This window comes from Asterias amurensis, chromosome 5 (assembly GCF_032118995.1).
Source record: "Asterias amurensis chromosome 5, ASM3211899v1".
In the NCBI taxonomy this organism is placed as follows: domain Eukaryota; kingdom Metazoa; phylum Echinodermata; class Asteroidea; order Forcipulatida; family Asteriidae; genus Asterias; species Asterias amurensis.
Window position 1 is genome coordinate 1,171,932 of NC_092652.1, and position 53,449 is coordinate 1,225,380.

Here is a 53,449-nt window from a genome sequence, read left to right on the forward strand (position 1 = left end):
TCCTTTCATTTTCCCCCGATCCTTGTGAAAATAAAGCGTTGTTTGGAAACAGTCCCGGTTTTAATTCTCTTTCTACTTTTGGATTGGGAAAGGTCATGATACAAAGTGTTCCCTTCTGGTCTGACTTGAAGCCGTGGTAACACGACGCAAACGGGGCAAATTACAAGCGGCATCTCAGCCGTATTAGGTGCCGTAGCAGACGGCGCAGCATTGATGGATGACACGCTCTTGAAGACTTCCTCTAATGAGATGTCGTAGTCGCTCATAAACCTTACGACTTTACTAGTTTTTAATCCGTGCAAGGGTTGAAGACGAGCATGCAACAAGTGTATGCAGTACAGTACTCTGGGTTGTTAACATTGACACCATGGGTGTTGCCACACATTATAAATGTAGATACCGAAGAAAGAATCAAATAAACACTAAAAGGGTGTTCTAATAACACCAGTATGATTGTTATTTTAACATCCTTTTTTAAATTGATTGTAGATGTATGTCAATGTGACAGCATTCATGGTGTCTAATTGTAACATTAGTTTAACTGTTGCTACCTACTATTGTGTTTTATCCATCGAGTGTGTTGAAATGGTAACCGAAACCTCTGTCTGGTTTCATTTCAATTCGACTGCTTTATTTGGGAAAATACTGTACTTATTATAAATAATACATCACAAAAAAGCAAAGGAAACATTCAGAAAATAATAAACAATAGATTACAAATACTAACTATAATAAAATGTGAAACAATTTATTTACTATTGATACAAATTCACTACTTGTTTAATGTATATTGCGAAACTCGTTTTCCACAAACGAAATAACATATGGTATATTCGCATCCCTGAAGAAAAACAAATAAGGAACAAAAACCTTTCAACCAATATTCGTTGCTATGTCTCCTACTAAGCAGGGAGCGCCTAACTTGATTAAAGGCAGTGGACACTATTGGTAATTGTCAAAGACCAGTCTTCTCACTTGGTGTATCTCAACATATGCATAAAATAACAAACCTGTGAAAATTTGAGCTCAATCGGTCATCGAACTTGCGAGATAATAATGAAAGAAAAAAAGACCCTTGTTAACGAAGTTGTGTGCGTTTAGATGGTTGATTTCGAGACCTCAAGTTCTAAATCTGAGGTCTCGAAATCAAATTCATGGAAAATTACTTCTTTCTCGAAAACTATGGCACTTCAGAGGAAGCCGTTTCTCACAGTGTTTTATACCATCAACCTCTCCCCATTACTCGTCACCAAGAAAGGTTTTATGCTAATAATTATTTTGAGTAATTACCAATAGTGTCCACTGCCTTTAATTCTCGTGAAGCCCGCTTGTAACGCATTGATTTAAAAACCTAATGTGAAATAACACTGTCATAGTACTCTGGTACACGGGAAGGTTATCTTTAGGAATAATTTCCGATGGCAACAGATTACCACATAAGACGAGCCCACTTTCTTCATTTTAAAGTTTCATCAAATCTTTGCGTTGTAATTTCAGCGGGTAACCCCAAACGAGGTGCAATTATCAACGATCAATCAAAATCAAACCACTTCTAACGGGGGGGGGGGTGTTAAGCTCCATATCACTCATCCGTCCATCCGGGCCCTCAGATGGCCAATTTTAGCGTTAGGTGTAAGCGAAGAATGCCTGTATATAAACCAAGCAAAAGCTTCCCGGCTAACCTAGGAAACGACGCTCAACATGCGAGGAATTCACTGCTACCGTAAGCGCCGATTTTTTGTTTATGGTGTAAACAGAGCCGAATTGGGCCTCGATATATCTGCACGCACCTGTAGCGCGCCGTGTTCGCAATTTGCGTTAAAACGTGGAGTTATTATAAATGTACAACAACAGCTCTAATGGTGAATTAGTGGGGGTACTTGGCTACCAAACTCGGCATCATGAGTGGGTGACTTAAAAGCTTAATGGCGTCCGAGATAAGAGAGTGAAGTGATTTGCCAATACCATTGGGACGACCAAATAAGGCATTTATAATGTTATGGGATATATTTAAAGCCATTGGATATGCATGGTTTTAGTGAACAACAGCTCTTGACGTAAAATAACTTGTACAGTATTGGTTATGTACGTTGGCAAAATAATTGATGATAATTAATGTCGGAAAAAATTATACTTATGTTTTTGTTGCTTTGGTTTTTGTTTGTTGCGTTGATGTAGTTTTGTCGATGTCCCTTTTGTTTGGTTGTTTGTTTTTTGGTGTGGCAAGTTCAATGTTAATTGTACAAAGATGGTAGCTTTGACTTTTGGCCGAATTTGCGAACATTTGTTTATAATAAGCTGTAGTCCTACTTATAATTATTAGTAATAATTAGCCCGATTTATCTGTTTCCTTCATCCATGGTTACAGTTTAAAAGTAAGCTCTTTATAAAGACGCACCCCCCCCCCCCCCCCCATCTCAGGAAAAAAAAACGTTGTGGGCGTGGTCAATCCAAGGGTAAATTGTGGCGCTCCCAAATTGAACCAATCCGTTTGGGATTTGGCTGGAGGCAAATGACTTTCTCACCCCACCCTGAATATGACTCTCCGATCAGTATGTCCGGACTTGCAAGTAGAGCATCAATGATTTGATTTAAGACCTAGAGGTCACCCCAATAGCCACATCAGTTTGTTGCCTCCGCTTTACGTTATTTTCATTCGCACAGAGAGATGTTGTGACGCCATTGTTCAAATTGAATTCATTGAATAGTCAATAACTGGCCCAGATAATAACAAAAAACTGGAACTTGACTCGGGATTGCTATGGACTTCACGGCACAAACATAATGGCAAACTGACGTAAAATAAATAACTTAAATTAACAATGATTTTGTTTGGTACAATCTGACGAAATCATCCCTTGAAATGTCTGTGGTTTTGTCAGCGTTGACTCGTTTTTTATACATGTTTATGTTGTTATACTAAAAACAACAACCCTTTTGGTGGGCCGGGTTAGGGGATCGTTATTGCTGACGTCACCAATTGTTTTGTGAATAAATAAGCAATTTTATGTTCTGCTTGTTCAACATAGACATACAGAGCTGACGGATTTTGGGCATGCAAGCTTTACCTCAAACCACTGGGGCTTTTTTAATGAGATTTCTTTCCCAAATCAACAGTTTATTGAATGTGAAGGGCCGCACTTTTGAGTTTACGAATTTATGATCACTTTCTGGTTGACCTGCCAGCTTAAAAGCCTTTTGAGTTTCAATCATGTTTTAGTGGCAGTGATGTCTTCACCCTCCTCCCAAAATTTATGTTTCGACTTCATTTTTCCATTATTATGATTCATTTTTATTACCATGGAGATCTGTTATGTGTGCGTTTTGTGTCTGCGTTATGTGTTTCGAATGGTGATTACTGTTTAATAAAGTACTTTTCTTATTCTAAAAAAAATGATGCATTGGAACAGCTTAATTTCAATAATTAAATCAAGGACACAAGGGCCTATGAGTAACCACAAACAAGTTTGCACACAAACTTAATATGATGTGACGCAATTTATGATTATTATAATCAGCCAACATTAACGATAGATTAACCTCCAATCAACCAACAGCAATGTTGACGCCAGACCTTGGAAATTTATGCTTTCATTTTTTTCTCTTTTCAAATTTGCACCAAAAAAGCAAATCACAGGCTGTGAAAAAAACAAGCTTGTGGTAAACCTATTAGTATAATGGATTGGAGTCAAATCATAAGTGGTTTGGGCACTATTAATTGGTGTGCATTATGTCATTAAATACACCAATAGAAGTTGACTCTACTTTTCTTGATTAGCCTTCTTTGTGATGACCAGTTGATGAGTTGATGAATCGATATGGCATCAATCGTGTGATGGAGGAGAACCATTAAAACTCCCATAACTCATTTTGTGATTCCGGTTGCTGAAAAGGCAAGGTTTATTTATACCCTTTGTTTTTTAAACCGTTAGGTTTTTTTGTGAAAATTACAAATCAAAAGGTGATAACCAAAAATCTGGATCGGTCATTATGTCCAGGCAGTAAGAATAATCCGTAAATAGAATTTACAACCTAAAAACGTACCATGCAGAAACGTTTCTCAGGCTGACATTTTTGGGAACCTCTTTCTCTGAAACCACGTTCCATTTAAGGACAATAATTATTTCCCAACATGTTACACTGATGGCTTATGTCATGATGCTGTAGTTGAGGAAGCTAAACAAGTAAACAAGTAAACAAGTAAACAATCCAGCGAGGAAATCAACAAACGAGTCAGGCATACTATTTTGACAATTTTCTGGCTTGGAACTTTTCAGCTATGAGTCCATAATTCAGAAGTCCGCCGACGTCGTCATTGAACGCTTAAGGTTTCTGTAGCCAGAAACTGCCGATAAAACAAGGTAATTGGAGACACCAAATCGTTCACACTTAAAAAAACCTAAAGAAAGTACTTAAAAACCCATTCATATGATTCCAAAAGACTGACAGGAAGTTAGATTCTTGAAAGAATTGAAAGCAGATCTAATGACATCTCGCCTTCAAAATTACTCCAGGGTCTTGTGTTTGCGAAATCAAGCCCTGGTATTGAAGCTAGAGCGTTGAATACCTTGCAATACGAAACAAAGTGACCCTTAGCGTCTGGAGTGGAGACTATTCAGCAAATTGTTTCAACTTGTATTATTAATTGTATGGCACAAGAAAAAAAGATATCATGCGCGGGAAAATATAGTGGTCAATGTGTGACAATGGGGGGGGGGGTTCTGTCACTGTAGCTTGCCCTTTCTCCAGATGTAAGGTTGCCAATTGTGTTTAGATCCATCGATGGGTGTCCTCGAATTTATCTTGTGTGATATTGCATGTCTTCGTAGGGCCACCGTAGTCGCTTAAATCATCGTTTTAATATTATCACTATTTAATCATATTCTGCTTTCTTAAATAGCTACGATTGGAAACCATTCAATTCCAAATTATCCCATGCAGGGTTATGGGTTGATAACCAATTCAGAATGGTAAAGGCAGCTTTTGTAAAGTCCAGCTCTTGTGTTTACGAGTTGCTGGTTCAAATTACGCCCCCATCGGGGTTTTGTAGTGATGCTGGGGGGGGGGGGGGGGGGTGGGGGTGCACACAAGTCCCACAGAAAAACACAACATTTTATTACCCCATTTATTTCACTTCAACGTCGACACCTACCTGTATTGTTATCAAACCTCATGTGAATTCAAGAACAGAGGAAACTGATTACTGGAACATTAATGTATGCATCATTAAAGCCATTGGACACTTTCGGTGAACAGTATTGCCAAGGCCCACACTTCGTGTATCACAACTTATACTTAAAATAACACACCTGTGAAAATTTAGGCTCAATCGGTCATCGGAGTCGGGAGAAAATAACGGGAAACCCGTCATTGTTTCCGCACGTTTCGCCGTGTCATGACATGTGTTTAAAATAAATCCGTAGATCTCGATATCGAGAATTTATATTGTTTTAATGTTTTCTCAAAAAGTGAAGCATTTCATGGAATAATATTTCAAGAGAAGTCTGTCACCATTACCTTCTGTAAATCCTGTAAATTTTGTGTAAATCTGTGAACTTTTATTTTTTTTCTGTACCGTAAGTGTCCAATGGCTTTAATGTGCTGATCGCGGTGCTTGGACGGAACTTATAGTTGGTAGATAAAATTTTGCGGAACCGAATTGCAGACAATAAAGTAACTCGTTAAAAATGTTTAATCAAACTTTAAGAAAAAAACATGAAGACTTTTGTCTTTAAAGATTAATTTGTCTGTTTCATATAAAAAAAATAGTTTTTAATGCACTCATCTTATGAACACGAACATAAAATACAAGTCTCCAACCGCATGTTAAAGGCAGTGGACACTTTTGGTAATTACTTAAAATAATTGTTAGCATAAAACCTCACTTGGTAACAAGTAATGGGAGAGGTTGATGGTATAAAACATTGTGATAAACGGCTCCTTCTGAAGTGACGCAGTTTTCGAGAAAGAAGTAATTTTCCACGAATTTGATTTCGAGACCTCAGATTTAGAATTTGAGGTCTCGAAATCAAGCATCTGACAGCACACAACTTCGTGTAACAACGGTGTTTTTTCTTTCACTATATATTATCTCGCAACTTCGATGACCAGTTGAGCTCAAATTTTCACAGGTTTGTTACCAATAGTGTCTAGTGTCTTTAAAAGACGGTGTAAAGAGACATTTTTGTTTAGTACTCTTTCAGTTATAGAGAGTCAGAGCGAAATTTGAATGATGACGTCACTTGACATCAGCAACACATGACTCTGTACATTTCAAACATGATTTTTGTAAGTCAGTAAAAAGGTCAAATTCAATTCCGTTTTGATTGAGCATCATACGAAGTAGGAAATGAACTAAAACAATTTCCTGAACATTAATGTGTATAATTGAAATGTGACGTCAATGGATGTTTTCAATATTGACAAAACTCCATTCGAGCGGTACCAAACACAGCGGTTTACTCAACACCACTTTACGTGAAGTTAGAGAATTGTAATTTTTCCCCCAATCTTTTATAAGGCTATATATTTTGGGAAATTAGTTTATTACAAACCTGAATTCGACCTTGGAATCCCTCAAAGTATACAATCTTAAAATAAAATAAAATGATGTTTTATCCCGTTGAGCTTTTAGAGAACAAAAAAAGCCTCAAAATGTTGGCTAATAATGTGTGTGCAGTTGTTGATGACGAGGTGCTCTTGATTCGATCCGGAAGCATTTTGTCCGAGCGTAATAGACACGTAGTGACTCTTGATGAAGATGGATAACCATTGCATTGATTACACGCACTGTAATTTATGATGCCAAGTCGGCCCACTAATGGCAGCGATTGCGTTTATGAATCACTATTCCATCTCGTCCCCCATCATCGCGGTGTTTCCGTAAGAGCTCCATGCAGCCACGCTGTTACAACGAGAAATACGATTTGCAATCAAGCGAGCATTGGTTTTATAGTACCTTCATTTTAAAGATGTTTCCAATGACAGGGCCACCACATGTAGGGCTATGTCCAGCATAGTTCCAATAAGGTCGGGAGGGGAAGGGCCCTCCGATGGCCCCAAGTTTGATTATTGGTCGTTTTATTGGTCCTGATTTTTCAGCCTGGAAACGAGCCAATACTAATGTTGTCGACCTCAATCTCAAAACAATGGACTCCTCCCCAAGTTAATATATTAACATCTGTATGAGGGCTCGAGACAGACGTGTAGATACACTTTGTCTGCCCGAATTCATACTCATACTTTGTCCGAATTCTTGTTCATATTTTGTGTGCCTGAATTCTTGTTCAAAGTGTGTCAACGCAAGAACAGAAACACCGACGGTTTTCAATGACTAAATCCATTTAGTCTGTGTCTTATCCTCAACGACAACGTCTTGAGGTTCGTCCACAAGTATACTTCCTAATGCCCGGATCTGATCCGGAAAATTGATGTCCATAATCTGGAGTAATGTGTGGCAGATAAGCATTTGATATCATGGAGACAGAGGAAGTAGAATATACGTCAGATCTCAAGTAACCGCACTCGAAACCAAATTTATTTAACCTAAACTTTACGGCTAGCTCAGTCAATTTCTCTCCGGATCGGTGGAAATTGATATTTTTTGATATGTTTGGATTAAATTGAAAAATCCTGACCCGAATTTATTAAACAGTCCGAAGTTTAACACACGTTATATCTATCATTCTCATTTATTCATGGGCGAATTTGGGTCAACTCTACATCGCTGTATAGTCTTCTAATTATTTAGAATCCCCCCCCCCCCGTTTTTTTCTGGATGCCTTCCCATAATTTAGTGTTCTCTTTCTTGTCATAAATGGATTTGTTTGTGCACTTAAAAACATGGTCATACTCTATTGCTACAGATCCTTGGGAAAAATTTGAGTATTTTGTTATCCGAAATGCTAATAATAATATGATGTGATGTTCGGTCTGATGTGTCTTGGTTGATAAGAAATCAATAACAATGTCTACACTAAATCTGAGAAGCGATTCATGCATGAATCTTTTTTTAGATTTCAGTGACTTGGTGTCTGTAAAGTAGCGAATGCTGTTGCCAGATATGCGGTTGGTACCCGCTGGTACCTGACTATAACGTGGATGGAATCGATATTCTTAATGTGACGGTTTTCTGCTGTTTATACTGTATTCAGCTGTCACTTTAACATGTGATTTTTATTGTATCTGCATTAATAACTGGGCCTATTAAACAGCATTATACATTTACACAAAACCAAACGGTGAGCCTACCTTTAAGCTAGCAAAACATAAGTGTCAAACACCTATACAGTCTTTAATCCCAAAAAGTTTATTTTCCGAGTTGAGGTGAGACAATTTCTCGAAAACACAATTTGTATGACTCAATGATGTGTTTTATAACTCTTGTCTTCACCTTGCTGGCACTTTACTCTTCTGGGGGCAATTCTATCCATAATTATTAGTCATCAATAAATAACCCCAAAGTTCCATTCATTATCCCGTAGGCAAACTCCTTCCACAAACCGAGTAAGACGAATAGAGAGGCTTGATGATGATGAACACGATTCTTATTCATGGACAGAACAATTAATTAATTACCCTTGGCGATGGGGGATCCTGGAGTCTAAAGTAAAGTGGATAATTTAAAAATTAAGGGGACAAAATAACTATGACAAATGTGTTATAGCTGCACAAAATTAATAAAAAAGTTGCGGCTTTTGTGATGAAACAACTTAAATTGCAGAGAGATTTAGCAGTGATCGTTTCTTAAGGACAGAGTTAACCTTTTAAGAGTTAATGGAAATATTAGACAGGACGAGGAAACAGATCCGTCCAGATTTCCCGCCTTATTTCATTGTCTCGGTTTTGGCGCAATTTCCTTCAAGTTGTTTCAGTCGTGTTCTAAGGCCGAAATCGATATATCCGGCCGATTATGATCCCAGTTGACCCCAACCCGTTTATATTTATCGAAAATGTCAACGATGGGTTGCTAAAGGCGAAAAAAATTAGTACTATTGTTGAGTTTACTTGCTATTGTTGTGTTTTATGACACATTGAACAAATTATGACGATTCAAACACAGAATAAAGTATTTTTATAGGCCAGCATATAATTGTATGACGTCATCGACATTGACGTAATTGACGTCATAGTTTTGCTTGCTACGTGTATACTCGCATGTGTGTTTGAGCCTGAAATGGTGTTATCTGCTTTGGAGCGGCGTTTGATGCACAACTGCTTCAGATTCATTTGTATTACTCACTTAATCTAAACAAGTAGACCTTACATAAGTCAGACGATAGTCCTGAGAGTAGAAATAATCAATAACAAATTATTTTTGCGGTGATAAAGTTCTATTACATTAGCATATTAGTTTGTGAAGAATTTCAACCGTCCAGAAATTTAAAAAAAAAAAGTTTTAAGGCAAACAAATCTTTCACGTAATGTCCGTATGATGACGTATTTTGTGGCCAGAGCTGTAGCGCAACAAAATGAACACATGCGCAGTGGTTACTTTACTCTCAACCAACCGGAAATACGTCACTAGCTACGGAGTCTTAAGCCAACACGTATGTTAAATATGTAATATTTGGGGGTTGAAAAAGATATTGACAAAATTGTTCTTTATTTTAGTGCTGTTGCCCTGGTTTTATAGTCTTCACCAGGACACCAGCACCATGCGCTTAGAAACGTAGTATTAAGCGCGGTATAAATTGGTACTATTATTATTATTATTAAAATAGCGAGACCGCAAACATAGAGCTGTATAGCTCAGATGGTAGAGCGCCTGCAAATTAATCTGGAGGTCGTTAGTTCAACACCCGCTCTAGTACACAAACACCTTTTTGTTCAAACCCCAAATCATTTAAATATGATATTATCTGAAAAGTCATATCCAAGACGTTTATTATGACAACGTGACTGATTACGTCATCAAGCTGTGATAGCCTGACAAACTTGGGCCAGTCATATTGCTCACTTCGTTTGACCACTTCGTTTGTTGTCAAATTGGCATGATAACTTGGTCGGATTAAAAACTGTTGCATGCATCGTCGTGGTTGCTTAATATCGGGAAAATGACTAAACAGTTGTCCGATTTTGTTGACCACGAAATAATGTAACCACGTTTTTTAAGAGTGTAGACGACAAGCTGGATTTTTTTCCCACTAAACATATCAACAGGTTTCTATGAAACTGATATGAGTGTTTGATTCATTATTCAGTTGGTGTTTAGTATTTAAAGCGAGATTCTGAAAAGGTCTTCCAAATTATAACTATTCCTGGAAAGCCTTGAGTAAAATGGCAATTCATGTTTATCCGAAGTCATGTTCAACTGAGAAAACTACCGATTTTAATATCAAACTCCATTAGAACACGAGTTAATTAGGCAAGTTACCCTTTGAAACCTCATGCAGTTAATGCATGCCCAGTGTACTTTGATACGGGTCAGGTCTGTTTAAGTTCCCCCCCCCCCCCAGTTTCTTCCATGAAATCATTTTAACGAACTTTGAAATCAATATAAGAATGAGCCTTTCGAACTGGATGGAATTGTAGACGCTTTCGATCATCTTTGTCGACGGTTGATAGTTTGCGTGGGTGATGGGGGTGTTATTAATGGTAGAAATTCTTCATGCACTTTCCAGTTTGACAGTTATTTCATCGTCCTTCTGTCCTGTTCAGATTGACTAGAATAATCAAGTATCAGAAGGAGTCTATCGTAGGTAGAGAACCAGTGTTAGACGCAGTCCAACATGGCAAACACAAATTGGTTTTATTATGGACCGCAGAATTGTGGTTATTTACTCCTATAAGGGGTTGATATTTTTACGCTTATAGATTTTGTTTTTCAAATATTGATCGTAATTTCTTAAACCATATTTGGAATTTCAGAAGTGGTTACTGTCGTTGTAGGTTGCTCTCTACGGCGTTTTAGCGTAAACTTATCGAAGTTTGATTTATTTTTATATTTTTATTGTCGTTGACGCTGTGTTGGTGGTAATGTCTTTGTTAATATTCTGATCCTCATCGTTGTTACATTATTGTCGTAGTCGTCTTGTCATTGTCGTCGTTCCAGTTTTTGTGACAGCTGCTATCAGGTGTTACTGTCCCTCTATTCAGCCTCATCCAGCTCATTCACTCGCTTAATGCTGTCACTGCAACCCTCGTTGATCTGATCGTTAATTGCTGTCACTGCAACCCTCGTTGATCTGATCGTTAATTGCTGTCACTGCAACCCTCGTTGATCTGATCGTTAATTGCTGTCACTGCAACCCTCGTTGATCTGATCGTTAATTGCTGTCACTGCAACCCTCGTTGCAGTAACCGATTACCAATCTTATTCCACACATCGTTTCTATTTGAGTTTAGCGAACAAGGAATTAAAACCATAAACACGAGCGTCATATGAGGCCATTCGCCTCTCAAACCGTTTCAAAATCGTTACCCTTGCTTGGGTAACAAACATTCACCATTTTCCTCCTCACACATAACACTGAAAATCCGATACCTATCTTGAATTACCTTTTCCACATCTCTAAAGCATATTTTTATACGTCTGAAATATCATATGAAATCGATATGTGGTGTAGATTCTCCCACAGACCACATGCAGACCGTCATATCCTCGGGAATTGATCCACCACAATTTTAATAGTTTGCAATTGTGTCTATTGAGAATGGGGTACGTGTCATTTACGTGGTTCCCCGGGCGCATCGGGGCTTGGATCCGAAACCCGGTTTAGCCTGTCACATTCTTTGTTATTCATTCATCAGGATTCAAGAATGAGCCTGCAAAATGCCATAATATCAGTCAATGTTTCATGGCAACGAGAGGCAGCCTAAGCCTAGAAACTGCATTGTAATAGAAGGTCAATCCCAGTACCCTTCCCGTCCATTTTCACCTTTTAAAAACACAATTGACAAAATCACAATATAAGAACTGGGTAGCGCCTTCCTGTTTTTAAAGACCGAAGGGCAAACTGTATAGTAATGACTAACAATGTTGTTGAGCTGACCGGACCCAGTGCCCCTGTATCTGTTGTTAAAGTCATCCCAATCCATCAGCATTCCTACTGCCGAGTTTCCTTGAGATATTGCCCATGCTTAAGACGCGAAGGTTTGATAATTTATTATCAAACCTACCGAGGATGACCTGCCATTAACGACGGTCTTTGATCAGCTTGAATTATAGGCGGGCAGCGACATTGACATGACTTGTTCGCGTTGTTTTGAAATGTGAAACATCAGGCAGCATAAAAACAGTACAATATCTGGCAGGTTTTGTTTGGTTTTCCAAATGTAATCAAATAAAAGCAGATGAAATAATGTATTTTCAGCTTCTCTGTACGTTCTAAATACTAGGTTAGAAATGACTCGGATCGGGTCCAAGGGCTCTGTCCAATATTGAGTCAGTCTGACAAATTGACCTCAGAATGGGTCAACTGTCGCTTAATCGAATTATTTGTTCGCAAATCAGTAGCCGGGTGAGCCTGACTCTTATGTGCAAGGCTCTCTGCTCTTTTAGTGTTGTTTTTGTCAGTTTTTATGTAGGCTTTATATGGATTACAGGACATCTTTTGTTTTTCAGTGACAGGGTAATGCAATAAAAACATAAATAAATAATTAAATCAATCAATCAACCAGTCAATTATATTCGGTTAAACAAATGGAACAGAATATTTTGAGTGAACGTTAATTGTAACCTTCATGTATAAGATAATTTCCCCCATGGTTCCACGTTTTGGCTGTCTGTGGGTGAACTTGCCAACATTTTGTGTTTTATTGATACAGCATTAACTATCGTATTGTATTTCCGCTATATTCTCAGCATCGTTTTGTATATCATTCCAGTTAACGGTTGATCTAACTTTTACATTTTAGCAATTTCTAGTTGCCTGCTTATGTCTTTTACAATGTAAAGACCGGTAAATATAATTGTTGAATCCTTTAGTTTTTGTTTTAATCCTGTTGGCTGGGTTTTGTATTGAGTTTAACACAAGTCATCTATGATTGCCGTTTCTTTTTTCCTTTTTTCGGGTTTTCTTCTCGGTTTTCTTTTTTTTCGGTTTTTCTTTTCTTGTAAATACATAGTTTTGTTGTTCAAAGATTCAAAGCTAACGAACAATCCCTATAATATCAGTAATTTAATAATGTGCTCCATCACGGCTAAAACAAAACATGCTACAAACCGCATCAATTGTTGTGAAACAGTGAACCATAGCCACTGACCATTAGTCACAAATCTTAACCAAGACCCCTTAAGAGCTGAGCTCACTAAGACCCGGCTCGCCATCTGAGAATAGGACTACTCGTAACACGTTCTCCTGTCCATAAAAGTCGATTCCATCTTTCTTCGATAGCTGTAGTGCATCAATTGTTTAAGACTGTGGTCAATCAACCCATAAGATGCAGCCCTTAGTAGTTCGGATATATTCACAGAGAACATACCTAACCAAGGAATTGCCTTCTTGCAGAGCTTTTATGCGAAACATAACATCAAACTAAAATAAATCTTTAGTATTCTGCGTTTATACGTGTACAATAACGTGAACCTTTAAATTGCGGGCACAATGCATAGTTTCGATTCAAAAGGAGTTAAAATTATTCTGATTCCACAACATAAACAAAACGCACGCTTCTGATCTATGAAGTTATTGAGTAAGAAGTTTTGGGGATATCGAGAACAAAAAATCGAAAATTATTTACTTCGTTGAGAAACGTGTATTGTTGATATAAACCGGTTATTTAATCTGACTTTGTAATGTTGTACCTTAATAAACGCTGACATAGACGATTGTATGATACGTAGAAGTTTTTGGGGCCAATACACCCTTGGATGACAAATCTTTGAGCTCGAACATGACATTTGAAGTTTCCTGCCGCCCGCTCAAATTTTGAATAAACCGATTCATTTCATCGCGCTCGATTGCGTTCCAATGAATAAAGGAGAAAAACACGTCCCCACGGGTCAAGACTACAGCACAAAAACATGTACACTAGCATCAAGGTGAAGAAAAAAACATTATTACAGCACCGAAACAAGACTACGGTAGTTCACACCATAACGAGAGTCGCAGTGGGGACTAGCCGTTCCATTAAGCGGGTCCAGAGGGGACGCAACCCCCGACCGTAGTCTATCGTCTATGAACGGCCGAGTGGCACAGCGAGGATATCAAATGTCCAGTCAGTTGGGAGTAAACTCTGGAATAATTCGTTGATCTGCAAAACCATGAATTCAGGCATATCCGAATTGTCGCTCAATAAGGATTTATTTCGCTCGTCATTTTAAGAAATAAAAAACCACAATTCCGATCACTGCAGGAGCGCAATAGCGTTGTATTATGGTGTGTGAAATGTAGGAATAAAATAAGCGACAATTGCCGCTCTGCAATTTGCTTTGCCATTTTATCGCATCCTATTGATAACTTTCCCTTAAAGGCATTGGACACTATTGGTAATTACTCAACATATTAGAATTAAACCTTACTTGGTGACGAGTAATGGGGAGAGGTTGATAGTATAAAACATTGTGAGAAACGGCTCCCTCTGAAGTGACGTAGTTTTCGAGATAGAAGTAATTTTCCACGAATCTGATTTCGAGACCTCAGATTTATATTTTTAGGTCTTGAAATCAAGCATCCGAAAGCACACAACTTCGTGTGACAGGGGTATTTTTTCTTTCATAGTTATCTTGCAACTCCGAAGACCAGTCGAGCTCAAATTTTCACAGGTTTGTTATTTTATATGTTGAGATACACCAAGTGAGAAGACTGGTCTTTGACAATTACATTTAGTGTCCACTGTCTTGAAGCCAAACTTTCAAATTACTCTGCACCCATCACTGTCAACAGTATCTTATCTTCGATATAAATGAGACTCATTTTAAATAGATAACACTATAATTATTCTCAATTGAATTTTAGTATTATTATACACACTAATGAAATATCAATTTTCCCGTTTAGTTAAAATTATCGTTTAGCCTGAGAGAACGACTCTGCTAGGACTGAAACTTCTGGTCATTAACCTTTCCTGGGGAAGATATTCTTTCTTGGATGGAGACAATTCACAGCAATTATCGTAATTATCAGGTACTTAAACAAAATGAGCAATTTATTTCTTAAAGTTGTTTTGTGAGTTTCATAGACAAATGTCCGTCTGAAGAAGTGTACTCGACAACAAATCATTCTATGGACAATTAAAATAAAAAATAGTTACATTTGACAACTCTCGTTATTTTCGATGGCCATAGTCGACAGAAGGAAAAAAGCCCAAATCGAACTCGCACATAATTGATGTTGGGGGGGGGCGGAACCCCCAATGGGGGGGGAGACTCTACAGGTTAGGATTGGAGACCTAATCCTTATACAAGGTTGCAGACTGAAGTGGGATTCAAACCGAGGTCCACAGATATGAAAGGCAGATATCGAAACCACTGACCCAACCTTGATCATCACACAACATCATTTTTATTAGATTTGGTCAATCAGTAACTATAATTTCAAATTTCTTTGATTTTTTTTACAATTTTGGACTAACTTCAAGGAAGAAAACAATCGGAGATAAGAAGGGGAAGGGAAAAGTACAAACGAAGTTCAATAAAATAACATAATAGTTGACATAAAAAAAATCAAAATGGATTCGCGTCTGCATATCAAATTCTCCGAATATTTTTAACAAACACATTTTGATTTAACCATTTAATATGATTTTAATTATTCAATCTGCCACTCAATATTGTGCCTGGTCTCGATTCATTCAAGGTCATTATTGGGGCATCCGGTCGGTGAAGCTAAAAGCTAAATCACAGACTTTCACTCCAACGTGGTCTTTTTCGAGGTGAATAATTAATTCAATGGCTTTATATTCAACCGTTCAGTTCGATATCACGTGATCTAAACTCCACATATAAAGAGCGCGCTTGGCTGGCATTTCATCAGTTTCGCCAGCTATTTAGTCCCCGTATGAAATAAGTTCGCGTTTGTTTCACATCAGATCTAGTGGATTTGCAAAACCAAAACCTCGGAGCACAGCCAAGATTCACCTGAGGGAGACGGGCGATTACTTTGGGGTGTGTTTTTTTGGCGGGAAAGGCGAGGCGACTGAAACGTGTACAGTGTGTTGTGGTAACTATGGGCTACTACAGAATGAGTTTGCCTTCACTATGGGTCGTCATGTTGTTTGTTTTGACCACAATTCTCATAATAAACACATCAACAACAAATGGTAAGCAATATTATTTATTCCATTTTTTTCCAAAAGGTTTCCGATAGGCCGAGTCAATTTTAATCAATAGGAGTATACGAACCAAGAATTGGTTGCAGTACAAAACAGTAAGCTGGCACTGTAAGAACTTTATGTACTTCAAGATATAAACAAACTGACAAACCTATAGAAGTTTGAAATCCATCAGCCATCTGGGTCACGAGAAAATAAAGGTGAAAGTTCGATTACACATTTTGCATGACATCGATTCAAAATAAAAATGAATAAACGCTCACTGGGCGATAAACTCAAAACGGTAAACTAGTTTTTGTTGTCACAAAACAAACATGACATTTCTACTATCATCATCATCATTAATTAGACCGTGTAAGTTTTTTGTAAATCTGTGATCTTCACGATTTGTTTTCTTACCAATTCATTAAAGATCCACCATGTTGTAGTTTTTATCAATCATTTTTAAGAAGAAAAAGCGTAAGACCGAAGGAAATATTTTGTTTTCAGTGGGGTGGATTTATTACGGGGTTAGATAACTGTCTTGAAGCTAAAGTTCCCCGCGTTTGTTCCCTAAATATGTCTTATATGTCTTATATTTCATCAGTCTTTTACAGTTTAAAATGTTGTAAGATAATTGTGTGTTCTAATCAATGGAAAGTGGGACAATGCAGCAATAGGGGGAGGTGATCTGATGGTTACTTGGTTTTAAATTTGTCGGTCTGGTTGCACTTGAATAGTTTTAAATGCACTGGGCTCTATTGGCGTGAATACTCAAACTAATTGTTAGCATAAAAACTTACTTGGTAACATGCAACGGGGGAAGCTGTTGATAGTATACGGGTTCCTCTGAAGTAATTTTTTTTTTAGAAAGAAGTAATTTCTCACTCAAATATTTGAAAGCATCTAAAAGCACAGAATTTGTGAGACATGGGCGTGTAGAAGAACACTATACACAGTTTCACATTTGAGATGTTTTTGGAACAAGAAGTAATATAATAGAACAACCCCTTCTTCTGATGAACTCAAATTGTTTATCGCTAAAAAAGAATTCATTAGGTTTTGGTATTGATCATTTGAAATTGAAAATGCAGTGAGGTGTTATTTTTGTTAAAGAACGAGACCACCGGACTTGGTATTGTCTGGCCCTGACGCTAAAATCACTGGCCTCTGTTGAAGTAGAATGTGGATAACGAATTTTATTTTAATCTTACCATTGCAACAATAAAATTTTTGAAAAACGGTGTGGTCTAATCTCTTTTCATCAAGAGAAGGTACAACGTTGACAGATGTGCTGCTTATGTATATGCATACTTAACTTTGGTGAATTAATTATGGTACATAATCGGTAATGTTTCAACCTGGTGAAATGGTCACAGCATTCGTGGTGAAAAACATGTTGCTATTGTCGTGCGTATACTCTCTCCGAATCAAGCTATAGTACGGCAAAGTTGACATCACAAATACCGCTACCATGCATGCATACTTTCTTTGAAAGGTAAAACAATGGTATGGTTGACCTGTTGCAACAGATTTATAATTTATTCTCGTTTATGTGCTTTACACTATAATGACCTGGTCATTTGGCCATAACATTACTCTAATCTTGATCAACTTCCTGGGAAGAAAGCGGCACTGGCTAGCCGTGACGCTCTAAAGGCTTTTCATACACAACATCAACCTCTACCCTCGCAGGTACCCATTTATACCAGGGTATACTTGTGGTGAAACTTGATGCTATGGCGTACGTTCTTTCTTTTGAATCAATCCATGAGCAATGTGGACGAGTTGTCACTGTTGCCAAAAGTTTGCTGATTTTTTGCTCTATTTGGTACAAAAAGCATAACATTTGTAACACAATCTTAGATCCAATGTTGTGTACCCACCAGCCAGTAAAAACCGGTTGGTGTAGAAAGGTTTTTCCCTTTTTTAACTCTCTTTTAGCTTCATGTAGTGTTTTCAAGTGAAATACATTGAACAATGTGGCAAAGTACAATCTTTCTTTCACACGAGTCTCAGACGGAGAAATTCTGTGACTTTGAAAGAGCAAACAATACCCTTTGTGATGAAAATGTCACTGATAAAGTTTGCAGATGTGTGGGGGAATCGGGAGTGTTGAACATTTTTCATGCCAGTCACGACACCCCTTTCAAACAAGTGCCCCCGTCTTAATAGAAATCAGAAGTGGATTTTGAATACCTGGCAAACAATGCCGATGCTGCAATTGAAAATGTGTTGCCATTCCTAAAAAAAAAAACTTTATAACAAAACACGATACTTCGACCTGGTTTGATCTTACGAAACAAAACTCTTCAACAGTTTATCACAGCCCACTACACTTTCTGAAATTGATATGAAATCCTTAACGCCCAATGCAATCAATGCATAGAGTTATAAGCATCTTTTCAATCAAGGCCTTTTCCGAATTAAATCGGATGATTTCTTCTTTCAATCGGCATGTTTTGACTTCCCTCTATCTTTCGAAGTCAGCAATCCTGTTGCTTTCTAAGACCGCTAATTCATTATAAACTATATACGCAGTCTCTGTCCGGAAACTGTGGTTCCGTTCTTTTATTGCGGCATATAATAGACAAGTCACCCATCCGTCTGTCTGATCTTGTCGCAAAGATATTGTTGAGAAAATCTTTGAGAGAATAAGAAATCACTGTTATAGACATGTCACCAGTCCATCGGTGTTATTATAACGCCGCTATTTGGTTAAGGTTATTGAGTTTTAATCGAGAAGCAAGTAGACAAGTTGCCATTCGTACTATCATGGCATGTCGCCAACTATCTATTTAACTGGCAGATGTGGAATTAAAGTCTAGAAATAAGTGGACTAATAAGTAGACTATAGTTAATAGTCTATTTAGTCTGGTATAATTTTTGCTTCATTTTGTCTTTCTTAATCACTGCATCGGGAGTGTACACTAGTCCCATTGTCTAAACAGATTGTTGTAAATGGCAAAAGCAACATGACTCCAGACTTCTTTTTGACGCCTGTTAAAGGTCTCCAGATTCTTCATATATATTAAAATAAACTAAGACATTACACGTATTTATAGCAGTCTTTGTTATAGACATCTGATACGATATCAAAGTATCATAAGAAGGGCTATAAGAACACATTTTCTACACAATATTAGTTTGGGGTCAGTAAAAGGTAAATAAAATTAAAAAAAGTTCTTTATCGTCCCCGATGCAAATTTAAAATCTATTATTTTCTAAACATGTTGATCAAAAATGTATTAAGTTGTTTTAGCACTTGGTGAAAACTCATTTAATTCTGGCGTCACTTCCTGTACAAGTCCCATCTGGTATAGAGTTGTTGAAAGTCATTGGCTGAAAAGATTCAAATTTTCGTTGCCAATGAAACAGATCAAATCTCACTAACCTGCTGACGTACACATTTTGATAGTAAAAACCTCGTTTGGAAAAATGGCAGTTCATTGATAAGGTCGGATAAATCACTACACTGTCTAAATTATTGTTAAACGTTTGTTTTAACTGTAATCAAAATTCGTAGCTCATATAAATGACAGTGACAAATTATAGCAATCATTAAAACTTTAATTTATAGCTTCAGACAGGCCTAACTTGCGCAAAAAAAAGAAAAGATATTTTTGATTTTTTGCAACTACCACATTATAAAGCACCGGTGTGATTTATCTTAGTGCTAGGTGTCTGTCCATGTTTATTATTTCTTAGCGTATCTTCTTGAAAAAAAGAAAAGAAAAAAAAATGTTTTGTTTTTTTTTAACTTACGCTTAACATTAATAAGTTATTAGTGTATAGTTTAAAGCTCGGGTTTTGTGCTACTCATAATGATTTACTTAGAAAGCAGAATCGAAATAAACGATATTAATATTTTAAGCAGATTCTGGAAATACAAAGGATGAATTGTTTTAACAGTTTTGCAATTTTTGTTGTTATTTTCTTCTTAGCCACCAGCTGCGCCACACTGAACTGTGTAGACGTTAGTACGGCAGCTTGCAGATTCTGCCGCAGAAGAGGTAGGTTTGCGGAGTAAAATATCAGTCTTTATACATTTATTTCAGATGTGTAGGTGATGATAGTACATTAAGTCTATGACCTTGATGATAGGGAATTCTCGCAGTACCATTTAGTCATCAAGCTTCTTGAAGGGCGTGTAAATCTCGCCCTTCAGTATCAAACCGCGTGAAGTTACGTGTGATTTGAAGCAATGTATTCGAGAAGCTGGAAGTCGATATCCTGACATGATTCAATGTGAGAAACAGAGATATGCGTACTTCATTAATGTCAGACGACCTAGGGTAGGGTTTATTACAGATCATATTCTTTAAAGGATCTGTATGTTTGGTAATGACTATGAAAATATGCAAATAAAAGCTTAGGTGGTAAGAGGTACTGAAGCTTTGGATAGTATAATGCCTTCTGAGAAACATTTTACTTCGAATAACTGCGTCGCGGTTTTGCCAGAAATATTCCTTTTTAGCCCCAAAAATTTGCAAGAAGCGTTAGGGCCTACCGGTGACGTCTCTTAGAGTTTGTGTTTTCCTTTCAGGCTTCCTGCGTGGACTTATTCACTCCAGATTTTCGTCGAAATCTAAAAAAAAAACACGACCGCCTTTTTGAAATGAGATTTTCCTGGTGTAGTTTTCCTAGTGGTTTAACAGTTTTTTAATGTCTTCTTTTTAAAGACCTGAAACACGGAGGGCGAAATACCACCAGAGTAATATTATTTGGTCAGTGTGGACCCAACGAAGCATCCTAAATCATTTTCCACAAACAGAACAATTTGTTGATTTATTTATTATTTAATTTATTTCCAATATTTCCACCACGTCTAAGCTATATGCAAACTTTCATTACAACTTCAATGCACATGATCAGTGTTTGAATCCAACGAACAACTCTCTTTTTTATTTTATTACGGTTATTCCTTGACGCAGTCTTGCGTAAACTAAGCAATAACCTTGTAGTCGTTAAGCAGAAAGCGTTGATCAATGTCTTATCTTCAGTCGCTGAGACATCAAAGTTCCGGCGTACGTGCTAAATCACTCGTTCGCAAGTTTGATTATGTTCTTGCAAAATTTAGATGTTGGAAAATTGATAGCACATCATTTTAACACGGTCATCTGAATACTGTTTGATATTTGAAATTGACAGTACATTATTTCCTCGGGCATGAAGTTTATCTCAGTGCATGTTCTGAGATAATACTGCTCTACGGACTTCTGTTTCATCTAAGACATGTCTCGCTAACATGCCCAATAAATGGGGGAATCCACTTGATTTGGGGGTGGGTGGTTATATAGCTCCCGCTTGAAGCTAAAATTTGCAACAAACACAAATTGATTAAGCCCGGATCTCGTATTAAACAACATTGACATTTTAATAATGTGGCAAATACGTGTGGCAAATGGTTGACTTAGTAAAGCCATCGTTATAACAGGTTTTGATTGGCATCAAAGTGACGTAGGGTTATCTCTAAGCTCGGCCCGCTCATTCATTCAAACTTCACACCACTTTCATCAAAATCAATTCTCAAATTATAAGGGGGTGGAAATAGCTCAAGGCTTTTCATTAACGTTACTTTTTGGAGAAGTCTCTGTTATTTTGAGTATCCTGGTGAGGTTGTGTATATAACTTTATTATCAAATGATGTTGGGTTGTAGAATCTTGACAGGTCGTTCATGATTCAGATAAACAGCGACCTCGAACGCAGTTGTCTAGTAAACGCGTTCCTAGTAAACGCATTCCTCTAGTAAACGCATTCCTAGTAAACGCGTTCCTCTAGTAAACGCGTTCCCAGTAAACGCATTCCTCTAGTAAACGCGTTCCTAGTAAACGCATTCCTCTAGTAAACGCGTTCCTAGTAAACGCATTCATCTAGTAAACGCGTTCCTAGTAAACGCATTCCTCTAGTAAACGCGTTCCTAGTAAACGCGTTCCTCTTAATAGTAAACGCGTTCCTAACAGGGATTAATACCGGTGCCGATTTCACGACATAAGCTCCAGATAAAAGCAAACGAATTAAGTTTTTTCTTAAATCCCTTTTTCTTTTTTTTTGTCTTTCTTCCCCCGGGGATGTTGGTTTGGTATACTCAATCATACTCGGGATCTATAAACTGACAATAGGATACCAACTGGGTAAAGGTCCCAAGCTGGAAAGTACAGAACAACATAATATAAATGCCAAAAGGTTAGGTTCAAACACAAGAGGGACAAAAACTACATTTGTAAAGAAGAGGACTTGTATGCCAATTTTAGAGATAAGTTGTCTGGGGATGTTAAAGAAAAAAATAATTTCAGGCAGTATTTGCGTGTAGGTCTATCATACAAATCGACTCTGCCTAATACAAATGGCTTCCGTGTGCCCTTTAAGCCAAGAGGTGGGCCTAAACATTGATCCTGTCTCATTATAAAGTAACTCATATTCGCCATGAAATATTTTGTTAGTAAAAATAAACTTAATGACATCTGGTACTGTCTGCTCTTTCTCAATCAGCCGCGCGTTTGAACGTCCCAAGTTGTCCAGTGGGATTTAATGCGGGCAGATGCTCCGACTAGGCCGGGATTTCCCCCAAATTGTACCCAACGGAAGCGGAAGCAGTAACCCCTCTTACGGGGGGAGATGGGACTTAGTAGGAGGGGGAAATCGAAACCTCTTCTTACCAGCTGCCACTTTGGTCTCTAAAAACAGAATATGTTTTATCCCTACAGGCAGGACAAGATGTACGAATACGCACCGAGTTCTGTGGATTTGGTTTTCTTCTGACAAGTTTATATTACATTCCTTTTCCCACATGCTATTGTGGATACAGGTTCAAGTACACACACTTACTTTCCTTCCCGTTGGGGGAGGGGGCGGGGGAGCAAATCATCGACGTGTGTGAGAGTTACAAAACGAATTCTTACGCTTGTCTCGTCTTGCAGAGCTTGAAGTGTGATCATGCTACTGGGGTTCAATTTGTTTGCAAACTGACCCTCAGGAACAAAATATTGGCGCGTAAAAAAAAAACGCGCACAATAAAAACGTTGTCGGCACGCGCGTGGGTGTGTTGGTGTTAAGGAATTAGTCTGGTGTAATGTAATTATATCACGTCAAATTAATTAAGGACGTCCGGGTATTTTTCCCGTTCGTCAAACCACTCAACAGAAATTGCATTTTCTCACCACCCTATTGTGCACCGCGAACTTTCTTTAAGGACAACCTTAAGGTAGACTACTCACAAGGCGGAAGCCAATGTGTTAAGTAATCGTTTACAGAACACTTCCGTTAATCGGTGACATTTCATGCTTTTTTGGATACAATAGTCTTGGGCTTACACAAGAGACCTTGCAAGGAAACGACACAAAGGATATCCTCCAAAATCAAAACTTGACATTGACGGGGCGGGAGAAGCAGTTCGTTTTGAAATTAACACTACATCAATATTTTCGTAAAATTAGTTGATGAAACGTTCCTTGACAAAGTTGTGGCGACAAACAAAATGGCCATGATGGTTAACAAAGGACGTGTGCGTGCAAGTCCTCAACAAATTGCAAAGCAAATTTGTCAGTGTTTTTTTTTTTTCCCGAAACGTGACAAACTAAGTTGATACAAAATAAATAGATGGTATAATATATTTCACTCTTCTATAAACCACTGATGATTTATACCTATTAAGTCTTGGGTCAAGAAAGATTATCCCACAAAATATAATGTTTCTTAATCCTTCCCAGTCACGCGAATTAAAGTCAAGAGACATCTTCGCCTATCTTAACGTCTACTACACAAACACCAGTTCAAGAGCGATCTAATATATCTTCATCTCAGCAGACATACCGATAGATTAATACTATTGCCTTAAAGCTAAACACAAATAAACACCTGATAATTACATTATTTGAATGAGGGGTAAATTATAATCAGAAATGTACCTATAAATCAAGTTAGCAATTCTCCTGTTCACAACCTCCAACAGCAACCTCCAAGATACACTTCTAACAATCTCGCCTATAATACAGAGAGGCCTGGAGGTTGCAGGGGGCGTCGTTCTTCTTCTTGGGTAACACGGATAATTTTTCCGTGCTCCGAGTAGGGCAGTTCATTCGTTGCTGTCTTTAAATTATGGAACAAGCTGCTGTGTTCTATCAGGGAAGCTGCATCTTCTGCGACCGTTAAGTGCCAACTCAAAACCTCACCTATTTCACAGCTTACGATGTGTTTGTTTCGATGCATTTTCTTCATTTCTTTTTATTTAATTCAGTTATTATTGTTAGACGCTTTGCTCTTCATATAGCACTCTATAAATGTATTTTATTATTATGACTAAAACACACAAATCAGATGATTATTTTTAAAAGGGGGAAACCTTTTGACACCACAGAATCTCTTTCTCTGGAAGTCATGAATTGTGTTACACAACGCGGCCCTGCGATGCGCATTAATGAATGAATCGTTCCAGGTCGTATTCACTGTCAACTCTGATTATCTCTAACGATGCTGTGGAATAATAGTTTGATGTCTTGTGATTTAAAGTGGATAAAAGCTTGTCATGATTAGAGTAAAGGCTAGTTCTTAATGGAGATTGATTCCTAAAAAAATGACTCAGCTGCAAATCATTCTCTTTATTTTTCCACTCGGAGTTGAAGTTATTTTGGCCCATCGTCGAGCGCTATACTTTCTTGTACTCCCAAAGCGTAATTCAACAACACCCAACCAATCAAAGAGAAAATGTTTCTGTAATGTTGCTGTAAATTTAGATATTAACGACGTCAATTGCGCCACAAATTGCACTTATATAGTTTACTCGAAAGATTAATAACAACCGAATGTTTTTCAGAGTTTTTTTCCTTTACTTGGGAGAGAAAGTGGAATTCTCAAAGACAAACTAGTTATGTTTCCATAGTTTTAATTGCATGAGACACGCAACGAGGACAACAATCCCTGAAGCATCATAGCTCGATTGGATAGAAATGAAAACGCATTCATTAGAAACCATAAAAGCTACAATTTCAAAAGAAGTCTGAGAAGTTTTGAAAAGTTTCTTGGACTACAAGGTAACGATTAATGATGTTTTTGATTAGCAACGTGTGCGCCCATTTCACTACCGGTGCTGCATCATTCAAAGGAGTTGAGATAATTTGAGGAGGCCCTAACTTTAATAGGGTGAGGCGATGTGATACAAGGTTAAGCGCGTCCGTCAAATTCCACCTGTTTCCGCAATTATTCATTCATTTCATTTATTTGTATTAATTGGTCACAATGATGTAAAAGAAAAGTGAAATTCTTCTTCCTGCAATGCGAAATAAATTTTGTGTCAACTTCTTGTTGCGATTCTGTGAAGCGCCTTTGGTATCTTGTATGGCATTTTTGAGCTATGTATTAAGATGTTAATATCCATTATTATTACTTCACATAATAATAATTATAGATGGTTTGCAATAGATGTCATTGGCCGCCATCTTTGATGAATTGTGCACGCGTATAGAGCTACCATTGGCTAGCTGAGAGTCGTGCCCATCTCGTATATGCGTGCACATTTATTCATTGTTTTACATCAAAGATGGCGGTCAATGACGCGTATTGCATTCCATCTATTGTAGAATAATTATTTGAAATGCTCATTTTATGGAAATGAACAACCGGTTGTAAAGATATCGGTGAAAAATATCAAGGTTATTTGTGGTTCACTCGAAACCATCGTCCAGTGTATCATGATACGTTATGTTTGTAAAACCTTCCATAGATTGAAAAACCCGGAACCCATCCATTTACAAATAAAAGCATATGGTGTTAAGCCTGTATAATAAATTGCTTACCGAGATGCATGCACACACGACCCTGCCTGTGTAGCATCTTATAAGGGCCCCTGAAGTGCCTGGTGGGGAGGGGGCATCGTCTTCAAGATTGGCAAACTGGCAACACGGAATTATCACTCTAATGTTTAAAATACTTTAACCAGAGATCTCTATAAAAACGTATACTGTGACCAGTGTTTGCTTTCATAAAGCAATAAAAGAAAAGGTTGTAGTTACACGTTTACGGGGGAATAAACGCAAAGTCCAAAAACTGTCTTATTTGTTTTTTTATTTGAGCTGGTAATGGATATCATCAGCTATATTACACTTGAACTGTATACTCATACCCATCCGCTTAATATCGCTAGTAGACCTCGGTGGAACAAATTAATAAAAACAAAACATTCGAAGGGGACGTAATCGGCGAGCATTGGTTATATTTTGCAACAGTTTATAAGTTGATGTTTTCGGTTGCTAACTCTTATTTTGTTTATTTGTTTATTTGTTAAAACATTGCGTTTATTCAGTATCCATTAAATTTCATGGTCGCGTTTTTTAGATATCGCTAACAATCCGGAGCGAAGTCCTCGCTGGATTCTCTAAATGATTGCACAATAAGAAACATTTAAATGACTTGAAACGCCTCTCAGATTTGAGTATATGGGGCATCAAAACCGAAATATTGTTACATAATCACGTTAGGTCCAATTGAAATGTTTCTCAAAATGCTTTATACTAGATCGAATGCTGCTATCGAAAACAATGATTTTTAACTAAAAGAAACAAATTCGCTTTAAGCTCAAAGCTGAATTCGAGTCTATGAGCGAAGTCGCCAGACTCTACCCCAATTCCAGAATGTTATTATTTGTGTGTCAGTCAGTTAAACAATCCAACTCGGTAATTAGTGACGGTAATTAGTTTGTAAACAATCCATAGGGAAAAGACAGGACAAAACAAGTCGAGTATTTTGATGCACAAATCTTGAGTTTTCAATCATTTGTTCTGAATGTTTTCTTCTCTTTCAGGTGGTAAAAGATCCGCAAACTATGCATGGCGAGACGACAGGGAACTTGACGAATCTAACGATGTAAGATTCACTTTTTGTTTTAAATATGAAAACCAAAATTAATGAAAGTTGTCAGTGAAATCCACACCAAATTTATCAAATTCCTCAGTATTTTTGTATGTTTATTTTATGGGTAATATCCCCCTTTTCAATGTGATATCCCCGTTTTTTTTTGTTTTTTTTAATGACATAACGCAACTCTTAAGAATAGGTGTCACATAAGAATAACAAATAATGAGGTGTAAAAAATAAATACAATTTCTGCCAAAGAAATTACATTGGTGTTAAATCAACACCTCTGGTGTTAATTTGTAATTCTTTTTCGGTATCTCTGTGACGACACCCATGATGTCAGTTTTAAACACCCCAGATTTTGCAGTGTTGTATTTTCAGTCAGACTTTAATGTGTGGTTGGAGTTTTATTATTCTCCTGCACGATATTGTTGTATAGTATTGATACATTCTGGGAAATTGGGAAATTGGAAATTTCCAAATGTTTTAATTTTGATGTTTTTTTAAATTGTGTAATTTTTTACTTTATTAAAATAACAATCTCGTAAACTACATTTTTAACAAGGCACTGAAATGTTTGGGTTTTTTTTAAGAAAAAAGGCTGAAGGAAACTCGGCCAGAATTGCCCAAATAGGGAAAAAATGTAGCTTGACCATTATGGCACTGCCAACGATTATTGGGGACACTGACGAAAATTCCCCTCTTCCATCACAAACACTCTGACGAAAAAAATGTGAACGCGTTTGTTCTGTTCCAGCTAAACATGACTTGTTTTTGTTTTTTAAACACATGTCATGTTCTATCAGGGTCTGAGGGATAAATGACGTCAGATTTTAATCTAAAATGTCTTTTGTATGTAGAGACGGATCATTGTTCATTGTGTTTGTTTATGCGCATCTTTACAGAGAGGATCGATGACGTCAGAGTGTTTCCTTGACACTGAGGTAGCCAGGTTGCCGCATGATCTTCAAGAGCAAGTATATGAGGTGGGTAGCTCCCCCCTCCCCCTTTTTGGACAAAAATAGAAATAAAGTAAAATAAGTAAAGTAAAAAATACAAGAAGGTAAGGGAATTGACCCTGCTTTTCTCTTCATTAAAGAGAGAAAAAGGGTAATTATTAAGATTTGTGTTTTCGGAGACTTACACCGGATCGTATCCATGCAAACATAATCCACAGGGTCCCCCTCCCCCTCCCCTCACTAGAGACATGGTGATGAAGTGGCTATAGTGGCTCCAGGGGTGCATTTCACAAAGAGTTAGGACTAGTCTTATCTCGAGTTAGGACCGGTTACTCGTCCTAACTTAGGACTATCCATGCAATTTGTATATCTCCTAGGACTAGTCCTAAGTTAGGACTAGTCCTAAGTTTGTGAAATCGACCCCAGGTCATGAAGAAATTTGCAATAATAAGGGACGCACAAAGTCCATAACTTCATCGAGTGACACAAAAAAGGATTTCCATAAAACACTCGTCTGCAATATTTGGCTGAGAATTGAAAATGAATAAATGATAAATGTACAATGACCGACGCACCCAAGCCCATCACCCAATCGAGTACAAAAACCAAGATTAAACATAAAGTGCTTAGACTATCAAGCAACACTATGCTAAGATCTGAAAGAGAAGAACAGTCAGTACTTTTCAAAAACCAAGATTAAACTAAAATGCTTAGGCTATCAAGCAACACTATGCTAAGACCTGAAAGAAAAGAACAGTCAGTACTTTACAAAAACCAAGATTAAACATAAAATGCTTAGACTATCAAGCAACACTATGCTAAGATCTGAAAGAGAAGAACAGTCAGTACTTTACAAAAACCAAGATTAAACATAAAGTGCTTAGACTATCAAGCAACACTATGCTAAGATCTGAAAGAGAAAAACAGTCAGTACTTTTCAAAAACCAAGATTAAACATAAAATGCTTAGGCTATCAAGCAACACTATGCTAAGACCTGAAAGAAAAGAACAGTCAGTACTTTACAAAAACCAAGATTAAACATAAAATGCTTAGGCTATCAAGCAACACTATGCTAAGATCTGAAAGAGAAAAACAGTCAGTACTTTTCAACACGAGTGTAAAATTTATTTAACTCTGAAACAAAATTATATTAAAATAAAGTGAAGATGTGTCTGTGACTCAACTAATCGTCTCCAGTTCCACGATTAGCAGCGTGTTCCGGCTGTGATCGTTCCGGTCTGCTCCGCCTTCTTCCTTATGGCATTAGTGTAATAATCAATTATGATTCCGAATGAATTGCCCAATTACTTTGCTATTGTCTCATTTCCCGGAGCCATAACAACCACGGATCAATTAGCTTTCCTAATTGAGGTGTCGTAACTTTAAACCATCCCCATCATACATCAATGTCCGTTAGGTTTGCATCGCAGCAAAGAAATTAATAACCCCTGTCTGCAGCTAACCTTTTCTCACTTATGTTTTTTTCCCTCTTCTTTTTTCTTGGCAGGTATTAGAGGTTGTGCTCGGTATGAATCGATAGAGGGCGCTGTGGTGATAATGTTCTTTAATTTATCGAGACGACACTCTGGAATTCGACGACGACGTGACTGAGATTAAACTACTATAGTGCTACTATTCGGACAAAGTGGTGATAAAATAATGTTCAGTGACACAGTTCTTGTTTAACGAGCACCCCTATTGACTCTGAACTGTATTGACTTTTAAACAATGTTAAAAGCCTAAAGCTGGTTATATAAGGCATTATTTATAGAAAGCACCAACTTCTTAGTGTTGTACTTTAGCTTGATTCAAAGAGTGTAAAGAGATATATGACCAATGTTCCCATTTATATAAAGACAGCTATATATCCCAACACCAACAACACTTTAGGCCAAGGTTGCTAGCCCTAACTTGATTCGAACGCAACACTCTTGCACTTCGGCGACTATTTCTGCCGTACACTAATTTGATGCACAGAGGGTAATCAAATCGTCAGAAATAATTGGGCCTGCGTAAACGACGTTGTTTACGTTTACTTGTGAGTACGCACAACATGATGTTTCTGCCGTCATTACAAATGTTGTACCTTATCTTACTTCACCGAGAGTTGCGTAACTTCGTAGTCGGTTTATACGTCATCTTCAGTGCTGTACACTATCTTGTTTCAAGTACAGTAAACATGGCGGGAGTAGCACGCATTGGCCAATGGTACACCTTGTTTCTTCGACACCCAATTAAATCATTGTGCCTAATGTTAGATTTGTAAATATAGAATCTTTTAAAGAAACAAATTAGATTGTACTTAATAACACAAATCGATAACTTAAGGGACATTTTACATAATTATTTGCGAAATGGTCGCTCTGATGGATACTACAACATTCCAATCATGCAACAAGTTCAGCCATTTGCCTCAGCCGTAAGTTCACACCCGACCAAAGCTCTGGTGTTGTCAGTAGCAGAGAGTGGGTTCGAATCCTGGTCAGGTCATGTTTGCATTTGACCTAAGCATCATTGGTAGTAACAGTGGCGCACTTAAAGTGGTCTAGTGGTATCGAAGTTTGCATAAATTAACATTATTATTTGCTATTTTATGCTAACAGGGAACGCAATGTTTGGCGTTAAATTATAACTAAATGTGTTTCAGTGTACAAGCTCGTGGCTATGTTTACAATACCGTTAAAACTGTATCTGACCTATTTTATAATGGCCGTTTAATAACTGTATCTTGCAAAAAGGGTGAAATTTGATGTTAGTTTTTAGGCAAGTATCGAGTGACGTGCAAAATTGCATGATATAGAAACTGACGACAAACAAATAAAAGCACGCCCTCAACAAACGATTTAGGTAGAAAGGTGAGATCGTGTCATCCAACTGCTGTATATCAAGCCGTTTTAGTCCAAATCGTGACGTCACCATCACTCCATCCATCTATTCATACCTAACGCACCCCGCCCTTCTCTGACCACGCCCCTTTGGATTGCATGCTGAATGAACCCTGTTCGCCGCAAATTGACCTCTGTTATTAACGTTTACAGTGTGCGTTTATAACATACTCTTATTGATTGTGTCCAGTTTTTGTGAGCCTGTTTGGCTAAGGTTCACTCGCAGACTTCGCATTCCTCTCCACACAGTCCGAAGACCATTCTTATTCAAGGGCGCCCTCTAGTTTCCTTATGATTCCTTGTTTGCTCATCCCCGCCATCATATGGTGTTTATCCAGTTTAATGGGGTATAGAACAGCTCTTTTTTGTTATAAGCAGTCGTAGTTCAGCCCCCCTCCCCCACCCCTAAGTCCGACTGGTCTCGAGTCAAAAAGCAGTTGTAGTGATGAGTGAATAGGAATATGAAAGATGGGATAAGACTGGCCCAAATCAAACAGACAATGGTGGAACCTTCCTTGTAGGTGGACATTGTATGTCACATTCATATTGCAAACCACATGAGAGTTATTGGTACATGATTAGTGTGTGTTGCTGGTGTACGCACTGCGCCAATCAGCAGGCCAGTCTAGTCCCATCTTTACATCACCTGACCGCACTTGCATAACGTACTTTACTAAGGTCATCGACCCATCCCATTGGTTGGGAGACCGATGGGGCCAAGGGAATGTTCATTCTAGTTCGGGGTAGACTTCCCTGAAGATGTGGCCATCTTAATTTGAATCTATTTATAAAACTTGATTGGTGTAACCAAACTGAGGTTTGGGGGAAATAGTCTCAGAAAACAATTTTTAAAATAATCAATTATCATTAAGTTGTTATATTTAGTACTAGTCATCTTATTATGATGAAAAAAAAGAAATGTTGTAAACTTTGACATGCGACGCGACTTTAATTAATTGACAAATCCTTAATTGTAATATCCTATGAAGCATGTAGAAATATTAAGTAATTGTTGAATATTAATTAGTCCAGTTATAATTTTAAAACTAACATTATTATGATTATGCAGTTGTTTTGTTTTCTTCAAAATTATATTCAACTTTCCTGTTAGCTTTGTCATTATGTCATTGTTTATTTATTTCTAATTCGATGAGTTTATTCAAGGTTTATTTATTATTGTGTGTTTTTATTGTTTAAGATTTTCTTCTGGTGTAATTTTATGAGTTGTTAACTTCTAATTGGTTGACCCTCGACATTTCACCTTGCCTTTAAATGAATAATATAAACTGAACTTAACGTGTTGTAAGAAACTAATTAAAGCACATTAAACTACGTGTACCAAAGTCGGCGTTTTTTGTAGCAATATTTGACTATGTTGTCGTTGTTGTGTCTCGGGAACCTGGGGTTGGGGACATTGTGTTTGGGTTGGGGGGTTGAGGGGAGATCAACCTCGCTTGTTGTAGTGCCGTGCCATCTTATTCTTTCCCCTAATGCGGTGTTCGATCATAGCATTGAGGTAGAACTATACCTCACTGATCGTTGTGACGAAAGGTTTCGTATGTACGGCGTGCTGCCCATGGAAGCGAGGCGATGACATATTGAAATAGGTAGCAACGATTGGTTGCTACTGCAACGTCAGGGTGCTAGACAAACGCCAATCCTATCGGGTTATCGCTTAGTTTTCCACATCACTTTAAACTTAATTAGTTTTTTTTTTTTAAGTTTTATCAAATCAAAACCCTTTTGACGTAAGTAAGAAATTAATTTTTTTGTGCAGATCTGTTGATTATGCACTCATCCCGTTTGTGATCATTTGGGGCCTCAAGCTAAGAATATTAACTATTTATGACCCCATCAAACTTCTTGTAGATCCTCGATGTGACGTCAAGACTTGAACAAGCATTATGGGAGTGCTTGTCCCGAGAATGTCAACTTAAGTCATTACGAGGCTGAATGCTTCAAAACCTACTATGACAAACCTGATGACGTCAATAGTACGTCATTGCCCTCCTGTGTACTTGTGTATGTTAGGGTGATATAGACTATAGAGTTTCAATGACATAACAAAATGTTCGTTTTGCATTTATAAACATTGTTCGAGTTTGTGTTTTCCGTAATGCTCAACGACGGCATGGTACCGCTTGTTAAATTATTATGTTCGGTGTCCCCATTAAATCTCCCCGGAGATTCTGTCCCTCAACAAGGGAATTTACCATGGACTTGAGGAGGATGGCTAAAAAGAGGGCGCCATCAGAAGTAGTTTGTACTCAGTTTGCCATTGGGGGGGGGGGGGCAGAATCTCCTCCCACGCCGGGCCTACTGGGTTAGTCTTAAAATCCCAACTCATGGAACTGTTTAAGCACCGTCAGTATCTAAAGAACAACGTCGTGGGTTCGAATCCCACCGAGTAATATGCCTGTGATTTTTTTTTCACGGAGATCGGATAATTAGTTCTGGGTGTAATTACTTACACATGTCAATATATAATATGGGTAAAACCACAAATAAATAATCTTGATCGACGATGCAATTTTCCATCTGTTAAAGATTATGATTACCAGACGTTACCAATACTACCATGGCGTCACAAAAACAAATTGTGACTGGTAACCTGCTTAATTCCACTTTACAGAAAATTGTTAAGCAATATTTCCTTCTAACAGCCATGATGAATTGGTCCCTTTGAACGGATTATGCCGTAACTAGATTCTCGAAGAGAGTGGAGTATTGGGGTTCATTGTTTGTGTTCTACTGTGGCGCCCTCATTCATATTTCTCAAAATAACAAATTGTATCGCGAATATCAATTTATCACAGAGTCATGCCTTGCGTTTTACACTGAAGTTGAAAGGGTTAGTCTTTCCATCTGTATTATGAGTTCTAAAGTGTACAAAAGCTCACTTTGTCTAAAATTATTGTTACTAATATTGGTTTTAATTATTTTGTGAACAACGGCTATATTTATTCTGTAATCAAATAATGTTGCGTTTAACAATTCTACCTCCATGGTTTAACCATGTACAATGTATCTAACATGTTTATGATTTTGTTCCACTCTCGAATCTGAAGAGCGCCACCATGGGATTCTTTTCGTACAACGACTGAGGGGAGACCTGCTGTGGATTTCACAAAGGTAGTCCTAACTTAGGACTAGTCCTAGGCAATGCTAAGAGATAGGACCAGTCCTAAGTTAGGACCACTAGTCCTAGGCAATGCTAAGAGATAGGACCAGTCCTAAGTTAGGATGAGTTACTGGTCCTAACTTAGGACTGGTCCTATCTCTTAGCATTGCCTAGGACTAGTCCTAAGTTAGGACTACCTTTGTGAAACCCATCCCTGGGCCCAATTTTTATATCCAGCATTGTGAGCAAAACAGAGCAGTGGCTGACGGTGTCCAAAAGAATGGCTTCCAGTAGTCAATGTAGCAAACATCCACAGTCGTAGCCAAAGGCGTAGCCAGTCGAAGCTAAGAGTGGCTCGTGGTCTTCCTTCTTAGAGGAACACGTTGCCTTGGATCGGACGAGTTGGTCTATAAAAAGCGTTTTTTATAAAATGCATATGGTTGGAAAGATGTTTTAAAAGTAGAATACAATGATCCACACAAGTTTGCCTCGAAATTGCGTGGTTTTCCTTTTACTGTGCGAACTAACACGGTCGGCCATTTATGGGAGTCAAAAATTTGACTCCCATAAATGGCTGACCGTGTTAGTCGACGAGGTGAAAGGAAAACCGTGCAATTTCGAGGCATGTTTGTGTGGATCATTGTATTCTACTTTTACAACATCTTTCTACCCACATGCATTTGAAAACAAACGGTTACATACGCTTTTTATAGACCAACTCGACCGATCCAAGGCAACGTGTTCCTTTAAGTGTTTTGTTTTAATTCTTCTTCATTGCCTAATTCTAGCACAAAAGGAGCTTATAGCAAACACAATAATGCTTACCATTATAAGGTACCAGCCAAACACCCATGTACAGTCTTTTACTGACTTCCTGCTAAGCAGAAACTGTTCACAACCATTTTCTGCTGAAGCAGCGTTGTAAAATCGGACTCATTTGATGTCGGAGGCGGTCTTTGTTCTTTGAGTTCTTCTTAGATGATGATATAAAAATCTTAGAGTAGAGTATATAAATAATATCCATTAAGATCTTGAGTCTACTTTTTACAAAGCGGAAAACACTTATCGTTTTAAATGCATAATTCAACCCCCACTCCGAAGTTTAATGTAGCAGGGGTAATAAAAAAAGGAAGCCTTAATCTGAGCTTACGGTATAACGGAACCCAGCGTTAAGTAGGGAATAGGCGGTTCACCTGGTGTATTATATTAGTCTGTGATTGATCTGGCTTTTGCTGACCGCGAAGGGTGGGAATGCACCTCGGGGCATCAGCTTCTTGAGTTCCCCCCGTCGATGCTGGCCGAGTTTGCCTCACACTGACCGAGGTCGTTGTCAAGATCGTAAAGAACTGACACACCAAACAAAAATACATGACGGACAAAAAGTACGGGATTCGCTGTCATCGAAAACAAAATTGATTAGTTTCAATCTCATGCTAGCACTTATCTCGAGAGGGTATGCGTCCACCCGATTTTGTTTGAAGCAACAAAAATATAGTATTTGAAATCAGACCCATCTTCGTGTATTCCAGAAGTGTATGGCACAACATACATGACAAGACAAACATTTTCCAATGGGTTTATCTATAATAGAAACTACTGAATTTTGTTTGCTATTCCACGGGTTTGCTGTATGTGTTTTAATGCACAAAAAAAAAAGGTTGAAATATTACTCTTCCAAAACCCTAAGTATTTTTAATAACTAGTTGAGTAATGTGTTTTCTTGTGCATTTTTGTTTGTTGTTATTAGTGGAAAACCACACAATGTAAAATGTCTACTTAAAGGTGAACACATGCGTCTTCACATACGCCTCTTTAATAACAGACAATAAAAAAGTTATTAAATAAAAATATGGAACTTGTAACTGCAAACCCGATTCATTGTTCTGTAGTAAAAAAAAAAAACACTATAAAAAAACGTAATAACATTTTAAATAAAATGAATCGATATAGAGGAAGCGTTCCATATTTCAATGTAATTTAACTATATCTAAAAACCGATATGTGATAATATTTCTGGTAGTGATACAGGAAACCATGGTCCTTGATCAATGCAGTTCAGATTATTGATGAACCATGGTCCTTGATCAATGCAGTTCAGATTATTGATGAACCATGGTCCTTGATCAATGCAGTTCAGATTATTGATGATCATTTTTAGCAGCTTCCCATTCAAACCTGCCTTTGAATGCTGCCTTTGGCTTGTCCCCTTACACTCGATGCATCTGATAAAGTAGCCGTTGCTACGAACGCTAGACTAGCACTTTTATTATTGACAATCTTCATTAATTGGAAATTAGCACACTCAAAGTCCCCCCCCCCCACCCGAGCTCTTCCCTTGTATCTGAAAGTCATTCTCCTGAGAGAGCTCTTTGTAAAAATAAATGAGGTTATCGTTTTACGGAAACAGTCCAGATCTATACCAAATCTGAAACGAGATAATTTTTCCTCCGTCTTCTGCGCTCGTCGGACGCTGTTCCTCAGAATATTCGCTCCAATAATCTAGCTCAAGTTTCATTTTGGTCATACGATTACATCTCCACCCGGCACACTGAATCTCCGTAAGGGTATACACCTGGTCTCTATAGAAACATATAAATAATAGAATATTTGGGACCTTGTCTTTTGAATGATGGTAGCGGAGTATCAAACCTAATTATATGAGGACACAAAAACACGGACCCATTTCTTCTTATTATCGGGGAAAATGTCAGCAAAACTCTGGAGAAATCATGCACACAGCAGGCCCTGGCAATATTGCACTGGCCCTAGTACAAAAGCTATAGCTTGGACACTAGCACTAACCCACACATGCAAACTTCTAGGCAATTGGCTATTTTTGACATTTCAAATTCACTGCCATCAAAAACGCAGTTAATGAAAACATCTCTCGTCGTTGAACAACCAGGACGCAGTGTCAAACGATGGGAAGTCAAAACCACAGCAATGTGACGACCCATATAATTTAGTTATTATGAACTGTTGGATACTGTTTCAGTTTTATTCGCCAAACCAAAACAAAATTTAATTAATTTCAAATCTCAAACTGTGAGAATTTGTTTGCGTCTCCTTTTTTAATTGTTCGTAGCCATCACAAAAGCCAAAAATGTCAGTGAATGAAGCAGCGGACAATGTCACAGAATATTTAGTTACAAAAAGGGCGAAATCTAAGACAGGGTCATAAAATATGAATTATTAGATTGAAACTAGTGGTTGCTTTCAAGACGCAGTAACGGCCATCACGCTCGATCGAGAAATCTTCAAGACGGCATATTCTGGAATCAGCGGTACGATGTCATCAAACAGCATACACGGAAGGACATTATATGTCCACAAGTGTTGACAGTGTCAATATATAAATAGTTAATTCTTTATTTGTCTGCCAAAGATGTCAAAATCTTAACCAGACCTCGAACACGAGGCGTAGAGGCTCAATAATTCAAATCAAGCGGATTGATTTTATTTATTTATTTATTCATTTTTTTTTTTTTTTTTGGGGGGGGCGTAGGGAGGTTTGGGGGCTTAGTTTGAAGGTCGTAAACAGTATTCCAAACAGTAAGATAGTCATACTGCAAACCTTTAGTTTAAAAACAATATATATTTATTGAATCTCCTTTGAGATACATTGTTGAGGTTTCCCCGCTCAAAGATTACTCTTGTTAATTGTTCCGTGTTTTTATCTTATTTATGTGTTTTTACAATTGTTGTGACCTTCACAGACTGCAACAATCAGAGAGAAATCTCAGAAATGTTCCGCTAGACGAAGCTTTCATCAAGATGGTCGGGTTCCAACCAAGGCCCAATTTCAGAAAGCTGTTAAGCAGAAAATACCGCTTGGCGAATTTCTTTGCTTAGCAAAAATTGGGTGGGGGCACCAGTCGCAACAATTCAAACCTAATGTAATTTTGGCTGGTAACATGTTTATGTTCGGCAATACTTTTCTGTGCTTAGCAAACTTTCATGCTGACAGACTCAGGGAATTTGCTTCTTCTCAAATCATAATGTTCCATATTTTTAATAGCTCTACCGTGCTTTCAAGAGAACAAAACAGTCAAAGAATCATTTAAAGTCGATGTTCGTGAAATCTTCGTTGGATGATTAAGATGGACTCAATGTTACCACAAGTGTATCTTTCCTCTTGTCTGTCCCAGCAGTATCGTTGATGTTGGTTATTCATGACCCAAAGCACTATGACCGTGCTCACGACGTAAAGGGTGGTAACGTTTTTAAAGGCAGTGGACACTGTTGGTAATTACTCAAAATAATTATAAGCATACAACCTTTCTTGGTAACGAGTAATTGGGAAAGGTTGATAGCATATAGCATAAAACATTGTGAAAAAACGGCTCCCTCTGAAGTAACGTAGTTGAATTTGATTTCGAGACCTCTGATTTAGAACTTGAGGTCTCAAAATCAAGCATCTGAAAGCACACAACTCCGTGTGGCAAGGGTGTTTTTTCTTTCAATATTATCTCGCAACTTCCAATTGAGTTCAACTTTTCACAGGTTTGTGTCTAATTATAGTAGTGAGAAGACTAATCTTTGACAATAACCAATAGTATCCAGTGTCTTTAGCTATCGAAGACAATAGAATTATTTATATTGGAACGTACAAGCTGAGAAACGTTATTGTCAGTAACGTTTCTTAGGTTCAAATTGTTGGGGATCAATATTAATATAATTGTCCATGACAACATTTTCTTAAAAGTGAAATGATCTCAGCTAGTGTTATACTATCGAAGCTGCTGTATAAACTCCCAACCAAGTAAGTTCTTATTGCCAATTGTAAAAGTGATTACTAAACACATACATTCCATTAAAGTGCAAGCAATTGAAAGCTTGACTGTTTTTCCTACTTTTCTTTTTAGATAGATGATACTTCAGGTATGGTCCGGGCCTCAATTACAATCAACATAAAATCGGGTCTGTGCACTCTGCGGTGTTGACCCCGCCCTTGCCCCCAAGAAACCCACACCATAGACCCTACAACCACACCTAACACACCCAGCCCCCTCCCCGCCTCCCCACCCCCCCCCCCCCCCCAAAAAAAAAGAAAAGAGCCCCTACCAACCATCAATCCACACAACACACCCAGCACACAACACCCGAAATATAATAAATATCGCCCCTTCAAAATTGAACCCAATTCTCAAATTGTCTAGTGAGGCAGATTTGGTAACAATATTTATGGGATTGTGTCTTTGATTACACCAGCATGGGAGTTGTTTTTTACACACAGTTCGAGTATGTCACGAGGAAGATATTTGGCTGTAGGGCCATCGCAGATTTTAATATCATCCTGCTTTTAAAGCAGTTCTCACAGTTTTCAAAATGGCCGCATTTGCGTGCTATTATTACTTATATATTTTTTGTTTCAAAGAAAACTATCTGTGAAATATCTTCCTCGTAACCTCTCGGACGTGCTATTCAGTTGGAAAGAGCTAAAAGAGTTTTTTTCCTTATAAGTAATGCTGTCTCATAATTATGCAGAAAAGCACTTGAAATGCAAGATGCAATATTTTATTAGATTATTTAAACGAAATGAAATAATAATTTAAAAGTCACTGAGCTGTATTTATTTCAATTCATTCCACGACCCCAGCCCCCCCCCCCCTCCATTCACATTCAATTTATATTTCCAGTCTCAAGGTTGACAACAAAACATAAAATAAAACAACAAAGAAACTTCTTGCTGAATACTCATAAAATTTATTGGCCACTACAATTAAATCATCAAATGTAAAATATTATGCACACAAAACCTTGATTAAAAAGAGCAAAAGATTTTAGACTTGTCGGCCAAATGAAAACACAAATTAGTTCGCGTTGCTTCCTTGAAAACATTATGAAGGTGGGATGTTCCATTTCGTGGAGGAGGGGGGGGGGGCTGGTGGTTCGACACATTTCGATATTTTTGGGTTGTGCTATTGTCTCCGTGCACGTTGTACATCTTGAAACAAAGACTCAATATGGTCCCCAGTTTAAAAGGTAGGAAAGTGTGTACAAAACAAATGGGAGCAAACAAAAGAGGGACATCAGTAGGACCCTAAGTGTGTGGGCTGTTGTTGTTGTTGTTGTTTTTGTTGTTGTTGTTGTGGTTTGGTTGTTTTATTTATTTAATTATATATATATTTTTATTTTTTATTTTTTTATTTTTGGCGGGGGAGGGGGGTAACCACGGAAATAAAATGGGAAGGCCGATTCCGAAGGCCGGTTGGTGGGAAACACTAACAAATATTTATTTTGATATATTCGTGTGTCATACATCTTAGACTGGTTCCCTAGATCCAAATAGCCTTAAAACACAATGATTCTCGTTACCACTGCATAGTTACCAGACACTTTTCTGCCCATGATGTCACGTTTCAGCATACACTGAACGAGACAACGACCCTTTTCGAAACCACGACTTCGGCTCCAGACTCGGCTAAGGCTAGTTTGTCCCTAGGGTTGTTTTTACATTTGCGTGTGCTTCATGTACGCGCTCATGACTTCAAACGAGAGGACGGAGCCTGAAACCGAATCCAAGGCCGAAGCCGTGGTTTCGAAAAGGTTTTTATATCAGCTAGGCCTAACCGATACTTGACAGTACTGACACCCAAGTAAATTAACTGGATTTTGTAAGCTTCATATAGTAAACTTGGTTTAACGCTTCGGTAAGGAGCACCTAGAGCTTGTTGAAGACGATCATCTTAAAGGGGGTAATAGCATCAGCTTAAGTGGGCGGTTCAGGTGCGGGGAAAGTGACCAACAGTAACGGGTTTTTAATTCAATAATATTCAACCACCTTTTAGAAATCGATTTCCGTAAAACCGCCGCGCCTTGACAAAATACATGTTGCCGGCTTGATGTTAAACTAGAACACGTTTTGTTGAATGGATTTCTGTATCACCTGAAGCCTATTGTTTAGTAAAAGCAATTTATGACGTCGACGAAATCTATGTCTACCCCCCCCCCTACACCAACCTAGGGAATTTAGACCTTCGCCTTATTGTAATATTATAATGACAAAAGACAACCCTCTAACAACAGTTTGTTTCCTAGTCTATTTCTTTGGTAAAACTGGAGAGATAATAGTATGGTAACACATCATTACAAAACGACCCTTTTGAAGTAACGATTTTTCACCTATACAATTTGAATGAGAAAGGGTTCCAGGCTTGAAGCATTTCTCAGGCATCTGAAAGATATTTTTCTTTACATTTTCATCAAGGTTTTTTTTTCACTTAATTATTTCTTGCAACTTCGATATTGCCCAATAATTGAATAATACAACAACAAAAAACTTTTAAAATTTAGGCTCAATTATTAATCCTACATTTTCAAAGGTTTGGTTTTTGATGCATATTTTTTGATACACCAAGTGAGGAAACTAGTCTTTAACACAAAATTTATACCCGGTCTTTAATTTTTTTCCTACAGGGAATGTTTACTGCTTCAGCAACCTTAGTGTGAGAGGCTTTTGTCTGTTTCACCCCTTTTTTTTTTTTTTTTTTTTTTTTACTTCTATTAAGAAAAAACATAGGTGGGAATTAACCAAATGTCACGTTTCGCCGCCAAATACAATGAATATATTAATTATCTTAACTTCTTAAGGGTTTATTAATTTGTATTATAAATCAATAATTAAGACTATATTCATGACTTATTCTTGAAAACTGACACCTATTGTAATTTTTGAATTAGTGGGAAAATAAGGCTGGATTTAGCGCTGCTCGAAGTTTCACACAGCGGGCGTTAATCGTTTTAAATAAAGGTACAACCGCTTACCGGTTTTCTGCGAAAGTTAGTTGTGGTGGGTTTTTTTTGTGTTTTTTTTGGGGGGGGGGGGGTGGACATAGGAGGTTATTCAAAAACCACATTGTCTGAAGCGTTTGCCAAAAAAAAATCAATTTTTCAAAGACTCTGAACTCGATAATACTATGAATATGTTCATCTTCATCCAAAATGTTTTTTTTTTACAATTCTAGCTATGCGAAACGAGTCAACCAAGCTTCCTTAAAACCTTCGCTTTCGAGGAAATTAGCTGTTGCAAACTGCTTACCAAACAATATGACCTAATAGTATACCAAGTGTAAACAATAACAATGTCCTTGCAATACGACCCCGGCAGAAACCAACTGCAAATTCATAATGAGTTTGTTTTATGTTACCAGGTACTAGTTCACAAGAAGTGCTAACAACTTGTGTAATGCTAAGCTGTTTTACTTTTGTTTTTGCTGCAACTTGAAAGAAACTAAAGGTACAAGGTTTGACTAATAGATTGGCCTTTGATTTTGTGAATAATTATGAGTTGATATTTAAAGCTACTTTAGAAGGCACTTGAGTTGATCAATTTTGGCAAAAAGCTCAACAGTTTAACATTGACGATTTTAGTTACATTTAATGCACGCCTAAGAATTTGCACCGCACAATAGTTTTACAATCTACACAAAGGTATAATTTTAAGTAAAATTCGGAGCCCAAAAGTTCAAAATGCAGAAGGGTTGCTCAGAATGTGGAAAACACATCGAGTGAAATGCGTGTTAGTGCGTTCCATACTTCAATAAACAAAACAAAACACCACCGCAGTGTATTAACAAATGCAGATTATGATTGCGGGGGGGGGGGGGAATAATAAATGAAAAAAATAAATAAAATAAAAAATTCGCGTTTTGAAGAAGAAAAACGGGGAAAAACGAAAGCGGATGTTTTCTGCTCTCTGGGCGGTCCATAACATAGACTTACTTTTAGATCAAATTTCATAGTAGGCCTATCTTTAGAAAACTGGCAACTTGTAACAGCTCAATAAGTCATAGGTCATGGCCTTTTTGAAACCACGGATTGGGAGAAGGCTCAGATTTGAGGCTTCGTCTGGCTGTTTGAAGCCAGTGCCTAGAGTGCATGAACGTGACATGAGACCAGAGCCTAATGGGTTAAACCCATGCTTTCGAAAATGGCGTATATTTGTACGTCATGGTGAGCAAATACCGAACAAAATCGGTTAAGCAGGAATGGATCGCCAGCTGTTTAACCATAACGTCTTAATCTGTAGTGACTGTTGTCCATGCCATCGTTTGCTTACCGAAAGAAAAAACTACTAAGCAAATTAATTCTTCCTAACGGCTTTATGAAATTTGGCTTAAATGCAAAAGTCACATGCTTTTCCGCCAATCGTTTCCCATTATGAAAAGCAGAACATTTTGTAAGCATTTTTTCTCTCAAATTTATTAACATGAAATATTAAAACAAACACATTAATTTTGTTTAACAAGTTCATGATTCGTCTTGTTAAGTATAGACACAGTAACACGTATTTAACACAGCAAACACTAAACGAAACGAAAGGTACACATCAGAATGTACATAAGTTGAGATAATAAAAGTTCATGTTTGGTTTATGTTAGTGTAGGAAATGCTTTTTGTATAGACGCTAAGAGCCGATACACATGAGTAATTATTTACAGACAACCAGTTCCAGGCAATCTACAAGAAGATAATCAATTCATATTTGAAAGTTCTCATATCTTGCTTTTGAACTGTAGCCCAAGCCATTGTTTAACAAATGACTCCTGTGCTACTAAAGTGGTCATGTAGCATGCACTGCAGTTGGTTGCCTCCAAGCTACATCGACTAGTTGCCTCATGTGACAAGGCCCTAAACAATCTGAAAGCAATTTTTTTGTTTTGCCCCTTCAGTTTTCTATATGTTTTGAACTATCCTAGTCACCGTTATATCAGACATAATTTAGTTTAAGTGTCTTCAATAATTTCAAACAACATACTACGCAAGTCTTGCGCGTATTCGAACATGAGAACCCGTACTGTGGAGTTTGTTTCCTGCACGAGTTAAAACAATGTATGTGAACTCATGTCCGAATACACACGAAACTTGCACGGTCTATTAAGACATAGGTTTGACAAATGAACTGTACCCTCCCAATGATGTAGAATTAAAGAAAGCAAAAGAGATACATTTATTTTTCTTGCTGGCATAAATCTGCACCAGACTAAATTTCAAAAAATGATGTTGACGATCAACCACGTTGCGTGTTGAATGCAAAAGTTTCTAACCGTAAGCATCGTTGATTTATTTATTGGCTTGCAGTCCACGTCGTGCCCACTCTACAAGCTGTTAGAGTAGAAAGAAACAATAGAAAGGGTGATTAGGAGATAGTTGATTGAGTTTAAGCTGTAATTGATATTATATCTACAAGAACACTTCAAAATTCACTGCTGAACCTTTTGCGCTGATTTGACATTTTCGATTTCATTATTATTTTAATCTCTCTAAGGTGCCTATGGAAGGAAAACAATCGAAAATTTGGTTTTGTTATGATCAGTAAGATCATTTTTGAGTTTTGTTGAGGGAGATTTTCACATTTGAATGTTTCGAAGCATGGACATGAATACAGCATGTCTTATTTCTGCCTCTGCTTGCAATTTCGTCCCGTTTTAATGACAAACTGCTCATCTTAGTTTCTCAAAATGTTTAATGTCATTTTTTTAGTTAGGCTGATTTGCCACTGAAGTGCCGCCTTCCTCTCCGGCGATTGAAGGCCTTTATTTATTTATTTTAATAAAAAGCTTCGAACGCAATGAATGGTTCTCAATAATAATGTCGATTTTGTTTTCTTTCCAAATAATACGGACGGACAAAATCTGTATTCACCGATATAAGATCCACTCCTCAGTGTGAACATTTATTTACGCATGGTCCCAGAGTGTAAAAGTCAAATTCTTACTGGAAAATTTGATTATTTGTTTTTACATGGGCACACAATACTTCAAACCAAATCAAAATGTGGAGGCCAAATTGGTTTGATTGACTGATTTTGTTTTCTTCAGTAAATGAAACTGTAGGAGGGCTCAAGGCAAAACAATCGGCAATCTAAAGATCAGCTGTTATAATGTGGATTGCGTGGTTATATGCCAAAGAATGCTCTTTTGTCACAATCTCACATTATTCACATCACAGGATACCTCTAAAGAATATTGAGTTTCTTCAAGATTGTAAACTACTCATCCGCCTGAATAAAATTGCCAGGATACCAACCCAAAATAAAATAACTCCCCCGGGGAGGGGGGGGGTGAGTAGGCGGGAATACGTTGGAAGCTAATCATCTTTCGCCTCGTACCCAACATTTGTGGATTCATTTCCTCCCGGCGCTTTCATACGGGTGCAAGTGGAAATAGGGGGGATTGCCCTGGGGAAAAGTCGTTAAAGCTAGACGAAGTGCGAAACTTGACCCGATCTCTGCAACTCGATGCGTTCTAGCTTTATTCAGGTTAATATACGAATGATACATAGTAGACGAAATGATAAAATAAAGGCACTGTTTACAAAACCATTTGGGTATTGACCTCGATTCAATATTGTGTGAAAATACACACAATATTCAATAATGAAGGTAATGGATAGTCAATGGAGACGGAAATCTACGTTTTATTTATTTAGATCGGGGGAAAGAATCGGAAAACGGAAAAACGGACATGATGTTGTAATGGGTGCGATCAAAACTGAGTGAAGCTGTGTTGGAAACGGCGTATTTGGCTACCTCTATGGCTATATCGCGAGCATCTGTCTATTCTTTAACATTGGCAACAGACGCGCTGATGATCAAGCCGTAGCTGTAGTCGAAGTCGCCGTTTCGAACACGGCCGTAGTGGTTGTTTTACTTACCATGTCCAATGTTTCTGAGCATTCAGTTGGTAAGAGCTCGTATATTTGCGGCAGAGAACATTGCTGAATATCGTTCATGCGCTCGTATGGGTTCGCCTGTATTATAAAAGGGGTGGAATAAAACAAATGTGATGAGAACAGTATACTCATCTTGGGTTTTTCCAAATTAAATATTGTACGTAAAAAGAACCCAGTTCACTTATCAAAAAGAGAAGGGGTTCGCTCGGTATTCCTTGTTTGATTGGCAGCAGCACCTTGTCAACCATTACATGGTGCTGCAAAAGGACTATGTCCCATAATTCATAGTCCTTGCAGGAAATACTTAAAGGCAGTGGACACTTTTGGTAAATACTCAAAATAATTATTAGCATAAAACCTTACTTGGTAACGAGTAATGGGGAGAGGTTGATAGTATAAAATATTGTGAGAAACAGCTCCCTCCGAAGTGACGTAGTTTTTGAGAAAGAAGTAATTTTCCACGAATTTGATTTCTATACCTCAGATTTAGAATTTGAAGTCTCGAAATCAAGCATCTGAAAGCACACAACTTCGTGTGACAAGGGTGTTATTTTTATGCATATTTTGAGAAACACCAAGTTAGAAGACTGGTCTTTGACAATTACCAATAGTGCCCCTAGTTTGAGTGCCTTGAGCGCCACTGATTGACGGATATGCGCACTATATAATTGTTAAAAGCCACTTTTATTGCTATTAAATAAACAATATGACAAAACTCAGGCTAATTTATATTAATTGTTTTAAATAGTTAATATATAATGACGCGTTTCGTATAGCACCGGTATCCACAGAAATGCTCGTGGTGCTTGCTCCAAAATTGCAACTTCCTCTGTGGATGTCTTCAAATGATGCACATGCAAGAAAATTGAGAAGGGGTGCTTAATAAAAACAGTTGCAGAATGATCAACGAATAAACAAAAGGAACTTGATCAAGACACTGGCATAGCACAATGAGTAGATGTAGCATAGGAAACGATCCAATATACTTTTCAGTTTGATTTGATTTGATTTGTTCATGGTCACTATAATGGTGATTTCATATACTGATCAATATGCCCGTTTGTTCACACAAATCGTAGAAACTTGGATCAAGTAAAAAATGTATAGGTACTACTTACGAATGTTTCTTTTTGTCAAACGAAACACTACACACAGACTACTTTCGATCAATAAACCCCATTTACCAGGAGCTCAAAAATATGCAAAAGCAATTTTGCGAAATCCAAATTGCATTAACAACTTTATAGTTCTGAGCAATAACAATTATTCCAATTTCACCAAAACCTTATTGAATTTAACACCCGGCTTATTCAGTTTGGTTTGCTTAATGAATGTTCCATTAATTCAGCGAGCAACAGCCAAATAGGGTTAATCTATTGTCAAAAATTTAGCATTCACCAGTCAAAATGAGACCGTCCAAATTCATTAATTAAGTCGTAAGGATCATTTGATTCGTGAAAAGATGGCAAACAGCAAGAGGCTGTGCGATCAACCATGCAATTTCATCAATTAATAAGTAGAAATACAACTGTAGAATGGCGGGAAATGAAGTCCTGAATGTCTATAAATAAAACACAGAATTACAAAACAAAAACTTATACCACGAGATAAGGTGTGCACGAAATCGAAATTAGTTGCAATAGTACTAGTAGCTCAAAGGAAACCCTAAAGCTTGGTGGAACTAGCGGTAAATGCCTTAATGTTATTATAATTTGTCTTTTCCGCTTTTTCAAAGTCGTTTTTTTTTTCTTCTTTTTTTTCTGAAATCGACCGGGGTTACACGTAAGATTTGATACCATTATATAAGAACAATTGTCTTGAACGGAATTCCCATTCTGACACACTAGACGATGGAGGGTTGGGGCGCGAGGTTCTTGTCTTTAGGCAAGGTTATAGACCATGTTATGTGATCTCTTTTAATGAGAAGTCTATTGGTTCTAGTTCAGCGGTCCACGACCGATTGAAGATTTCAGGGCAATCGATCGCGATCGATCGCCGATCGCTGATTGATTAAAACCACCTGCTGCATGGAGGTAATGTTCGAATCTAAATGCATGTTACTCTTTTAGCTTTGATTGATTGTGAGATTTGTGCTTACTGAATGTTCGAAGTGTTACAAAACATGTTTTATTTCTTTTTTATTTATGTATTTATTTATTTATTTATTGAGGCCTATGTTTATTTGTTTATTTATTTATTGATTGTTATTGGGTTTTTGGTGTGTTTTTTTGCTGTTTTTCTCTTGTATTTTTTTATTATTATTATTATTATTATTTTTTTTTTTTTTTTTTTTTTATATATATTTTTCTTTTTTTTGGGGGGGGGGGGGTTGGGGTGGTTTGCGATACGTTGATTTAGTTTTCATTTGGCGACTACAGAAATCTAGACGTGTGATAAAGGAGTCCTAAACACTTGTTTTGGGGTAGTCTTGATGTCTTTAGGTATGGTCGTAGGCTAATGGTACAATAGGCCCACTCCAATTAAAATGTCCAAACAACTTTTGGGGTGAGATACTGCATCTGTTGAAATAAACACTATTTTGAGAAAGTAGTCCCTAACAATTAATAATGGTTTTAATAACAAATTTCTCACCCAAACACAATCAAATTTGAGTCACGATTTCTGCATAATCTTTTCTTAGATATCTGAGGAATAGTGTTCGTTCACCTCGCTAAACTTGTTCCGTCTCCCTCATCAAATTCGTTCCGCGGAGTCACTTGCAGTTTTCAAGAAACATCTCAAAACTTTCCTGTTCAATGACTGATTGCTTTGACTATTTTCCTTTATCAGTGGCATTATTTATTTGCTTATTGTATAGTTTCTTGTAAATCGCTGTGGTAGCTCGTGTAAGGGGCTATATAAATGTCTCTTATCATGTATTGTTATTATTAATTTGTTGCTGTTTTCTCAGCAAATGGCGGTTTATTCTACTGAAACTTCCACATGTGTCTGTTACTACTGTATCTTTCGTTATAAGTTTTCTAGTAAAGAAGTATTTCATTTCACTTCATTAATTTATTCTGGTTGTGAAGCCAAGGACTTTAGAAAAACGAAATCCCAACAATGCATAAAATAACAAATCTGTGAAAATATGGGCCCAATTGGTCATCAAAATTGCAAGAAAAAAAATGAAAGATAAAGATGAGATGCACAGAATTATGTGCGCTTTCAGATGCACAATAAAAAGCTTCCGGCCTGAATTGTTGTATTTTTTGAGAAAGAAGAATTTGTCTTACTCAATATATTATATTGAGTAAGACAAATACTTCTTTCTCAAAAACTACGTTACTTCAGAGAAAGCCGTTTCTAACAACGTTTTCTATTATCAACAGGTCCCCATTGCTTGTTACCAGGTAAGTTTTTATAGTATCATATATTTTGAGTAATTACCATTAGTGTCTGGTGTTTTAATAAGGCCTCTCTATAAGATGTCTGCTATGGTGCGATTGGCTTCAAACATGGTATGCCGCCGTTGCGATTGTAATAATTGAACAATCTTGCCCTATACATAAGCGAAAATCGCGCATGTTGGAATTGGGGCATAAGAGATTGGGTTTGACACGGTGTTTCTTGACACAGTTTTTTCTGTATTAAGTTTGCACCACATTAGCTTGTAAACCGCAAGAAGGTGTTACATGTATAAAGGGCTAATTTAAAGAAGATGGCTCTTATCATTCTTAACCGAGGTTTCATAACATGTAAACAAAACAGTAATTGACGCTAAACTGGACGCTACTCGAGTGTGAAAAGTAACTCAACTTAGGGCCCTAATCATACAAGGCGGAGGCAGCGTATAGGTCTCGAGATGCAAAGGTTACAAAGATTTACCCCGAGCCAAAATAATAGTTACGATAGACGTACATGTATACACGACGACTACGTGTTTGCCAGCAGCGAAATACTTAAAACCACAACACCCCCCCCCCCTGTTTCCACCCCTCCCCCTCTATTTCTCCCCGTGTTGGAAATTAATATCCGGAGTTTGCCGGATATTTTAATATCCTCAAATCAAAGAAATATTTTGTGATTAAGAAAACATATATGTCCGTATTGCCTTTAGACACAAATAACAGTTATTGTTAATATCTACCAGCCCCCCCCCCCCCACCTCCTCCAATCTTAAAAATAAAATAAACAAAACATCCTGTCTATAACCAATGCTATGATAGACAATACCCCGGGGGTGTTTTTGTATGTTTCATTACACTTTGGTTATTACCTACAAAATGTGTAATTTTTGTAAAATTGTCTCTTGTAAACAACAATCATCTATAGCCTACCGTTATGTCATAAAGAGACTGTAATACTTGTATTCGTTGATGACATAGCTATAGACAATTGGTGTACCATTGGGTGGGTGAGGGGCAAACTGACAGCCCTGCTTGTTTGTTGGCTTGTTGGTTTGTTTGTTGCTGTTGTATTGTTGTGTTTTGCGTTTTTGTGTTTTTTACCATTTTATTGTTTCAACTTGTAACCCTCCTACACTAATAATAATAAATAAGAACCTAAACATAATTATATGTTATATGAAGCGCATCGAGAGGAAAATAAAAGCAAAATGAGGCTTTAAAAACCAAGAAAAAGTATTTAAACAACCTACCGACAACCGCTTGATATAACGTACAGACATGACGAACAACTTAATGGGTATAAAACAGAAAGGTGCACCCCCAAAACACTATAGTAAACACCATACCAACCCCCTCAAAACAGAAACTGCCCAAAAGCAGTCAAGAAGATAATCGCACAATTAATTATCATAAAAGCTAATTTCCAAGGGTGATTTTCCACAATCATATTGACCAACTTTTTAAAACCATTCACTGTGCACGATTTGGCTACGAAGACCATATCTGAATTAGCGGCTTCAGCTACGGCTATGGCTATATTCTCACGTCATTACGCGTTGATATGGAGTCGTCCTTACCAACAGCCACAGCCATATAGCTGTAGGATAGACGCCAAATCGGATGTGGCCTGAGTCTGAAGTCTTTTATTAGTTTTAAAAAAAAAGTATTTTCTCACTAAATAACGCCGTTTTCTAGTATCTGAAAGCACACAACTTGGACGTTTTCCCGTCCATTATTCTCTCGCAACTTCGACGACCAATTGGGTTCAAACTTTCACAGGTTTGTTATTTTATGCATGTTTTATGTTGAGATACACCAAGTGAAAGAACTGGTCATTGACAATAACCAAACGTGTCTAGTCAATCGGCATCGGACATCAAAGTGACATAGAAAGGCAATTAGTGAAATAGGTCAACAATTTTAGTTGACATAATTATTCAATATTTTTAAATGGCTCAATAAATCTCAAATTTGTTCGTGGCTACATGATTTCTTGAAGATGTTTCATGTTAATCAGCTCTAGAGGAAGCAATGGAGAAGCATTCACTATTATTATAAAGTAGGGGTGGCAACTTTTATACAGTCTGGTACTAGGTTTGTTGTGGCGCCATTGTAGTCAAGTTGTTTACTTTTTATTTATATTTTTGCCGGTTTAAAGTGATTCTGTTTTTTGTCACCTCAAACCATATCAATTTATTATAACTATTTGTTTATTTTTTTTTTTTCATGGTAGGGGGGTCATTTTTCTTCATTTAACCCATCGGAGCGTATGCGTGGTTATTTTGAATTAATACTAAGTCCCTTTTCACAAGAGAGCAATTTTTAAGCATGGTAATACATTTTTGTTTTTTAATATTCTTCAGATGGAAGGACAACAATTTGTTTCCTAACCAAGGTGCCTTGTGAAATCTTCTCGGTCATAATCTCCTTTCACACGGCGGCAGTTTAGCACGGTTTATTTTAGAAGGGTTTATACTGCGTTTGAAATGACAACATTATTTGAACTGTCCAAGATCCCTGGTGAAATGTTATGTCTTTGCGAAAGTATATCACTACCACATCTAGTTATGGTAACTACCCCCCCCCCATCCCAACAATTATGTTCCTATCGTTCCTCAGTATTGCATGGTTACGGTCGAACTATAGCCCCCCCCCCCCCCCCCACCCCAACGGTCATACTTAGCACGTGACACCCAGCTTACAAGCAAGAGCACAATCACCAAGCAGTGATATGCACTGCGCAATTCTCGCGCGATTTAAAAAGTAGAAAATTACCCTTATAGGAATATTATATTCTTCTATGAAGTAAAATCTGCTTTTTTAGATAGTATGCTTGTGTTTAACATAATTAAAACAATACTGAACATTTCCTGCCTGTCAATGATGACACTCCTTGCGCAAAACACAAGGACTCTGCTATAACTTAAGACAAAATACCACACACTAAAAACTCTCGGTTCAGAATTGACCCGGATTTGGGTCCCAGAGGGCCAGACCCATTTCTGGGTCAGTTTGACTCTGAATCCATGTCAATGTGTCCCGGAATCCGAGTCAAAATCCCCGCTTTAAACTAAACTTCTGGTCACAATGACACGGATTTTGGGTCACATTGATGCGGATTCCGGGTCAACAGACCCAGAAATGGGTCTGGCCCCCTGGACCCAAATTCGGATCAATTCTGACCCGGGAGTTTTTAGAGTGCATAGTTTCCACAGTCTACATTCTAAATGATGCAAATTTAATATTCGTTTCGATGAATCGGAAATGCAGTATTTTCATGTATGCATAAATGATCCATGGATTCAAAACACAGGAAGTAGGGTTAGAAAAGCGTTGCTTGAGAAAGTGTTGTGCAAAAAATAGTTAAATGGATCGGGCGAGTTGGTCAATGAAAAGCGTTGGACGAAAAAAGCTTTGAAAGTAGAATATAATGATCCATACAAAAATTCCTCGAAATTGTGGAGTGTTCGACCGTGTTAGTTCGCAAAATAAAGGGAAAACCGCGCTATTTCGAGGCATATTTGTGTGGATCATTATAATTCTACTTTTAAAACATATTTCTATGCATTTCATAACAAACGGTTCCAAACACTTTTCAACGACCAACTCGCCCGACTCAAGGCAACGTGTCCCTTTAATGGCCTGACGTTTGGACCCTAGCAGAGTCGTTCTCAAAGGCTAGAAAAAAAAACGGATAAATTAAATTAAATTGCCATTATGATAAAAACATCATTGATAATACTTGATGGTTGTTGAAACCAGATTCATCAAAGATGAGGGTTGCAAGATGGTGTAGGAGATGCTTTGGGAATACAGGGATTATCAAAGCATGACTTAGTTGAGAAATATGGAAATGCAGAGAGAAACTTGTAAACTATCACATAAACTCACCTGAAAGATATTGTAGCCTCCTGTATAAGAATCGTCGCTTAGTGAACTTCGCTTCCCATTACCATTGGCTGTGGATGAAAACAGTACAGCATCATTATTTCAAACTGTAAATTCAATCTTCTGATGCTTATATGTTCCTTTATGTCTGTTATATTGAAATGAAGTAACGTTTGAAATATTACGTGAAGGGTCGGTACTAAGACTTTTTACTAACTCGAGCTTTCAGATAAAAGTTGTTTAATTGTTGTGTTTGATAATAATTGATAATCCTCGTTTTTTCGGTTACTTTACACATCGAGGACATTTTCTTGAAGCAAGAACCTTAACCCACACCTGTGACGTCATGCCATTGTCAAATCGTTCCATTGTTAAACCGCTCAGTTATACATTATTACAAACAAGTGACGTAAAAATTAAACAATATCGCGCCAATCGTGCAAAATAATGGATAAATTTTAACTGTAGCATGACGACACAGGTGTGTATTAAGTCGCATGATGACCCCGGTGAACGCACCATTCGT

General features: G+C 37.6%; 2 protein-coding genes across 2 annotated transcripts in view; one reads left to right on the forward strand and one right to left on the reverse strand.

Moving 5' to 3' along the window:
- Positions 1 to 15,929: 15,929 nt before the first annotated feature.
- Positions 15,930 to 32,218, forward strand: LOC139937288 (uncharacterized). The gene is made up of 5 exons (XM_071932391.1): positions 15,930 to 16,203; positions 20,139 to 20,207; positions 26,991 to 27,052; positions 27,949 to 28,029; positions 29,511 to 32,218. The coding sequence occupies exons 1-5, from the start codon at positions 16,110 to 16,112 to the stop codon at positions 29,541 to 29,543; spliced, it is 339 nt and encodes a 112-aa protein (XP_071788492.1). The 5' UTR covers positions 15,930 to 16,109; the 3' UTR covers positions 29,544 to 32,218.
- Positions 32,219 to 41,830: 9,612 nt separating this feature from the next.
- The window catches only part of LOC139937714 (uncharacterized), a 12,812-nt gene continuing 1,193 nt past the window's right edge, over positions 41,831 to 53,449 (reverse strand). Inside the window, exons 3-5 of the mRNA XM_071932997.1 lie at positions 52,927 to 52,994; positions 45,668 to 45,763; positions 41,831 to 44,116 (exon numbers count right to left, since the gene is read on the reverse strand). Coding sequence (XP_071789098.1) covers positions 44,075 to 44,116; positions 45,668 to 45,763; positions 52,927 to 52,994 — 206 coding nt within the window. The 3' untranslated portion in view covers positions 41,831 to 44,074. The remainder of the gene's footprint in view (positions 44,117 to 45,667; positions 45,764 to 52,926; positions 52,995 to 53,449) is intronic.

What these genes read in the sequence shown, in the direction of transcription:
- LOC139937288 (XM_071932391.1), top strand. Translation starts at nt 16,110, where the DNA reads ATGGGCTACTACAGAATGAGTTTGCCTTCACTATGGGTCGTCATGTTG. An exon ending in CAGATTCTGCCGCAGAAGAG is followed by an intron (nt 20,208 to 26,990) that starts GTAGGTTTGCGG and finishes CTTCTCTTTCAG; the next exon opens with GTGGTAAAAGATCCGCAAAC. An exon ending in AACTTGACGAATCTAACGAT is followed by an intron (nt 27,053 to 27,948) that starts GTAAGATTCACT and finishes GCATCTTTACAG; the next exon opens with AGAGGATCGATGACGTCAGA.